The sequence below is a fragment of the Nuphar pumila genome, chromosome 9, assembly GCF_984573655.1.
Source record: "Nuphar pumila chromosome 9, dmNupPumi1.hap1.1, whole genome shotgun sequence".
In the NCBI taxonomy this organism is placed as follows: domain Eukaryota; kingdom Viridiplantae; phylum Streptophyta; class Magnoliopsida; order Nymphaeales; family Nymphaeaceae; genus Nuphar; species Nuphar pumila.
This window is the reverse complement of record NC_143257.1, coordinates 126,896,217-126,958,903: the sequence shown is the minus strand read 5'-3', so window position 1 is coordinate 126,958,903 and position 62,687 is coordinate 126,896,217. Positions and strand designations below refer to the sequence as shown.

At 38.4% G+C, this 62,687-nt stretch overlaps 2 protein-coding genes across 2 annotated transcripts in view; one reads left to right on the top strand and one right to left on the bottom strand.

The window, feature by feature from the left end:
* The first annotated feature begins 2,155 nt into the window (after positions 1-2,155).
* LOC149829373 (uncharacterized) lies at positions 2,156-44,595 on the top strand. The gene is made up of 10 exons (XM_090018074.1): positions 2,156-2,576; positions 3,304-3,554; positions 3,660-3,864; positions 4,134-4,224; positions 4,477-4,622; positions 4,707-4,950; positions 5,089-5,193; positions 43,202-43,384; positions 43,638-43,842; positions 43,950-44,595. The coding sequence occupies exons 2-10, from the start codon at positions 3,335-3,337 to the stop codon at positions 44,432-44,434; spliced, it is 1,884 nt and encodes a 627-aa protein (XP_089874200.1). The 5' UTR covers positions 2,156-2,576; positions 3,304-3,334; the 3' UTR covers positions 44,435-44,595.
* Positions 44,596-60,199: 15,604 nt separating this feature from the next.
* The window catches only part of LOC149829372 (uncharacterized), a 3,722-nt gene continuing 1,234 nt past the window's right edge, over positions 60,200-62,687 (bottom strand). Inside the window, exons 5-9 of the mRNA XM_090018073.1 lie at positions 62,362-62,605; positions 62,105-62,209; positions 61,515-61,697; positions 60,985-61,189; positions 60,200-60,876 (exon numbers count right to left, since the gene is read on the bottom strand). Of these exons, the coding sequence (XP_089874199.1) occupies positions 60,389-60,876; positions 60,985-61,189; positions 61,515-61,697; positions 62,105-62,209; positions 62,362-62,605 (1,225 nt within the window). The 3' untranslated portion in view covers positions 60,200-60,388. The remainder of the gene's footprint in view (positions 60,877-60,984; positions 61,190-61,514; positions 61,698-62,104; positions 62,210-62,361; positions 62,606-62,687) is intronic.

Here is a 62,687-nt window from a genome sequence, read left to right as displayed (position 1 = left end):
TAAAGTAATTTATTTTAACCCTTTTTTCAAAAATATGTAAAATATCCAGGGTCAAAGGGGTCTTTTTACCTCTCGACCTATTTAAGGCTCGAACAAGGAACAAGGAACAAGGCACAACCAACTCAGATGCGTTGGGTTTTTCTCTCTCTTCTTTGCCGAAGCTCCAGACCAATCTGAGATTGCAACGGCAATGTCGGTGATTTCCAACCGATTTTCGATGGCAACGACCTGTTTCTGCGGTTGGGTTTGGTTTCCTTGCTACTGGTTCCCTCTGACAGAGGACTCTCGGTCTTTCTACTACCAGAGCACTCAAAAAAAAAAAGGGTTTTTCGACCGTTCGCCGGTGATGATGGGCCGTCTTCCTATTTGATTTTTTTATGCAAGCTCTCCCTATGCTCAGACTCGAGGCCAAAATGGTTTTTCTCGGTGGTTTGGGGTTTTTTCCTATCTCTGTTTTCTGGGTTTTTTTTTCAATTCTCTGTTTTTTATTTTCTGTTCAGTCATGGAGCAACAGTAAAAAAAAAAGTAGGTCGGAGGCCTTTATTTCTAATTGATTGGTGATGCCGAAAAAATGGCAGGCGACCGATAACTTTCTGGCGACAACAAATATATATTTTTATATATATTTTTCTTTTGTTTTCTTTTCGCTGATTCTCTATTTTGTTGTTTTTCTGTTTTCCCTCTTTTTTTTGATGTAAAGAGTCGAACATGTATGACTCAGTTTTTCTACTTTTGTATTTCAGAGATAAATAAAACAGGCTAATCTTTGTTTTCCCAGTTGGGGTTTTCAGAGGCAGGCACAGAAGCAGGGTCTCTGATTTAGAGATCAAACAGGAAGGCTAAAAACAAAGGGGGAGCAGTAGCTCTTACCTTTTTTGCCACTTTTTGTGTGTATTTGCTTTTTTCCTTGCAGGTTGAAGGTCGCAGGTATTGGAGAGTGTCCCGAACCTCTGCTCTGATACCACTGTTGAGGTTGCATAGCGAAAGATCCTCGGTTATGACAACAATAGAGACGTTGAGGAGCGATAGAGAAAGAGAGAGTGAAGAAAGAAAACAAGGTGCAAATTATTGTTTTCTGCTTGAAGGTTTGCTTCAAAGGCTTCACGTTGTGTTGTATTGCATATATTCATAGAGATCGAGTTTCGTGTTTATATAGCCTTCAAATTCTCTCTCTCGACTCAACAGACGGTTGAGAGAATATCGATGAGTTTGATATTTTTGATAAACTTAGAATTTGAATTTTAAATGAAAAGAGTTACTTAAAATTAACTTAGCTTATCCATGAGCAAGCTTACTCATGGATTAGGTTACCGCTACACTCACGCTGTGTTGACAACTTTAAGAGGTGGTATGTAAGTCAAGAGGTGGACCACTATCTTGACTTACATGACCCACCTTGATCATCCTGTTACCTTTACAGCACGGTTTGTAAGCAAGTAAAACTCATAGGAAAAAAAAACTTTTGTCTATGAGAAGTTTTGATATGATATGTTTTTTAAAATGATTTTTTTTTACTTGTTTGGACAGCATGAGTAAAATGAAAATTCTTAAAAAAATGTGAGAGCGGAGGAGGGGTGGTGGCATTCGGTGCGGTTTTGAGGAGGTAGGTGATGGTGGGTGGTGGTAAATCTTTCTTCATAGCTGTTTTCTAAGATATGAGTGATGATGCATGGTGGGGAGGACAATTTTTCGTGAGGTGGGTGGTGGTGATTGGTAGTGCTGGTGAAAAATTATCATGGTGGAGCTTCTCCGGTGTAGTTTTTCGAGAGGTGGGTGGTAGCGGTGGTGGTGGTAAGATGGAAGATGGTGAAAAATCATGGGGAGTGTGGTTTTTCAGGAGATGGGTGATAGTGGGTGGTGGTGAGAATAGGAGATGGGTGATAGTGGGTGGTGGTGAGATAGATGGTAGTGGGTGATACGGGTGAGGAAATGGAGGAACGGCCCACATTTTTTTTTGGAAACATTCTTTCAAACGTTCCCTTAAACAATTGTTTTCTATAAAAAAAATGTACTTTTTACAAAAACTCTCTCAAATAAAAAGTCTGTCATTAGGGATGACAGAGGAAATGGGGCTCTGCTCCGCCCCTCCTCGCCCTGTTTGGACCGGGGATTGATGACGTGAAACGCAGATGAAGGTTAAAATCAAAACCCATACAAAGATGGAGGCGAGAACTTATGAGTTCCCCCGCCCCGCCTCGTTCTCAATCTTCCTTTAGGGATGACAGTGGACCAGAAGGAAACGGGACTCCACAGAGTTTGGACCGGGGATGAAGGCGGGAATGGAGGTTAAAATCAAAACCCGTAGGGGATGAAGGCACGGATGAAGGGCATAATTTTGGGGTGGAGACTAATCCAGAAATAGTTGTTTAAAAGATAAATGAGGGTAAAAGAGTACTTTGCTATTGTTTCTTCTACGATATGTTGTTATCCAGTAATCAGTTCTTTTACTATATCCTTTTCCTTTTGCTACTACAAAACTACCACCTCTGCCTTTATAAATACTCTTGATTCTGCTCCCTTCCCATCTTATCGATCGTCGACGGTTGAAGGTCTCCAAACGACACGAAGAAGAAAAGGTTTGCCTTTTCTTAGTTTATTTATATGTTTATTTAGTATATTATGTGAATGGGAGATCATGTTCTTTGGAGAGTGTTGTTACTGATGTGATTTTTATGTACTGCTTTTTTTTTTATTTTGTTGATTGTATTAGAATTTTATATTTTCTTTGATCTTGGTTTTTTATTTTTAAAATAAATAGTGTTGTTTATGGATGGTTGGTGATACTTTTACACCATAGTAATGCTTCTTAGTATGATTTTTGGAGTGCATTATTCGTGTCGTTTCTTTTTTCGGATCTGAAGATGATCTGTTGTTAACGGTTTACTTAGCAAAGTAGATTTTTCTTCATTTAGTTTGTGATTTTTAGTGAAGCGATTTTTTCTACGGTTGGTGAATCATATGGGAAAGATAAGAGCGCTAGTTTACAGTGCTTTAATAGTTCTTTTTATGTGAAAGAAAAATGTTCTGAGCTGCACTGTGTATAGTCTGAGAGAAATTCACTTTTCTACTGTTTGTTAATTTTGGGGCATATGAAACTCTGTTTTTTTTTTGTCATTCTTCTATTTTAATGTAAAGGTTGTCTTTGTGTTCGGAGTGGCTTTGCTGTATTAATGTTGCTTTTAATATAATTTCTGGCTAACGGGTGCATCTGATCACCCCCCTCAATGTGTCGTTCATCTTATTAACTATTGTTATTCTAAATTCAATCCTACATTCCTAATCCTTTTTCAATCTTATACTCAGAATTAGAGGAGGCTATCCATCGGGCCTAAAGATGGCGTGTTTCAGAGCTCCTATTGTCTGCATTCTATTGTTATTTGTATGCTTCTGCACTGGAGAAACAGGCCATGCTAGATACAAGGATCCAAAAGAGCCATTGAATGTTAGGATCAATGATCTGATGAGGCGGATGACTCTAGCAGAAAAGATTGGACAGATGACACAAATAGACCGCACAGTTGCATCTGCAGATGTAATTCAAAAGTATTTCATAGGTATATTTAGTTGTTACAAAGCTGACAGTTTTAGATTGTGGGTATTGTTGGTTAGCATTTGCATTAAATGTTTATGAACACTGAAAGTATCAAGGAATTCAACAGGCAGTTTGTTGAGTGGAGGTGGAAGCGTGCCTCACCCTCAAGCTACTGCACAAGACTGGGTTGACATGGTAAATGGGTTTCAGAAAGGAGCAATGTCTACCCATCTCCAAATCCCAATGATTTATGGCATTGATGCTGTTCATGGGCATAACAACGTTTACAAGGCTACCATCTTCCCTCATAATGTTGGTCTTGGAGCTACCAGGCAAACAATAGATTCAAATTTAAGCCTAGTGTTCTTTTATCTCCTTGAAAATTTAATTGTAAATTTCTTTCTCTGCTGGTACTGAAGATTGGAGCTTGTATTTGATAGATTGTTTCTTAGATGTAGGTAATGGGTAGGTATTATATTGATTACTACTCAACCATGTATCTGTTTCAACTTTCAGGGTGTTTTTGTTGTCAATCCTTATGGCTATAATCCATTAAGTTTTTTATGGTTCTTATGCATATCTATTAATGCCATGGCTTCAGGGATCCGGAGCTTGTAAAAAGGATTGGTGAGGCTACTGCTTTAGAAGTTAGAGCCACTGGCATTCCTTATGTTTTTGCACCCTGTGTTGCGGTAAGAACGGATAGGTTGTTGATTTTGAAAAACCACACTTTTAAAGAATGAGTCAATTTTTTATTTTGAAAAAACACAGTATATTTTATTCTTTTACTGTCGTTCTTTGTAATTCATGTTCATGTGGTATGTTTTGATTCAAATTTATCTGCTTCTATTGTGAACAGGTATGTAGGGACCCAAGATTCATTCTTTGTAATTCATGTTCATGTGGTATGTCGATTCAAATTTAGCTGCTTCTATTGTGAACAGGTATGTAGGGACCCAAGATGGGTCCGCTGCTATGAGAGCTATAGCGAGAATCCTGAACTTGTTAAAGCTATGACAGAAATCATTCCTGGTTTACAGGGAGAATTGCCCTCAAATTCAAGGAAGGGTGTTCCTTTTGTTGATGGAAAGTGAGTGGCTAACTGCCCTTGGACGTCTAATTTCCATTTATATTTTTGTTGCAATTAGTCATTCTTCTTATGCCTGATATGCAGTCGCCATGTAGCTGCCTGCGCTAAGCACTATGTGGGTGATGGTGGTACGCATGATGGAATCAATCAGAACAACACCATCATTGACCGCCATGGCTTGCTTAAAATCCACATGGCACCATATTATGATTCTGTTAACAAAGGTGTCTCAACTGTCATGGTATCTTACTCGAGCTGGAATGGGAAAAAAATGCACTCAAATCGTGACTTGATTACTGGTTTCCTCAAGAACCACCTCAAATTCAGGGTATGATGATCAACTTGCAGCATTTTATAAATCAGACAAGAATGTATAGATCATATATTTCTTTAAAAATAAACTTATTCTTGTGGATCCAACTAGTAGAGTTGTAATAATTTGCGATATCATGTGATTATATGGCAGGGCTTTGTTATTTCAGATTGGCAGGGCATTGACAGGATGACCTCACCACCACATGCAAACTACTCACATTCGGTTCAAGTTGGAATTCACGCTGGCATTGATATGGTGAGATGCATGCTTCATTTGCAAATAAAAGTGTTGTTTATATTAGGCCATTTTGATAAACCAAATTTTTTTAACCCATTATGTTAAGCTAAGGCAACATGATGTTTGCAATTATATAAAAAGCTATTCGTTATGTCAGGCATAAACCGGAATGTAAAAACAAAAAAAACACATACTAGTAGCCGCCATGATGGAAATGATCGAAGTGTTGATGTGGGTGCTCAGCATTCTCCTCACACTATCGACGCCCATGATGAGCTTTGGCCGTCAAGTCATTGGTGTGCAGGACCCTGAACCCAAATGAGAGAAAGAGAGTACCGTGGTTGCACTCATCAAGCAACCATGCCTCAATTTATAGTGGGGGGTTACATGCATGGCATTCATGTATATGAACCCTTCACATACCATATTGAATGTGTACCCTTCACATTCACGTAACCCCCTCCCCACTAATGCCTTAATGAATGCCTTGTGTCAAATTGGGTCACACAAGGTTGGACCCAATCTGAAATGTCTATCATTCTCCCATTTGACCCATTGACACGGAAAGACATAATCAAAGTTCTTTGCCATTATCTCGATTTAATTTTCATGTGGGTTTACATGCTATCCGGTATCACGAGAATGAATCATATGAGTTTTGAAGATGAACACCTTTATATCAAATGTCATATTTTCACGCACTACAATATAATTCATTTTTAGTGTTTTTAGCATGTTAAGATTACCTTCATGAATAGGTTGGTCTCTAACCCATTCTATTGGTTCTTTAATATTGTTATTCTTGAAAAGAAGTCGTCATTATCCTCATTATGTATATGTCTGACCCGATCCATTTATGTAATGGATCGGGTCCAGACCCAGTTCATGTATGATGTAAATTAACATTGTATTAAGGGGTATTTTAGTACCCTAGTGTTTTACACTCTTATTATTAATAGAATGAGAGGGCAGTCACGATAGACTAAACCCTCTTGCCTCTCTCTTCTCTCTCTGCCAACGATAGGGTTACTTTCTCACAATTCTTTTATTCTTTATACTTAAATAAGAGATCCTTTATACATAATCAACAATACACAAAACCATAAAGAATCAATTTATCTTCACAATTATGATCACACATAACCATAATGTATTGTCATACATAAGAAGGAATCAAACAGACCCTTCTCCTTTACATATTGAAAATATAATCTTGATGTTAGCCCATTAGTAAGGAGATCCACAGTTATTTTCTTTGTACCAATTGTATCAATACACACTAAATAATTCTCGGTCTTTTCTTTAACAATAAAGCACTTTAACTCCATGTGTTGACACGAGGTTGAGCTCTTATTGTTATTCGAGAAGGACATAACAGCTTCATTATCAGAAAAAAAATTTAGTGGTCTTTCAATAGAGTCCATAATTTCAAGACCCATAATAAAGTTTCTTATCCAAATGACCTGAGATAAAGTCTCGTATAAAACAATGAATTTTGCTTCCATGGTATAAGCAGTAGTTGCAGACTATTTTCCGCTTCTCCATGAGACATCACCACCTGCCAGTAGGAAGATGTATCCAGTAATAAACTTTATACTATCGAAACATCCGCTTAAGTTCGCATTAGAGTATCCAATGACCTCTAGGTGGTCTAACCTTTCTATTTGTTAACATATAATTCTTTATTCCTTGCAAATAGTGCATGACCTTCTTCATTGCCTTTCAGTGCGCAATGCTTGGATTAGATTAATATCTACGAATCATTCCCACAACAAATGTGATATCTGGTCATATGCAGGTTTGCGCGTACTGCAAGCTCCCATCCATCGAAGCATATAAGACAATCAATTGTCATCTGATCCTTTTTATTATTATCTTGAAGATAAACTTTTAGACTTAATTTATCCCCTTTCACTATAGATGCCAATTCAGGAGAACAATTCTCCATCCCATATCTTTTAGGAACCATAAGGATATAGGATTTCTGAGAGAGGCCAATGACACCTTTTGTTCTATTATGATGGATCTTAATCTCAAGGACATGTGGCCTCAATCATGCCCTTCATGTCAAAATGAGAGAAAAGAAAATCTTTTGTCTCATATAGTATGCTCAAATAATTAGTTGCAAGAAGAATATCATCAACATATAAACCTAGAATTATAAACTTACTTCCACTAGCCTTAAGGTATATGCACTGCTCAACAATGTTTTCAGTGTATCCAAAGTTCAAAATCACCTTATTAAACTTTTTATACCATTGGTGGAATGCTTGTTTAAGTCCATGGATTGATTTTTTCAATTTGCAAACTAAATTATTTGAGTCATCTACACTAAAGCCAGGAGATTGTTGCATATATACCTCCTCTTGTAGATCCACATTCAGGAAAGTCATTTTCACATCTATTTGTGTAGTTCTAAATCAAAATAAGCTATGAAGGCCATGATTATCCTCAATGATTCCTTAGTTGAGAAAGGAGAAAAAGACTCATCATAATCAATACTCTCCATCTGTGTGAAATCCTTTGCCTAACCTTGTACCTCTTCACTCGCCCTTTGAAGTATGTTTTGGTCTTAAAGACCCACTTACAACCAACAAGTCTTACTCCATCAGGTCAAGATACAAGATCCCACACTTTGTTCTTTGTTATGGAGTCAAACTATTCTTTTATGGCATTGATCCAATGTGTCGTTCTTTCACTTTCAATAGCTTCTGCAAAAGTGCAGGGATCATCATCAATGTCTATGAAATCATTGAGCTCTTGCAAATACACCACATAGTTTGGATGAATAACAGATTCCCTGGTCCTCGTAGACTTTTATACAGGTGCTATAGGTGGTATAAAATGAACCTCTTCCTCCTGTTGTTATTATATATCCTCATCAACAACTTGTTCTACTTGAGATTGACGTTCATTGACCAAATTCTCCCTAGCATTATCCAAAGCGAAAATGATTGAAAAAACCAAGTCTTTTACTTCACAGGTAAAGAACCTGAATCCTATATTTCCTCAAATTTGAAACTTTGAGATACATCTATCATAATAGAACTAATTTCAAGAAATGTTGTTTTGTCTATTTTCACTAACTGTAGTTTATAAGATAAACAATAAAACCTAAAACCCTTTGATCTTTTTGGATAACTCATGAAAAATTCACTAGTCTTCCTAGGATCAAAGGCTTTTATATGTGAGTTATACAGTTTAGCTTTAGCGGAAAATCCTCATATGCGCATATATAACAAAGAAGGTTTCCTACCAGTCCATAGCTCATAAGGAGTCTTTTGGACAACCTTCGTAGAAACCCTATTCAATATGTGTACTTGTAATGGCCTGAATGATTTCCAACAAAAAATACCTGATTTTTTTTATATAAGGTTGAATTTATTCTTTTCTTTTCTTTATTTTTTTTTTCTAAAATATAATAATGCAACGGTCTCATCAACAGACTCGTTCTAACTATATCAAGTACTAGACGGCCCGCCTGAGCGCAAGCACCAGCATGTCTTAGCCTCCTAGTACCCGATCTAGTACAAAACCATCCATTAATGAATCTGATTGAACCATTACATAAAAGAAATTATTACTATACCAAGTTTTTCATCAATGGTTTCGCCTTAATCGAATCAAGTTCTAGAGAGTCAACCTGCGCATGCACCAACGTTTTGTAGCTTCGTAGAACAATGTTCAAAGTTAATGCATCTAAATGATAAAATCTTTATGTTATTATTAGGTGAGTAAACACAGCGAAAAAACATTGATTTTTGAAATCAATTATATAAACCGGTTTCTTGGTTAAATCTCTGGACATATTACATTAAGAGAACTACTGCTTTCACATACCCGAATTGAAATTGGCTATGCATAAAGTAATTGAAATTCAAAATTTAACTAATAATCAAATGTTCAATTAAATAGTCCTTTAGCAATTCAGAAAGTATTCAAGAATTTAAAATTCATAAGCAAGTATGAAATAACAATCTTAAATATGCTAACATCAACTCCAGATGAGAACAAAACATATATCAATGAGTATGAATTTACCAACTTTCAAGACCAAGAATAGTTTGCAGCAATATAAGGTAAAGAAAAACAAAGTGCAGTAAAGTAATATGAGTAAGTGATTTATGTTTCATCTTGATTTCTCGGTCTACCTGGGTATGATGTAGACCAACCCGAAACAGGCTGATTAGTTTGAGTGTTTATTATGTTATGTATTTTATTATGCCTGAGTAGCCCCTTGAGTCGTATCCCCCAAGGAAAAAGCCCAAAATTGTGAGAAGAAATGGTCAATCCAAGAGAACTCTACTCGGAGGCGTGACACATGCATCACAATGATGATCATGATCACTCATTTCTGCAGAAGTACCCGAGAACTGCCACCTAGGATGAACTGATAGTACCGGTCTTCCCAATCTCCTTGGTTGGAGGACCTGGCGAGGAATTGCCTGTCGCGAGTGAAACTGAAGGGTCCAGGGAATTTCATACCTTCTACCCTCTGTAAGGTAGATCGCTGCCAAGCAACTGGTTAAGCATACCTAGAAGGGCTATCATAGAATATCTTTAATGTAGGCTATGTGAGAAATCAGATGTGGGAGTCACCTTACTATCGTAGCAAGAGATAGAGAGAGAGGTAAGAGGGAAGAGAGAAAAAAATGTTGGGCGTAATGTCTTCTTCCCTTTCCATTGATATTTATATGTTGTACGAGTGGTACAATACAGTACAATAGTACAATACAGTACAATATGCTGTACAATACAGTACAATATGCTGTACAATACAGTACAATACAGTACAATAGTACAATACAGTACAGTATACTGTACAATACAGTACAATACAGTACAGTAGTACAATACAGTACAGTATGCTGTACAAGTGGTACAATACAGTACAAAAATATATTCATTTACATATACATATTTAACAGCCTCCCTCAAGTTGAGGATGGTCTTCAATCATGCTCAACTTGCCCTTAAGTAACCAAAATTGATGACTAACCAATCCTTTGGTGAAGATGTCTGCTACTTGGTCTTCTGATCTGACATACGAAGCCTCAATTTCTTCTGTTTCAATCTTTTGTCTAACAAAATGCTGATCAATCTCAATGTGCTTCGTGCGACAATGATGAATAGGGTTAAAAGAAATATTAATGGCACTTTGATTATCACATAAAAGCAGAGAGGAAGAGATAGGTTCATTCAACTCTTGAAGAAGATGCCGTACCCAAGTGACATCAGCTGTCCCTGCTGCCATTGCCCTGTACTCTGCCTCAGTGCTGGATTTAGCAATGGCCTTTTGTTTCTTACTACTCCAAGTGACAATATTTGGGCCAATAAAAACACAATATCCTGAAACCGACCTACGCTCATCAGGGTCCCCACCCCAATCTGCATCACAATATGTAAGTAAACGGTGTCCTGTAGTGAAGCTTTCATCTTTGTGATAGAGCAATCCATCTCCAATAGTCCCTTTCAGATATCTGAGAATACGCTTAATACATTCCATATGACAATCAGTGGGAGCATGCATAAACTGAGATGCTTGATTTACAGCATAAGCAATGTCAGGTCTTGTAAATGTAAGATATTGCAACATACCAACAATGCGGCGATATAAAGTGGAATCATGATATAATTGGCCTTCTTTTGCACTAAACTTATGATTTAAGACAGATGGGGTGCTGAGAGGTTTACAATTAATCATACCAGTGGTGTGAAGAATGTCAAGAGTATACTTGTGTTGACTTAGAGTGAGTCGATCATCTTGTCTATCGACTTCAACTCCCAAGAAGTATCGCAATGGGCCTAAGTCCTTCATCTTGAATTTGGCCATGAGTAAAGACTTGACCAAGGCAATATGTGCATCATCACTCCCAGTGATAATGATGTCATCAACATATATAAGAACCCAAGTAGTAACATGATCATTCTTATACATAAATAAAGAATGATCAAGTATACTCTTAGAAAAGCCATGCTGCTGAATTTCCATGGAGAAACTCTCAAACCAAGACCGAGATGCCTGTTTTAAACCATAAAGAGACCTTCTCAATTTACAAACCCATGTAGCCGCATCATGTTCACTATATCCAGGAGGTTGCTCCATATACACCTCTTCCTTCAAGTCCCCATGTAGGAACGCATTCTTGACATCCAACTGGCTAAGAGACCAACCATGCTGAAGTGCCAAAGTGAGGATCACACGAATGGTGCCAATTTTGACAACAGGGCTAAAAGTTTCCTCATAATCTTGCCCATATTGTTGTGTGAATCCGCGTGCAACAAGGCGAGCTTTATATCTTTCAATGCTACCATCTGGTTTACGCTTGATCTTGTAAACCCATTTGGAACCAACAACATTTCTATCAACAGGTCGAGGAACAATATCCCATGTATGACATTCATGAAGTGCTGCCATTTCTTCGTTCATAGCTTCAACCCAAGCTCGAGAATGGGCTGCCTGATGGAAAGTAGACGGCTCTTTCTCTTTGGCCACATTGGTTAGAAACAACTGAAAGTCAAGAGAAAAATTGTTGTAACTAACCCAACGATGGATAGGATGCCTTTCACGTGTGGATCGTCGAAGAGGGGGAGCCTCGTGAGATGGAGTTGAAGGGGCTCCTCGACGGGCATAAACCAAACCTGAAAACCGTGAAGGTGCATCCTGGATGATGGAGTTGTCTGCTTCAAACTGAATTGGTTCATCAACAACAGGATCTCTGATAGAGTCATATAGCAAAGTATCACAAAGCCATGGATCATAAGTAGTTTGCTCATATACCTGAGAAGTATCACAAGTGCTGAAATGGTCATCATCAAAAACAACATTTCTAGACACCTTAATCTTACCCAAAATAGGATCATAACATCTATATCCTTTATACCCATCGGCATATCCCAGAAATCTGCACTGAACTGCTCTGTCCTGAAACTTGTTACGTAAAGAATGATCCACATGGACATAACAAATGCATCCGAAAGCATGCAAATCATCATAAGAAGGGTGAGAACCGTGAAGCAAATAATAAGGAGACTGATCTCCTAATAATTCCATAGGCAACCTGTTAATGATATGCACTGCAGTGTGAAAGGCCTCAGTCCAAAGAGAGAAAGAAATATCAATATTGTGCATCATACTTAACGCGGTTTCAACAATATGCCGATGCTTACGTTCTGCTACTCCATTCTGTTGTGGAGTGTAAGGACAAGAGGAGTTACGTGTGATGCCATGGTCCTTTAAATATTCACTAAAATCATGAGATATGTATTCTCCACCACCATCACACTGGAAATAAGTGATATTTGAATTGAAAAGGTTCTGAACAAGAGCATGGAATTGTTTGAAAAGTTTGAACACTTCAGATTTAGATTTCATAAAGTAAATCCAAGTGTAACGAGTGAAAGAGTCAAGAAATAACACATAATAACGAGAGCCAGATAGAGATGAAACAGGAGCTGGGCCCCAAACATCAGAGTGAATAATTTCAAATGGCTTGGAAGCTCTTTTATTGATACTTTGAAAGGGAAGTACATGACTCTTGCAGACATTACAACTAGGACACTTATGATCTAATTTGACTTTGGGAATAAAACCCTGAGAAGACAATTTGTCAAGGAACCCTTGACTACAATGACCTAACCGACGATGCCAAGAAACTGGCTTATTACTTTGCATAACAGAAGAAGACTGACTCAAATAAGCAGGAAAAGATGGAGACACGGTAGATGACGTCTTCAAAGTCCCGGGGGCTGCTTCGAAGACGTACATGTTTCCGCGTCGTTCACCCTTAGCGAGCATCTTCTTGGTTCGAAGGTCCTTAAGACAAACAGAAGACGGAGTAAATTCCATGGATGAATTTGTTTCATCAACCAATTTAGAAACAGATAAAATGTTTTTCTCAATGGCAGGAGTGAGTAAGACATTTTTCAATGGTAGTGTAGATTGTGACAAAGAGAGAGATGCATTTCCAGTATGAGAAATAGGGTGGTGGGAACCATCTCCCGTGACAATAGTGCCAGTGCCAATATAAGGAACCATGTTGGAAAGTTTACCTGCATCAGAAGTAACATGTGCGGCTGCTCCAGAATCAATATACCAAACTCCATCATCATTCTGACGCAAATTCATGTTGTTAAATGCAGTCATCAGAATTTGTTGCACATCATGTGGCAACCCTGCACTCTGTCCCTGATCAGTACCCTGATGTGCTCGAAAATTTCCCTGCGGCTGCCCCTGAAACTGTCTAACATTCATCTGTCCAGCTCTTGGTCCTGGCCTCCCTGCCTTGTTGCGATTCTGTGGGTTGTGCCAACAATCTGCTTTCACATGGCCACGCTTGTTGCAATGGAAGCAAGTAGGGACACAGGTACCTCTAGTGGCAGGTGGAGCAGTAGGAGTAGGAAGGAGTCCTCCACGGCCCATATGAGCAGCAGGTGGACGAAATGAGGTAGACCCAGATGTAAACATGACAGGATGAGGATCATCAATAAGATGATCTTGAGTCAAACTAACTTCATACTGTAGGAGTTTGGCCTGTAAATCCTCAAAGCATGGAAGTGTAGAGGCAACCTGTAATGCAGTGCAAAACATACGATATTGGGGCCCAAGGCTTCCCAATACCTGCTGAACAACATCTCTGTCAGAAACAGGATATCCAATAGCGGCCAACTGATCAATGATAATTTTGATATCCCCTAGAAATTCAGTAATGGTCTTAGTTCCCTTTCGCATAGATTGGAACTGCCATTTCAGTTGAAGTGCACGTGATTCAGAAACCTGTGAATAAGAGTGAGCAAGATGTCTCCATAGTTCTGCAGCAGTAAAATGGTCAGAGATAGTTTGTAATATACGATCAGATAACGTGGCAGTCAAATAGGCAACCACAGATTGGTCCTTCTGAAACCAAACATCATACGCAGGATTTGGAATAGCAATGCAACTCACCTTCCCATCATTACCAGTTACCTCTTGCGTAATAGTCATAGGTGGGGCGGGTGATCCCCCATCCAGATGCCCGGAAAGACCATGACTTCGGATAAACGGCAGAATTTGGCGTTTCCAAAGTAAGTAGTTATCATGAGTTAATTTGTGAGAAACAAGTTGAGAAAGAAATCCGGGGCTGATTTTAGAATCCATAAGGAAGAAGATCAAAGATGAATCAAACAGCACGACAGAAATTCGTAGGTTGTACGGACAGAACCGTACGGACAGAAATTTTTGAGTTTTGGAAATCACGATTTTTTTTAGTTAATCGTGCAGAATGTACGATTTATCAACTATATTGCAAGAAATAGATAAGAAATCACAAGAAGTTTGAGAAAAGAGGCACTTTTGAGAAATGAGGGTTCCCAAATTTGGGGAAAACAGAAATTAGGGTTGATAAAATTGGGGATAACAGAATATGTAAGAAGGAAAAGATGCACGATATGAGGAAATGAAGAAACGACGTCGAAATATAGTGATTCAACGGAGAAACAACAGAGAAAAGATGAAAAAAAACACTTTCCTTGAGAACGCCCAAAAACGCACGTCAAGGTCCTTAGGGGCCTTCCAGATGATCGTGATTACCACGCCCTTGGCTCTGATACCATGTGAGAAATCAGATGTGGGAGTCATCTTACTATCGTAGCAAGAGATAGAGAGAGAGGTAAGAGGGAAGAGAGAAAAAAATGTTGGGCGTAATGTCTTCTTCCCTTTCCATTGATATTTATATGTTGTACGAGTGGTACAATACAGTACAATAGTACAATACAGTACAATATGCGGTACAATACAGTACAATACAGTACAATAGTACAATACAGTACAGTATGCTGTACAATACAGTACAGTAGTACAATACGGTACAGTATGCTGTACAATACAGTACAGTATGCTGTACAAGTGGTACAATACAGTACAGAAATATATTCATTTACATATACATATTTAACAGGCTATAGGTAATACATGCAACTACCATTTAGGCTAGTGCACTTTCCATCTCATTGTTCTCTCTTATAGGAACCGTTATTATCTTAATTTCATTAAGCACACCAAGTGCCCATCAAACCTTGTGGGATATCATACTTCCTACATGTATTTATAATTACCGCATACCAAAATCATAACATGCATTCTCAAAAGTCCATAATCATGTTAACATGCCATTTAGCAATTCACTCATGCAATATCATATTATTTTCAATATTTCAGGATAAACATGCAACAATATCACATATACATCATTATGCATCTGCATCTATGGCCAATATGAAACAACATTAACATGCTCACTATTTATTTTTTACATGATTTGTAATTACAGTCATGCTCATAATCGATTTATCAAAAAAATCACATAATCAAACTTCTATAATTGAACATGTCTACAAATCTCACTTGCAACATGTATAGAAACCATAAATCTTACCATTAACTCTATCACAAATATTTATCTCAGATCAAATATGATTCAAACATTGAATTTATGAAAAGTTTAAAGAAAATATCAAAACATAATCGAAGTCATTAACTCGACTTTCTCGATAAAAGCTCCCATAAACCCTTACCAATTAAATCGATATGACTACAATTAATATTTTGAACCTTCAATCCTCAAATCATATTAAACCTAATTAAAATATCTATGGTAGCATACACACTAAAAAACTCATTACCGTAACTAAAAACACATAAGTCTTATTTTCCGATCCAAGTCCTCATAAGCCCAAAGTGGAAAGACTTACATATTTTTAATTACGTTCAATTATAATTATGCTTAAACAAGATTAATATGCATTACTTAAATTCAATTCATGCTATTCATACCACAAACAATTCATATCTCACGGGAATATGCCTTTAAAATCAGTTAGAATAATATGTTTGCAAAACAAATGCGAAAAAAGTCATGTATTACACATATGATTCATATAGACATCACAATCAGATCTTTTTATATGTCTAACTCATTAATCTTGATGCAATATGACATATAATCACTCATAATATGCAATCTATGTCAGATATATATTAGAATCATGAGTCTCTAACACGTTGCTAATTAAAAACAAGTATAAGTGGCTAAATCAAACTCAGATCTCTGGTAATCCGATCTTATAAAATCTGCCAAGAATAGTAGAACACTGATAAAATTGTGATATTTTTACTGTGATTACCTACACCTATCAAGAATACAACCCAATAAACAGATCTCAAAAATAATGAATATAAGAAAAATTAAAAATCGCTTACAAAACCATGTTCTTACAAAGTGTTATACCAGAATTTGTAATCAACATGATTTTAATCGGATTGCAGTATTAAGATTCATCCAATTTTTTTATAAAATATTTGAAGTCGTTTTTCATAGGTGTTTACTACGTTTATCAAAGATGGGTCAAAATCATCATGTAAATAGAGCCAAAAATTGGGGCTCTGTTAAAATAGGCATATCTACATTAATACGGATCCAAAACGAATGAAACAAGGTTCTAAATTTAAGATCATGACGTGTAGATGATTGTAGTGATTTTATTTAGATTTTTTGGACTGTTATTCATCATGTTATCAATTTGTTTTTTAAACTGGTCAAAAAAAATTTATGAGACATCATAGCTTTAGGTTTCTCATAAAATGTTTTTTTAAAAACCCTTTTTAAGATTATAAAACCTTTAGAATATTTTTTTGTTTGATCTAGCTTAATACAGGTTAATACATGAATAACACCATAAAGAATCCTATTATGATTAGATATAATACAAAATAATAACAAAGCCCTAATTTTACATGTTTCTCAAGATCGTTTTTAGGAAAAACTCATTATTTGGATTTTTCAATCCAAGAAACAGTTCCTTCAACCATGAAAACATAAAGAACAAATCAAGAATATATTCAAAGTTGTTGAAAATCAAAATAATCAAATCGTACATGCTCCAAGTATATACAAAACATTGGCTACGTAAATCTACCTGTCTACGATCGATTTTCACAGTTAGAACGAAGAAACGGACGATCTAACTCCTATTCCACCATCACCAAACGACTAAGTGCAGGTCTAATGACTGCACAAGGGTTCTTCAAGCCTCCTACACATTTTGGAGGAGAGAGAAAACCCAAAAAGCAAAAAGAAAAAGGAAAATGAGAGAGAAGAAAAAGAAAAAGAAAAAGAGAGAGAGAGATTTTTTTTCTCAAAAAGTGAGGGGCATGTGGGAGGGGTGTATTTTTATACTCTCCCCAGCCCTAGATCAATAAGATCTGGACTCTCTCTCTCCAAAAATGTGTGGAGGGGAGAGGGGACAATTCTAGGAAAAAAAACTTCTAGACTCCTAATTATGATTTATTTTGATTTTTCTTTCTATTTTATATTTTATTATTTTGTGAGATAATAAAGTTTGACTTTTCAACCTTTGATTCCAGCTTCAAAACTCATGTGGACTCTTTTAGATGTGTGGGATGTCCCCTATATTTAAAACTTTAAAAACATTTAATTTAAATGTCTTAATTATCCTCCATTTATTTTGCTTATTTTAATTTTTTATGAATTTGAAACTAGAGGTTATGAAATCTATGTGGGCTCTTAGATCCAAATGAGGATCCACATTGGATGTCCCCCATGAGGGTACAAAACACATCCATTGGGTCCAAATACTAATTAGAATTGGATCCAAACCAAACTAAACCCTATATCCAACTTGGATCCAAATAGCGATTTTGGATCCAAAACTGAAATTCGAGATCCAAATCATAACCCGAAATTTTTTTATGACTTATCTTTTTCGATTATTCTTAAAATATTATTTACATATTGAGACAAAGATTTATAATTACTCAAAATCAATAAAATAAAAAAAATCAAGAAATTCAAGAAAATTAAGAAATTTGAGGGAATCAAGAATATCACCAATTCAAGATTTTTCAAGAAATCAAGACAATCAAGAATGCCCAAATATAGTCATAATCACATCAATACCATCATATATTCATTTTAATTATCAAGAAAATCACGGGTTTTACATCCTACCCCCAAAAAAAAAACTTCGTCCCCGAAATTCGATACACAAAGGACTCAAAAACAAATGAGGGTATCTCTCCAACATACTAGCTTTTGGCTCACAAGTGCACTCTTCAATACCGTGATGCTGCCATCGTACTTTCACTAAAGAAATAGTCTTCATTCTCAATACCTGCTCTTTCCTAATACTCACATCCTCATATTGGATCACATGTGAAGGATCTGGAACATAGTTCCTCAGCATAGACACATGAAAGACATCATGTATCTGCGAGTAATAAAGAGGTAAAGCTACACGATATGTTGCCTCACTTATACGCTCTAAAATCTCAAAGGGTCCAACGTATCTGAGACTTAACTTTCCTTTCTTCCTAAATTGAAACACACTTTTGGTAGCAAACACCCTGACAAACACGAAATCTCCTACTACAAAAGTGAGCTGTCTGCGCCTTTTGTCTGCGCAACTCTTCTGCCGACTTTGGGCCGCACATAATATGTTGTGAATCCTCTAAACCTGCTCGGTATAATGTTGCAAAACGATAGGCGACTCCACTGCAAAACGGTATAATGCTGTAAATTGGGGATCGATAAGGTCTTCCGTAAAGAGCCTCGTACGGGGCCATCTCAATACTGGCATGATAACTATTATTATATGCAAATTCGGCTAGTGCTAAATGTGTATCCCAATCGCCTTTCCAATCGAGAGCATAAGCTCACAATATGTCCTCAAGGGTATGAATAGTGCACTTTGACTGTCCATCTATTTGGAGATTGAAGGCTATACTGAACTTCAGCTTCGTACCCAGCGTTGTCTACAATTGTCCCCAAAAGAAAGAAGTAAAATGAGGGTCTCAGTCAGATATAATTGATAAGAGAATACCGTGTAAACGAACTATCTCCCGAATGTATAACTCAGCTACATTGTCTAAGGATTGGTTGATCCGGATCGGTAAAAAGTATGACGATTTGGTGAGTCTATCGACAATCACCCAAATCACATCATGTTGGCACCGAGTCCTAAGTAGACCTACAACGAAGTCTATTATGATCTCCTTCTATTTTCACTATGGGATCTCTAAAAGTTGTATCGTACCACCTGGTCTTTGATGTTCGATCTTGACCTGCTGGCAAGTCAAACATCGTGAGATAAACCTTGCAAAGGAAATGATAATAGAGTTATAAATCTATACTATATATACTATCACGTCATTCGAAAACTATATAAGATTACCTACCTCGTAATCTCCTGCTTCATTCCATTCCACCAATACTTCTTTCGCAAGTCATTATACATTTTAGTACTCCCCGGATGTATGGTGTACTTATCTCTATGAGCCTCCTCTAGCAACTCTTCCTTCAATTTGGGATTGCTGGGAACCCAAATACGCTCACCCATCCATATACTTCCATCTTCTTTCTGCTTAAAGGACAAATGCTCCAACTGAGCAAGAGTCTGCAATCTCTCGTACTGAGGGTCTTCCTTCTGGGCCTCAATGATCCGAGCAACTAAATTAGACTGGGCGGTCACATTAGACAACTGGATCACTCCCGCATCCACTGTAAAGGGCTTCCAAGCCACAAAGTCCTCCAATAATTTTCAACCTGCTATCAATAAACTGGCCAAACTTCCTCTCGACTTCCTGCTAAGTGCATCTGCCACGACGTTGGCCTTTCCCGTATGATAAGAGATGTCGAAGTCATTATCCTTGATAAACTCCAACAATCTTCATTGCCTCATGTTAAGTTCCTTCTGCGAGAACAAGTATTTTAGACTTTATGATCTGAGAATACCTCAAACTTCTTTTTGTACAAATAGTGGTGTCATATCTTCAATGCGAAGACAACTGCTGTCAACTCTAAATCGTGAACAAGATTATTCTGCTCGTGAATCTCAAGTTGACGAGATGCATAAGAAATCACCTTCCCTTGCTGCATAAGGACACATCCTAATCTAGTGTTTGAGGCATCAATATAAATCATAAAGCCTCCACTGTTAGACAGTAAAGCCAAAACTGGGGCTAACGTGCGCTTCCTCTTTAGGGTCTGAAAGCTCTCCTCACACTTGGTGTCCCACTCAAACTTGGTTCGCTTCCTCAGAAGTTTTGTCATTGGTATCACTATTTGTGAGAATTCTTGGATAAGACGTCTGTAATAGCCCGCTAATCCAAGAAAACTTCGGATGTCACAAATACTCTTCGGTTGATCCCAATCTAGAACAACGGTCACCTTCCAAATCATATAAAACTTTTAACGAAAGAAAACGAGTTTATGAATATGTTACATCAAAACAATGGTTAAAAAACTCAATTACCTTAGCAGGGTCCACGACAACTCTATCTTTCGAGATCACATGACCCAAGAACATGACTTCCTCAAGCCAAAACTCACACTTAGAGAACTTAGCATACAGATGATGTTCCCTGAGTGTATTGAGTACGATCTGCATATGATCCCGATGTTGTTTCCTGCTCTCCGAATATACCAAGATATCGTCTATAAAGACAATAACAAAAGATTTAAGGTAAGGGCGAAACACTCGATTCATCAAATCCATAAACGCGGCTGAGGCATTCGTAAGCCCGAATGGCATCACCGCAAACTCATAGTGTCCATATCTTATCCGAAAGGCGGTCTTCTGAATGTCATCCTCCTTCACACGTAGCTGATGGTAGCCCGAACGAAGATCGATTTTCGAAAAGATCCTAGCTATGCACAACTGGTCAAACAAGTCTTTGATTCTGGGCAACGGGTACTTATTCTTAATGGTCACTTAGTTGAGCAAGCGATAGTCTATGCACAACCTCATCGATCCATCTTTCTTCTTCAAGAATAATATTGGAGCTCCCCATTGCGAAACACTTGGCCTAACAAAACCGTGATCCATTAACTCCTGTAATTGCTTCTTCAGTTCTTCGATTCTGCTGGCGCCATACGATAATGTGCTTTGGATATAGGTGTTGTCTCGGGCAATAAGTCGATACCGAACTCCACCTCTCTGACTGGCGAAAGTCCCGGTAGGTCTTTCAGAAACACGTCTTGAAACTCACTGACTATGTCGAGGTCTTCTATCAATGGAACTTCAGACTTTACCCCCTACAACACTAACCCAAAAGCCGATGTCTTATACAAACATCTCTGAGCCTTCATTGCTAAGATGATACTGCTACACAAGGTAGGTCTGGATATCTTGAACACAACCTCTGGAACATCTGGTCTCGAAATTACTACTTTCTCCGCTCGACACACGATACTAGCGTAATGCTCAAAGAGCCAATCCATACCCAAAATAATGTTGTATTCCTTCGTATCAAGTAGGACTAGGTCGGAAGGTAAGACCTGTTCCTGCAACTCTATGCTAACGTCTCGAATGTGAGAAACACATAAGAAAGTGTTTCCAATAAGAGTACGAACATCAAGAGCAAAAATAAGTGGTTCTACAGGCAATCCCAACTGGCTAGCACAATCGATTGAAACAAAAGAATGTGTAGACCCACTGTCAAACAAGATTAAAGCGGCTTGTCCAGCCACAAGAATCGTACCTTGGACCTGCGTCTGATCTATCGCGACTGCATACACGCATCCAAGCACACGGTTCTGGTGGTGAACCTGTTGCTGATGCTGCGGCTGCTGATGTTGCTGGGGCTGATGTCTCCCAGGCTACTGTCTCCTGTCGCCACCCTGCCTCCTAAAGCAATCTCGTAGAAAATAGCCTTTCGCACCATAGTGATAACATATGGTGGTCTCATTTGGGCAATTAGGTCTAGTATGTAACCTATTGCACTTCTGACACCTCGATATATATTTCTGCTGAGGCGGTTGTTGCTGACCTCTCCCTGCCTGCTTCCTTTGCCTCTTGGTAGGTGGAACAAAGTTCTTCCCTCCTGGAGGAAACAGCCTACGACGGTTGTCGGTCCTCTCCGATTGTTGCTGCTTGGTTGACTCCTTGTTCCATTTTTTCCACTCTGCTGACAAGGCCGTGGCAGCCTTGATCACATCCGCCAAGGTCACTAGCATGCTGGTCATGACCCTAGGTCTAAGTCCATCATTCAGTCCTCTAACAAATTTCATTGCCCTTGCCTCATAGTCTGTAAAAAGTGTAGGGTAATACCTCTCCAAACTCCTGAATTTGGTAATATAATCTACCAAACTCATATTGCCACGCTCCAGGAACTCCTGCTGCTTCCCGATTCTAGCATGCTGAGGAAAATAAGTCTCTAAAAATACTTCCCTGAAGGTCTCCCACAGGATATCAGTCATCCCTGCAAGTCGCACAGTGCAAGTAGTGTCACACCATTTTTTGGCATCGCCCATCAAGCAGTAGGTACCAAAGTTAGTATGTCTGTCCTCAAGAATAGGCAGAACCTGAAAAGCTTAATCGATCTCCTCGAGCCAGTTCTCCACAGGTTTGGGATCAACTTTTCCTGCAAATGTCGATGGTTCCAATTTCAAGAACTTCTCGTAGCTCACGAGTCCAAGATTCTGATGGATGACTTGGGCGGCCAAAACAGGAGAATTTTGATTCTCTGCAAATGCCTGAATGGCCTGTCCGATATTCTGGAGGGTGTTCATCACGAAACCCCTCTGCATATGCTAATTGTTCCCGGAGTCTGTCTCGTTGGGAGCATTCCCATGATGAGCCATCTACAACATATATATATATATATATATATTAAACACCACTAAGCTACTCTGCAACATAATAATCTCAAGCATTATTTGTTTATTATTCTCATAATATTTGTTGAGAATAGGTGGTTTTAGGTAGAGTTATTTTACATTAAGATGCTTTTTGTAATTTAGTTCTTTATAATAGGGCTGTATTGTAATTAGGTCTTTAAGCCTCTCTCTATTTAACATAGAGAGAGGCCCTAATATCGATTAAGGTTCTGAGGTTTTTCTTTGCAGCCGTCTCTCTCTCTCTTTCTCTCTTTCTCTCTTTCTCTCTTTCTCTCTTTCTCTCTCTCTTCTCTCTCTCTAGGGCCCAGTTCATCTTCTACATGGTATCAGAGCCATACCGACCGTGGGAGCGTGATCGACTGTGACGTGGGAGCGTGATCGTGGGAGCGTGATCGACCGTGACGAGGGAGCGTGATCGAGTCTGATCAAGGCTCGATCGATCGTGGAGGCCATCGTGATCGTGATTCAATACCTAATCAGATCGTGATCAAGGCCACCAGATCTGTCAACAGATCCAATGAGTAAAAGAAATAAATACCTAATCAGGTCAGCGATGTAAAATGTTTTTTTTGGATCTGTTGACAGATCTGATCACGCTGCTGGTCGTGGATGCTTGCTGTGAGTTCGCAGCTTCTTGTTTTTATCGTTTCATGGCTACCTACTGTCTCGGTGGTATTTCCTACCGTCAGTTTCGTGGCTACCTGTTGGGAGTTGATTGCTGTTGGTATAGTGTGCACTGAACATGTCGTGAGATATTGATATAGTTGCTGTTGGGAGTCTGATTACTGTTGGTGATTCTACATATGGTTGGGGCCCTGTTTTGTGTATCTTGATATCGTGGCTGTGGGGAGTTTGATTGGTGTTGGTACTATTTGCACTGAAAATGTCATGATTTCAGGTCGTGACTTCCTGCTTATTTTTTTTACAGCAATCCAACTCTTAGTGGTGTTGCTCGTGAGAAAAAAAAATGAATGACTTATTGTCAAACTGTATATGTCTGGGGAGCTGCCCCTGTTATGAAAAAAAAATATTGCTGCATATGCAGAAGTCGTGTTAGTTGTGATTCACTGAAGTGCTGAATTATCTTTCTGTTTGTGGGCTGCTGCTCACTACTGTAGTGGGGTTTTTTTGTTGTTCGTGAGTGAACAACTGCTGGTTGGAATATCAGTTGGCGTGTGGGTGTAACACGCGGGTTTTTTTTTTGTTTAGTGTGGAGACTGTCCAGTTTTTTTAACCTGCAGTATGGCTGAAACTTCGAAAGGTGATTCAAAATTGGAACATATTGGAGAATATAAGGCATTTGCCAATCCCTTTTCGTACGGCTCGTCTGTAAGGTTAAATGAAACTAACTATGCCAGGTGGTCCAGAACATTTATGATGTCGGTATCTGGACATCGTAGAAAACATATCTTGTTGGAAGATGGATCCACTGAAAAGGTGGGAAAATATGTTACCTGGGATGAAGATAATGACATAGTCATGTCATGGATTATGAATAGTGTCGAACCCCATATTGCGGATGGTTTAATTTATTATAATACAGCCAAACAGATGTGGGACAATCTTCGAGATACATACTCACAAGAAACTAATGTGAGTCGTATCCTACAAGTCGAACAGGAAATATACAATTTACAGCAGGGAGATCAAACCTTGGCCCAGTACTATGCCTCCGTAAAAGCTGCTTTTGAAAGACTTAATGCTCACAGACCTCTCTGTTGTTCGAAACAAAAGGATCATCAAGAACAAACTATGGTTGCTAGGTTTCTTACAGGTTTATCTTCAGAATTTTCTGTTGCAAAAGTCCAAATGTTGACTGGTTCAGATGTACCTACTCTTGCTGAGGCATATAACCGTCTAAGCAGACTTGCTATATCTCTTCCACATTTTCAGCCTGTGACTCAGTCTTCTGCCTTAGTTGTCTCATCTGGTTATGGACGTGGAAATCTTCAGAACATCAGAGGACGAGGTCACGGCCGAGGTGTGGGAGGCAGAGGAAAGCTTCAATGTACATTCTGTGGAAAATCTGGACATTTAGAAGATCGTTTCTGGGATAAGCATGGCCGACCAACCTCATCTTCATCAAAGTCATATGCTCCTAGAGCTAATACTACTTCTCTCGAGGCAACAAAGGCACAAGACAATATTTCTGCAAGTGACAGTAGTATAACCCTCAGTCGTGCTGAATATGATGAATTGATAGCTCTTCGTCCTTTGAGCTCTACCTCTCCTGTTGCTGGTGTTGCCTATTCAACCAGAAATCTTCTTCATCCGACTGACCGTAAGTGGATTATTGATTCTGGTGCATCCAGACATTTGTGTGGAAATTCACTTGTTTTTTCAGATCTAAAGGATATTAAGGCTCAGCTTGGAGTCTCATTAGTCGATGGGAGTACCTCCCCGGTTGTTGGTCAGGGAAATATTTCTATATCCTCCTCATTACAGTTGAAAAATGTTCTTCATGCTCCAAAATTTCCTCAAAGTTTACTTTCTGTGAGTTGTCTTGTAAAAGAACAAAACTGTAGAGTAATATTTGAACCAATGGGTTGTCATTTTCAGGATTTGCTGACGGGGAAGAAGATTGGTGGAGGCTATGAAGAAAATGGAATCTACTACTTACATCATCCAATGGGTACTGTTCATGCTGCAGTGGACCATTCATTTAGTCCTGTTCAGTGGCATTGTCGTCTTGGTCATCCTTCACTGTCAAAGCTTCGTTCGGTCTTTCCTCAGATTCCCTCCACCACATCATTTCAGTGTGAAGCATGTCAGCTGGGCAAGCATCATCGAAGTTTGTTTCCTTCGAGTCAGAGTCAGTCTAGTAATAAAGTCTTTGAACTTCTTCATGCAGATGTATGGGGTCCTAGTAAGATTCCTACTAGGACTCAGTGTCGATACTATCTAGTTATTGTTGATGATTTCTCTAAGTTATCATGGGTGTTTTTAATAAAGGAACGATCGGATGTTCCAAATATTATCAAATCTTTAATTCTTGAAATAAAAACTCAGTTTGAATCGAGTGTCAAGATTGTTCGCACTGATAATGCTCTCGAGTTTAAATCAAAAAGTCTGTTACAATTTTACCATGATAGTGGCATCCAACCCCAAACTTCCTGTGCCTATTCATCTCAACAAAATGGGGTGGCTGAGCGAAAACATCGTCACCTACTTGATATTGCCAGGACCATTATGATCCAATCAAATGTTCCTGCGTTATACAGGGGAGATGCAATTACAACAGATTGCTATCTGATCAACCGCATGCCTTCCTCTTCTGTGGGTGATCAAATTCCAATTCATATCCTAAAACCAAATACCCCTCTCTTCTCCCTCTCGCCCAAAGTGTTTGGATGTGTTTGTTTTGTACACAAACTTGGCCCTGACTGTGATAAATTAGTTGCTCAAGCTACAAAGTGCATATTTATAGGTTATCCCAAAAATCAAAAGGGATATCGATGTTATGATCCTACTTCTCGCCGAGAGTATGTCAGTGCGGATGTGTCTTTCTTGGAATCCACTCCATATTACTCTAATACTGGTTCCCCGCTGCAGGCTGATCCAGCTGAGTCTTGTCCATTACCTATACCTTCTTTTCCCTTGGAATCTGTGCCCTTATTTCCGAACCACACTTCATCCTCTTCCAGATTTCATAATCCTCCATTGGTATATGTGTGTAGAGATCCACCTCCGCAAGTGCCTCCATCTTCTTCTTCCCCTGAGGTAAGTTCTACTGACAATAATGATCTTCATGATGATGATAACAGGCTGATTGCTCTACGAAAGGGGACACGACAATGTACTTTATATCCCATGTCTCGTTTTGTCTCCGAAGCCAGAATTGGAAATCAGATGAAATCTTTTATTTCAGCTTTATCTGCTGAAGTTATTCCTCTGAACTATCAGCAGGCCGAGCTTCATACTCGCTGGAAGAGGGCTATGCAAGAAGAAATGGATGCCTTAATATCTCAGCATACTTGGGATCTAGTTGATTCCCCTGCAGATGCTGACATTGTTGGATGCAAATGGGTATATACGATAAAGTACAAATCTGATGGTTCAATTGAACGGTACAAGGCCAGATTAGTAGCAAAAGGGTATACTCAGACATATGGTATTGATTTCTTTGAAACTTTTTCTCCTGTTGCACGAATGGGTACCATTCGTCTTGTTCTCTCAGTAGCTGTGCAGCATGGTTGGAGCCTGTCCCAATTAGATGTGAAAAATGCATTTCTATATGGGGACCTATCTGAAACTGTTTACATGCAACAACCTCCAGGATTCGAGGTTGAGGGGGAGTGTCAGAAGGTGTGTAGATTGAAAAAGGCAATTTATGGCTTGAAACAAAGTCCTCGTGCATGGTTTCAGAAGTTGTTTGAAGTAATGTCAGGTTTTGGCTTTAATAGGTCAACAGCAGATCATACACTATTCATAAAGAAAACTAGCTCTGGCATAGTTGTTATGGTGGTATATGTGGATGACATCATTCTTACAGGCGATGATGTGAAAGCTATTGAAGCCACAAAGGCTCATCTTCAAAAACACTTTGTTACAAAAGACCTTGGTTCACTCAGGTATTTTCTGAGTATAGAAGTTGCCATGAGCCGTGAAGGGATGGTTTTGTCTCAACGGAAGTATGTTCTTGACTTATTAAAGGAAACAGGAATGTTGGGAGCTAAACTAGCAAATATTCCCATGGACCATAAAGTTCAGTTGTTTGAAGAAGGGTCAAAACTGGTTGATAGCAAAAGCTATCGCTCCCTAGTTGGGAAACTACTGTATGTAACTGTGACCAGGCCGGATATTGCTTTAGCAGTGAGTAAAGTCAGTCAGTTTATGGACAAACCAACTGAGGTACACTGGAATGCAGCTATTATGATTCTCAGATATCTAAAATCTTCTCCTGGAAAGGGGTTATTGTTCAAGAAAGGTGGAACTCTGGATATAGTGGCCTATTCTGATGCTGACTATGCAGTCTGTAGTAGATAAAAAATCTACCACAGGATTTTGTGTTCCTGGGAGACAACTTGATCTCTTGGAGAAGTAAGAAGCAAAATGTGGTTTCTAGGTCGAGTGCAGAATCAGAATATCGGGCTATGGCCCAAACAACTGCTGAATTGATGTGGGTTCGTACTGTTCTTCTTGATCTCCAGGTGAAGGTTTCCTCTCCCATGACCATGATGTGCGATAACAAAGCTGCAACATATATAGCGAACAATCCTGTATTTCATGAGAGAACAAAGCACTTTGAGGTTGATTGCCACTATGTAAGGGATATGGTTCAAGCGGGTCATATCACTACCCAATATCTAAAGTCGGAAGACCAAGTTGCAGATATGTTCACAAAACCTCTTGCCAGACCAAATTTTTCAAAATGTTGTGACAAGCTGAGCATGATCGATATCTATGCTCCAGCTTGAGGGGGAGTGTTGAGAATAGGTGGTTTTAAGTAGAGTTATTTTACATTAAGATGCTTTTTGTAATTTAGTTCTTTATAATAGGGCTGTATTGTAATTAGGTCTTTAAGCCTCTCTCTATTTAACATAGAGAGAGGCCCTAATATCGATTAAGGTTCTGAGGTTTTTCTTTGCAGCCGTCTCTCTCTCTTTCTCTCTCTCTCTCTCTCTCTCTTCTCTCTCTCTCTCTTCTCTCTCTCTAGGGCCCAGTTCATCTTCTACAATATTTACAAAGGCAAAAGTATCTCAATACAACATAAGATTATGGTTAAAACATACTTACGGATTACTGGATGGTTGTGAACTGATGATTTTTCGATCCTAAGCTTTGATACCAACTGTAACAGCCCGAACGATTTTCAACCAAAAATACCAGATTTTTTTTTATAAGGTTGAATCTATTCTTTTCTTTATTTTTTTCTTTCTAAAATGTAATAATGCAACGATCTCATCAACAAACTCGTTCCAACCGTATTAAGTACTAGACAACCTGCCTACAAGCGCGAGCGTGTCTTAACCTCCTAGTACCAGATATAGTACGAAACCATCCATTAATAAATCTGATTGAACCATTATATAAACAAAATTATTACTAAACCAAGTTTTTCATCATTGGTTCCGCCTTAATCGAATCAAGCTCTAGGGAGTCAACTTACGCATGTACCAGCATTTAGTAGCTCCGGAGAACAAGGTTCGAAGTTAAAGCATCCAAATGATAAAATTCTTATGTTATTATTAGGTGAGTAAACACAACGAAAAAATATTAATTTTTGAAATCAATTTTATAAATTGGTTTCTTGGTTAAATCTTTGTATACATTACATTAAGAGGACTACTACCTTCACATACCTGAATAGAAATTGGCCATACATAAAGTAATTAAAATTCAAAATTTAACTAATAATCAAATGTCCAATTAAATAGTCATTTAGCAATTCCGAAAGTATTAAAATTTAAATAAAACAAGAAGCCTTTGGGATCGTCGAAAACATCAGTATGCACAATCCCCTCTAGCTTCCTGCACTCGCTCTGGCCATCACATATCTCCTGAAAGACATTTTATTTTGAAAGAATGAGATTTTGAAAAGTCTCAGTAAAACTCATAAAACTAATGCAATATACAATACATAAAGCTCGTATGATATAAGTATCTCAGAATTTGCACAACTAACAACAAGGTAGATATAAAATTTCTACAAGTTATTCATGATTTCAAAATTCATAAGAAAGTATGGAATAACAATCTTAAACATGCTAACATCAACTCCATATCAAAACAAGACATATCAATGAGCATGAATTTACTAACTTTCATGACCAAGAATAGTTTACAGTAATATAAGGTAAAGAAAAGCAAAGTGCAGTAAAGTAATGTAAGTAATTTATGTTTCATCTTGTTTATTATGCTATATATTTTATTATGCCCGAGTAGCCCCCTAAGTCGTATCTCCTAAGTACGGAGCCCAAAACCGTGAGAGGAAACGACTGATCTGAGAGAACTCTACTCGGGGGTGTGACACCTGCGTCACAACAATGATTATAATCACTCACTTCTGCAGAAGTACCCATAAATTGCCAGTTAAGATGAATTGAGAGTCCTGGTCCACCTAATCTCCCTAGTTGGAGGACTTGATGAGGAATTGCCTTTCTTGAGTCAAACTGAAGGGTCTAGAGAATTTCATACCTTGTACCCTCTCTAAGGTAGATCGCTGCCAAGCAACCGGTTAAGCATACCTCGACAAAATAAGGCATACCCAGAAGGGCTATCATAGGGTATCTTTAACTTAGGCTATAGGTAACACATGCAACTATCATTTAGGCTAATGCACTTTCCATCTCATTGTTCCCTCTTATGAAACCATTATTATCTTAATTTCATTAAGCACACCAAGTGCCCATCAAACCCTGTGGGATATTATACTTTTTACATGTATTTACAATTACTACATACCAAAATCATAACTTGCATTCTCAAAAGTCTGGAATCATGTTAACATATCATTTAGCAATCCACTCATGCAATATCATATTATTTTCAATATTCTAGGATAAACATTCAATAATATCACATATACATCATTATGCATCCGCATCTATGGCCAATATGAAACAACATTAACATGCTCATTATTCATTTTTCACATGCTTTGCAATTACAGTCATGCTCAAAATTGATTTATCAAAAAAATCACATAATCAAACTGCTATAATTGAATAGGTCTACAAATCTCACTTCCAACATGTATAGAAACCATAAATCTTACCATTAACTCTATCACAAATATTTATCTTAGATCAAATATGATTCAAGCACTCAATTTATGAAAAGTTTTAAGAAAACATCAAAACATAATCGAAGTCATTAACTCGGCTTTCACAACAAGAGCTCTAATAAACCCTTACCAATCAAATCGATATGACTACAATTAATATTTTAAACCTTTAGTCCTTAAATTATATTAAACCTAATTAAAATATGTACGGTAGTATACACAGTAAAGAACTCATTACAAATGGCTCATAACTAAAAACACATAAGTCTTCTTCCCTGATCCAAGCCCTCATAAGCCCAAAACGGAAAGACTAATATGCATTACTTAAATTTAATCATGCTATTCATTCAATTATAATCATGCTTAAACAAGATTAATATGCATTACTTAAATTTAGTTCATGCTATTCATACCACAAACAATTCACATCTCACGAGAATATGCCTTTAAAATCAGTTAGAATAATATGTTTGCAAAACAAATGTGAAAAGAGTCATGTATTATACATACGATTCATAGAGACATCACAATCTGATCTTTTCATATGTCTAACTCATTAATTTTGATGCAATATGACATATAATCACTCATAATATGCAATCCATGTCAGACATATATTAGAATCATGAGTCTCTAATACGTTGCTAATTAAAAACAAGTATAAGTGGCTAAATCAAACTTGGATCTCTGGTAACCCGATGTTATAAAATCCGACAAGAATAGCAGAACACTGATAAAATTATGGTATTTTTATTGTGATTACCTGCACCTATCAAGAATACAATCCAACAAACCAATCTAAAAAATAATGAATATAAGAAAATTTAAAAATTGTTTACGAAACCCTGTTCTGAAAGAGTGTTGTACCAGAATTTGTAATCAGAGGATTTTAACCAGATTAGGTATTTCTTGAAATTTATTGTTTTTGACAAAAACCTTTTGACACAATCTGATATTAGGTAATAAGATTCATCCAAAAATTTTATAAAATATTTGAAGTCTTTTTTCATAGGCGTTTACTATATTTATCAAAGATGGGTCGAAATTATCCTGTAAACAGAGCCAAAAATTGGAGCTCTATTAAAACTGACATATTTGCATCAATACAGATCCAAAATGAGCGAAACAAGATTCTAAATTTAATATTAAGATGTGTAGATGATTGTAGTAATTTTATTTTAATTTTTTAGATTGATATTGATCAAGTTATCATTTTTTTTCAAAAATGGCCGAGAAAAATGTATCAGAGATCATAGCTTTAGGTTTCTCAGAAAATAATTTTGTAAAAGCCCTTTTTAAGATTAGAAAACCTTTAGAATCTGATTATTTTTTTGTTTGATCTAGGTTAATACATGAATAACACTATAAAGAATCCTATTATGATTAAATCTAATATGAAATAATAACAAAGTCCTAGTTTCGCATGTTTCTCAAAATCATTTTTAGGGAAAACTCATTATTTGGGTTTTTCGATCCAAGAAATGGCTCCTTCAACCATGAAAACGTAAAGAACAGATCAAGAATATATTAAAAGTTGCTGAAAATCAAAATAATCAAATCATACATGCTCCAAGTTTATGCAAAACATTGGCTATGTAAATCTTACCTGTCTACGATCGATTTTCACGATTAGAACGAAGAAACAGACGATCTGATGCGTATTCCACCACCACCAAATGACTAAGTGCAGGTCTAATGGCTGCACAAGGGTTCTTCAAGCCTCCTACATGTTTTGGAGGAGAGAGAAAACCCAAAAAGCAAGAAGAAAAAGGAAAAGGAACCAGAAGAAGAAGAAAAAAAAAATTTCTCAAAAAGTGAGGGACATGTGGGAGGGGTGTATTTTTATACTCTCCCCAACCCTAGATCAGTAAGATCTAAACTCTCCCTCTCTAAAAATATATGGAGAGGAGAGAGGACAATTCTAGGAAAAAAACTTCTAGACTCCTAATTATGATTTATTTTGATTTTTCTTTCTATTTTATATTTTATTATTTTGTGAGATAATAAAGTTTGACTTTTCAACCTTTGATTCTAGCTTGAAAACTCATGTGGACTCTTCTAGATATCTAGGACGTTCTCTATATTTAAAATTTTGAAAACATTTAATTTAAAGGTCTTAATTATCCCCCCTTTATTTTGCTTAATTTAAATTTTTATGAATTTGAAACTTGAGGTTATGGAATCTATGTGGGCTCTTGGATCCAAATGAGGATTCACATTGGACATCCCCCATGAGGGTCCAAAACACATCCATTGGGTCCAAATATTAATTAGAATTGGATCCAAACAAAACTAAACCCTAGATCCAACTTGGATCCAAATAGCGATTTTGGATCTAGAACCGAAATTCGATATCCAAATCACAACCCCAAAAAAAATTTTATGACTTATTTTTTTTATTATTCTTGAAATAATATTCACATATTGAGACAAAGATTTATAATTACTCGAAATCAAGAAAATCAAGAAATTTGAGGCAATCAAGAATATCACCAATTCAAGATTTTCAAGAAATCAAGAATGCCCAAATATAGTCATAATCACATCAATATCATCATATATTTATTTTAATTATAAAAAAATCATGGGTTTTATAGTACTAATGTCCTAAGAGGTTTACCCCACAAGGTCAAGGGAAAGTTTAAGTGATTCAACATCTTTCGAACCATTTTCTTAAGCATATGGTTTCTTCTTTTAGTTACTGTAATACCCATAAAATTTAAGTGATTTTTTACGTATCGGACCTGGGATCCGTTACCCGGATCCAAAAGGATATATAATAAAAGTTTTGGGTAATTTGGGTTTGGGTCCACATTGGAGCCAAATGGACCCAGCCAGTGGATCCGACAGTTCAATGCTGACCCGGATCCACTTGGATCCCTCATTTTAGGCTGACCTGGATCCATATTTTTAGACATACGGATCTAGATCACTCGGATCCAGCATCGTGGGTCGCGGGACCCAGAGCCGGACCCGACACATTAATAAGAAGCCGATTACAAGAATCATGCCTAGGGCACGATTCTTGCATAGCGTCAAGAAGGAGGGGGTCGGAGTGCGCCGCTGGGAGGGCGGTGCGCTCCTGCCTTTTCGGGGGTCTCCCTCTTCAAACAGAGGTATCAAATCCCTCTTCCCCCATCTCTCACTCTCCCTCGCCTCCCTCTCGGTCTTGAAGTTGGGTCATCGGAGCCGGCGGACCTCTCCTCTCACGGCAGCGGCCACCTTCTCCTCGCCGGAATAGGTAGGAACCCTGTATTCTCTCTTTCGGACGTAGCATGGATCTCGTATGGAGTGTAGGTTGTCTGAAAACCCCGCATTAATGGATTTGGGGATTTCGATGGTCATAAAGAAAAACCCAAACCGAACTGGACATTGGGGTTTCAGCAGCATCTCTGAGTAGCCTCTTTTCATTTTCTCAGATTTGCTAACCTCAGTTTTTGGGGGTTTCCTATTCTGGAGTGTGATAAACCAGATCTGGAGAAGGGTTCGATTCTTGATGTTGGGTGACCAGAATCAGGGTTTTCCATCTCAAAAAAAAAAGACTCAGGCAGGTGAGTGAAGGTTTCCGGCAACAACATTTCTTGGGTGTGATCTTGATTAATCCCATTAAAAAAAAAAAAACCAAGCTTGTATGATTTGGGGTTTTCTGATTTTGAGTATCGGGTATCCCCAAGAATTGGGGGTTTTCGACTCTTAGTGTCGGTTAACCCCAGATTTGGGGATTTTTGACTCTGGACCTCGAAATCGGGAGGTCTCTGGCTGTAGTGTCGGGCAACCTGGTGATTTCCGATTGTGTTGCACAAACTAGGATGGTTCTTTTCGCTGTTAGCCGATCCGTGAGACTGTTTCATTCAAGCGTCCATAGCATTCTTTATAATGGTTTATAGCATTCTTTATATAACTTCTGTTATCTTAAATAGAATTTGTTTAAGTTAGTAAAACTATCACGCTTCTGTTAAAAATGTGTGATCAAATCTTTTGTGTATGTCTCAATTAAATAGTACTCAACATGTGTATATACCTCCTGTTAGCTAGATTGAGTAGGTTTAAGTTATTAAAACATACCATGAAGTTCTGTTAAATGAATCAGCAGTATATCCAGTTCACAGAAACTTGAAAGCATATAAGAACAAATCTCATCAGAGGAAAGATCAAGAATCTAATAATCTTACCCTTGACAAGCCATGCAATAAGCCTCACATCTAGTTGAAATCTTATTAACCAGAGGAACAAGATGATTTCATGCTCACAGCTAATACTCTTGAAAAGTTCATCACAACCTGGAAGGAGTCCTGTAGAGAGCATTCTGTTTTAGAGGTTTTCAATAGGATGTTGTTCTTCTATAAAGCATCACCTACGCAATGTGAACAGAGAAAGATCAGAGGGCTATTTTCATCTTATCCTTGGCTTGGCTTGCTAAACGTTGCAATGACTTCTATGAAGCGTGGAATGTGGGATTTTTATATGATACATTCCAAGTTATTGCTGATGAGCTACTTACCAAACAAAATAGCATGCAACCTATGGAAAACATAGAGTTGGAGCCTTCTGTGAAAGTGGAGGTTCCATCAAGCAGCAATGCTCACTTACAAGCACTTGAAATTAGTGTTAATGCTGATGATCACTGAGTACTTCAGACTTGACAAAACCATGCGAGGAGAAAGAAACAATGCTTGGGAAATCTTGCCTAATGGGCAATATGTGTTGGGTACCTAATGCGGGTACTTGGACTGTTAACTTGGGTACAAGTTTCTTTAGGAAAAACAAAGAAAACATGCATATACCTTTTGCATTGTGTGCGGCCCGTTATAGATTCCAGATTCTTACCTGCTTATGATTAACACGTTTTGGGTGATCGATATTCAAAGGCAATGTTAACTATATGGGTATTTTGTGAACATGTACCAATATGAAATGTTGGGTCATGTTGCAGTTGCACAAAGAGTCATATGTTTTAAAGAACCCATGGATGTAAACTTGCGTGTGACATAAGTAAGGTGGACTTAATCTGATGAATGTAGTTCTTCTCATATTTTAGTTTGATTTTAGCATGTTGGATATGAATGCATGCTTGTTCATATGTTATTGCAAAGTTGGTTTTGGGAAGTGCATACATGATACAAATGTGTGCAGCCCTGAACATTTAATTTCTAGATTCGGGTTATATTCATGTGTGTGGATGTTAGCACATGAAAAGTTTCATGTGCCTACATTGATGGGACATGTTTATTTATCGTGCATTTATGGATGGGTTTCAAGTACATGTGCATACAGGAAATCGATGTGTGTTTAGCATGTATAATTTTGCATAAATGTTCATATATACTTGTGAATCATGAATGAATGCATGTGTGTTAAGTGATTTCATGAAAGCTCTTGCATATGGATGGTAAACACATGCATATGGCTGTGGTAGCTCATGCACATTGTTAAATTGGTTTGGATGGATGTGCATTCAGAAGCATGTTGACCTCATTGCATACATTGCAAGTTGTTATGGCTTTTGCGTATGATGCATAGATGGTATAAATGAATCATCATAGGCCTGGAGAGCCTCGAGTTTGGGTTTGCTCTTTCTTAAATTGTTCAAATGCATCGCAAAAATCACATTTATACCATGGTTTTAATTTTGTTGTTCACAATGCTAATATTGTTCATCCATGTTAGGTTGACATAGGTGCTCATGTATGAAATTTATAAGTTCTACCCAGTGATATGTACATGTGATTGATCTTGCTAGGCAGTGGTTCATCGTCCTGGTTATGCCATCATTATTATGAGCATGTGTTGTCATTTAACTGCCAAGTTATTGATATTGTGCAATTAATGTAAGCATGTACTCTCGATAAAAATGTGTAATTTATGTGTACATACACACATTCGAAGGAGATATGCATTGGTGGATACACGTATGTGATGGAAGTAGCACACATATTGAGAATGCATATGATTGAAAAATGGCATGCTTATAATTGGGTTTGTTTTTGCATGAGTGCACATGCTTTTGACACCTTGGCCTAGTGTTATGAATGAAACACTACTTTGGTTTGGTTATGTGATGCATCGATGGCCTAAATGGACCATCATCGGCCTGGAGAGCCGTGAGTTGATTTTTTTTCACATATGTTTGGATTTCATCACTTAAACCACACAAGTTGATATATCACATTACTACACTGTTCTAGTTGTTTACACAGGCTGGAGTCCCGTAAGGGTCTCTGCAAGTGAGGATGCGAGTTTTCACTTTTACTTTTGCATATGGTGTTGCAAACTTAAAGAATTGACTTTAATAAAAATCTGATAAATAAGAACAATGTAATATATGTTCTGGGATCTTCCATCTGGAGAATAGAGATCTTAGAGATACGGTCTTAGAGAGACTGTGAGGATACAAAAACTTCGTGTGCTGTAATTTTGTCCCCTAAACCCGATATTGAGGTTCCTTCTCCTGACCAAATTTTTAGGGAGAGTCTGTCACTTTACTTGGGGGTGGTGTGTTGGTCACAACTGTGAGTTTATTTTGGTACCAAAGAAGTGACACTTGTGGGTGTGGGGTGTTCCTTGTGTCCTCGACATTAGATGTGGAGGTCTAATGTTCCGATGGATGGTGTTGTTTTCTGATATCGGTCGAGAGCTAAGTTTGGAACCCAGTAATAAATTACAAATTGTGTGCTAAGCTACCCTGGGAACCTAACTTGACCTCGGGGATTGTACCCGTTTGGTGTATCTGTGGGCAATGGTAATTAAAAAAAAACTTAAAGTGTGTGCATTTAATAAGGCATACATGTGGAAAAGGGAACTTAAGAAAAGATAATAAGAGGATTCATGCATTACACATAAGTCATGCATTTTTCTGCTATGCAATAGATCATGCATATGTTATATGTTCTCTTAATTGTTATATGTTTTGTGGATGAGTGATGGTTAAATTTTAATGCATGTTAAATGCTCTGTTCTACTTGAATTGTAATTCATGGTATTGATTAATGTTGTTTTATGCCTAATAGATGCACCATGTTGTATGAATGCTTACCTGAATTATGTAATTGTTATAATTGCATGCGTTTGAATTGTTGCATGAATTCATATCTGTGGTTATAAGATATTTCAATGCTGCTATTGATGTTACCTGTCAGTTAGTTTCTGATAAATTGCTGACTGTCGTAGCGTAAATCTTTACTTATTCTGTTATATGCTGAAAATCATACACGACACCCACACCACATACTTGACACATGATATACCTGAAAGAAAAATTACAGTAATTCGTACTTAGAAAATTGTAGTCTAATTCCTATAAATTTATTATTTTCAGGTGAAGGGTAGAGTTTATGAGCGGCTGCGGGATGAGGCTTCGATCGAGATTTTGGATTTACTATTCCAAGGATAGTGTGAGAAACTCTGATGTTATTATTCATTAATAATGAAATGAATTTTTTGGTTTGCTAACCCTGTAATGTTCCAGAATGTTTAACCTTATAGTATCATTTGTTTCCACTGCTTCAAAAAGAAAATAAAAAAAAAATTTCTCAAAATTTGGGTTGAGATTTCGGGGCGTTACAGTTACACTGTTATGGTAAGCACTACCAGACATGGGGTATTGAGGTATAATACCTTTTTCTTTTGAAAACTACGCTAATGACCCTTTCTTTTATCCCATCTTAGTTAAACAACCATAATATTCACCACTCCTATCAAACCTAAGCACTTTAATAACTTCATCAGTCTGTTTTTCTACGTTTTTGAAGTTCTTAAAAACTTGAAAGACTTTAGATTTTTCAAATAATAAGTAAAGATACATATATCGTGAGTAATCGTCTATAAATGTGACAATATTTTTCACCCGTGTAACACATAGAAAAATGTCCGCAAACATCTACATCCACAACCTTCAATTTGTTATTATTGTGTTTAATATATTTCTTATATGTGTTAGACTGCTTAGCCTTTATGCAGTCAACACATGGTTCGGTATCTCTGAAATCAAGGGATCCAAGAATCCCTTATTTCACAAGCCTTTGGACTATCTCTTTCGAGATGTGTCCTAACCTTTAATGTCAAAGCAAATAGGATTTATCATCCTTTAGGCCACGTTTATTGTCAATCATTGTGTTATCAACGAAGTGAGATTCTCGAATTTAGAATTTAGTTTTCAAACAATACAAACCATCACATATATATGCAGAACCTACAAGAATAGAATTTTTAACAATAATAAGCTTGGACTTTTCAAATTTAAAAACAAAACCAAACTTATCAAGTTTTAAAATAAAAATGAGCTTCTGACTATAGGATGAAATATAAAACGTATCATTAAAATCCAAAATAAATTGAGACTCCAACAAAACTCTGCGGGTCTTATCGTTCTTGACATGCAAACACATCTTATTTCTTAAGAAGTTGCTTCTTTCATACTCTATTGGTTTCCTTTTGTTCAGAAATACAAGTAAAGAGTTAGCAATGTGTACCGTGGCACAATAATCAATCCACCAATTATGTAATAGAATATGGATTAAATTGTACTTATGAGAAATAAATGAATTATTACATTTATTCTCGAGTCATTTCTTATGCTTCAGGCAGTTCACCTTCTTATGTCCCTTATTCTTGTGGAAGAAACACTTTATAGAAGAACCTCTTGCCTAGAATTTGGCTTTCTCTTGAGAGTTTGAAGTTTTGAACTCTCTCTAGAGTTTTCTTCTTGTTCTTCTTCTTGAAGGAACCTTTCTTTGCCCGACCTATGTTTTCCCTTATAAGAGGCCATATGTGCGCTCAACACCCTCTCACCCTTTAGTCTTTCTTCTTCTTCAACACACTTGGTCAAAAGTTCATTAAAAGATCACTCATCATTATGTATGTTGTAAGAGATCTTGAATGGTCCGTATTATGTAACAAGGTCAAAATCAGATGGACTAAAAAGAAATCTAAAATTGTGAACTTCATGTCATTTAACTGAGATGCAATGTTCCTCATTTTTAAGATGTGTTGTCGGATGTGACTATCACCATAATATTTCATAGATACCAACTTGGACATCAAGGTATTGGCCTTATCCTTATAAGAACTGACGAATTAAGCCTCAATGACTCCTAGGAATTCCTGCACTGTCCTACAATGAGGGATGATGCCTCAAATGTTCTTAGTTACTCTTGATTGCAAAAGCAACAGGCTTAAGTCTATTCGCACACTCTCACTTCTCAGAGGTAGCCTTCTGTTTGGTTGTACTCTGCTTTGTAAGAGCAGGAGGTTCATCAATCCTAAGAGTCAAATCTAGGTTCATAGAACCTATAGTGAATAACACTTTCTTTCGAATCCAAAAAATTGGATCCATTTAAGATAAAGTTGTTACTAGAACCGTTAATGATCAAAGAACCTATTACTGCAAGAAACGAAAAGAAAAGACCTTATAATTGATCAAACGAGACTCATGTTGAAAAGGTAAAAAACTAAAACCCTTTATTATTAATATTTTCTTAGACAAACATAATTCGGACATTATCGTTCCACTTTGGTGGAAATAATAATATTCATACTTGTTTCGTCTCCTCAATTCACAAGCAATTGACTTCAATTGGTGAAACTAGAAGATCATGTAATCAAAGGCAATTCAGCACTGTACCTTTCAGTACTTACATGCTTTATGGGTTGATATACATATTTACTATTACAACATGTGTGAATTTGGAATACAATGACCTATATTTGGGTAAAATCATTATTTCGTAAAGTCATACACAATCATAATACCAAAATTTAACAAGGTCTAAAGAATCCTCAATCAACACAACTGAGATCACTTTGATGATTGCATGAGTCAGTTAATCAAGATCTTTTACCACAAACATATTCGTATTATAGAGCATGCCTATATGCATATGATAATGCATTTATATTCATGACAAAATATGCATTATATCATCAAAAACATAAATTTATGCTTCAACTTATATGCATAAATAAAAAATTGATGAAAACACATCATATGTCATGAGTTTAGTCATAATTCATGCTTAAATATCATGCATAACTTAAATAACATAAAAAGCATGCATGAGACATACAAAAAGTCATGCTTTCGTGATAATAAACACCTATAAAGCATGAGAAAATAACAAAAATGTTCTCTTACAGGTAATACCTGGGGTCTCCATGTTGGAATCAGTCTAAAACAGCCCTGAACCGGTCAAACAAGGCCCAAAATCGGTCTCGAAACAGCCAAACCATTTAAAACATGTACAAAAGCTTATAAACCACTAAAATCGAATAAAAAACCCCTTTTCCTTCATTGATTCATGAAAACTAAGTCTCTCTATTCAGGAACCGATGAAACACTGATAGGAACTGGTCAAAAAGGGCTCTGAACCATTTTCGGAACACCCTGTATCAGTCACATAATAAATTCAATCCTTTAAAGGGTTTAAAAAGTACATGGATCATATTTCAAACATGATCCGATCCAGTCTGGATCCATATCTTATTTCAATGGATCTTAAGCCGAATCCGATTTGGATCCAGACCCGATTATGATCAGGTCTCAGGTTGGATCCCATGATCCAAACCCAGTCCAGACCCAAACCCAGCCCAAACCGAATCATGGGTCGGATTTGGATCCTCAACCCGAACCAACTCCAGGCCCGATCCTAACATGATCCGGGATAGATTCAGATCCTCAACCCGATCCTGATCCAAAAGGATCTGAGCCAGATCTGGATCCATACCCACTCCAGATCCAGACCTGATCCAAAAGGATCTGAGTCAGATATAGATCCCTGACCCAATCCATATCCATACCTGATCCAAATAGGATCCGATCCAAATAGGATTCGATCCAAATTTGGATCCTGAGTCAAGTACGGATCGGGTCCCCAAAATCGGGTCCATACTTGATCCACCCGATTCTGGATCGGGTCTGCCCGAGACAGGTGCAGACCCAATCCACTTGGAACCAAGGATGTGAGTCTGGATCGGGTCCCCCTGTGACGCGGATCCGATACCCGATCCATCGGGCCAGCCCCTGGGTCAGGTTTCCACTGTAGATAGCTACAGTGGAAACCCGACAACGTTCTGTTTTAAACCGAACACCTTCGGTTTACACAGGAACCGAATGCTTTGGTTTTCTCAAACCACGCTGCCATGGACTGTTTCATCTACTTGCAGTCATTGGCATCGGTGGCCGGCCGAAATGCCGCCGGTGACGGTGAGCCCCCCTGTCGCTGGTTTCCCTCTGCCAGCGACGCCGGTGAAGGTAAGGAGGAGCCTATTTTTTTTTCTTTTGTTTTGCAAACAACCTCCTCCCTTTGCCAACCACTACAGCCGACTGCGACGGTCGGTCGACAACGACCAATCACCGTCGCCCCCCGGCGGTTGTAGTGACTGTAGGCAAGGAACTTTGGTTCCCTGTTACTGCAGTGACACTTACCACCGTCAGCTGCCTCCGACAACCGGTCCCGGATGCCGACGACGATGGCATCCCACTGCCGGCATCAACCCTCCTCGAGCGGCGACAGCATCCGCCCGGAGGTCGGTGATGGAGGTTGTGGTTGCAGTGGCTGAAGACTGCAAATCAGGGAACTCAATTCCTTGATTTCTGCAGTAACACCTTCCACCATCGGCAGCCTCCGACGGACGATCCTGGATGCCGCCGACGATGACTTGAAAAAAAAGGGAACCTGACGGCGACATCCCGGGTTGAGGTCGTAAAAAAATGAGATTTCACCCCTATCCCTTGCTAACCCCCTTGCTACAGTCAGCCATACGCCAGCCACGGTGACAGAAAACAACCAACATCAAGTTAGTTGTGGCCCTAAGCAAGAGGGGATCACTACAGGAAAACAGAAGTTAGGGGCTTAAAAAATTGACGAAAACCAGGATTCTGGTATCGCAGTGACCATCGTTACCTTTGCCGGAGGGCAGCAATAGCTGCAGACCCGCAGGCGGTGGTGTGCCCATCAGCTCCTCCTTCATCGCCATCCAACTTTCAAAAAACTGAACGAGAGTCTGATGAGAGAAAGGTTTGCAGATACAAATTCTGTCGAGTGCAGCAGCGAATGCGAGGTATGGGCTCATAACCCAATGTTGGCGTAAACTGGAATGTAAAAACAAAAAAACACATACCGGTAGCTGCCATGATGAAAATGACCGAAGGAAGCTTTGACCCTGGTGCTTGGCGTTCTCCTCACACTATCGATGCCCAAAATGAGCTCAGGCCGTCAAGACTATGGTGAGCAAGACCCCCCAATGAGAGAAAGAGAGCACCTTGGTCACAGGGTTATATGCATGGCTTTCATGTATGTGAATGTGAACCCTTCACACATGTCATATTGAATGTGAACCCTTCAAATTCACTTAACCCCTCCACATTAATGCTGAATGGGTCACACAAGGAATTAAATCTGCTCATCCATCTTTGCCGAAAATAATGCCTTTGATTTAGATCATCTGATAAGCTTGTTCAGTTTGGAGTCCTGCACATCAATATATGAATTGTATGATATATGAAAAATTTCATAAAGAGCTATTTCCTACCTTTTGTGTTGACTATGATCCACTTTGCTCTTTATAAAAGTGATAATGTTATGTAGTCATCATGGTTTTGCTAACAGTGATGCATCTTAATTGTATAATGCAGGTCATGGTTCCGTTCAACTACACAGAGTTCATTGATGATCTCACCTACCAAGTTCAAAATAAGTTTATTTCATTGAGCAGAATCGATGATGCGGTCCGCCGGATCTTGAGAGTCAAGTTCATAATGGGCCTTTTTGAAAATCCCTATGCAGATTACAGTTTGGTCAATGAACTTGGTAGCCAGGTATGTTCTATTCATATAATCACATACATTGATTTGTAAAATTCTGAATAGTCCTTAATAACACAGACTTGGAAAGTAATGAAATGATCACTAGTATTGCTAGAACTTCCCCAATTCTCCGTTTGGTCTCTTTATAATTATCTTGTTGCAACCTATAAGCAGTTTGTTTCCTTGCATTTGCCACTTTCTAGTTGTGAATTTTTCAGGATTTTGACACTGCCAGAAATTCATGGAAAATATATTTGTTGGGCAGGTTCATAGAGAACTGGCTAGGGAAGCAGTCAGGAAATCGCTAGTCTTGCTCAAGAATGGAAAGCCTGGCAACAAGCCTGTATTGCCACTTGACAAGAAGGCCTCTAAGATCCTCATTGCCGGAACCCATGCCGATAACTTGGGCTACCAATGTGGTGGGTGGACAATCCGAAGTGATGGTGTATCAGGAAACAATGTCACTCAAGGTATGTACCCTTCTTCATCAACACTAGTTCTATCTTTATTTGATCTCTTCAAGCACAGGCACAACTCAAGTTTCTACATTCTAACAAAGGCTTCTCGTTTATTGTAGGAACAACCATTCTCAGTGCCATGAAATCATCAGTAAGCCCCAAGGCTAAAGTTGTGTATGAAGAGAATCCAGATGCTGACTTTGTCAAGAAGAATGGATTCTCTTATGCTGTTGTGGTTGTTGGGGAGGTTCCTTATGCAGAAATGTTTGGTGACAGCAAGAACCTGACTATTCTTAGCCCCGGTCCTTCTGTTATCCAAAATGTTTGCGGGTCGGTCAAGTGTGTGGTGGTCATCATCTCAGGCAGGCCTGTAGTCATTGAGCCATATGTATCACAAATTGATGCGCTGGTTGCTGCATGGTTGCCGGGAACCGAAGGCCAAGGCATTGCAGATGTCCTCTTTGGTGACTATGGTTTCACAGGCATGCTTTCCCAGACTTGGTTCAAGCGCGTGGATCAGCTCCCGATGAACGTCGGCGACAAGCACTATGACCCACTTTTCCCATTCGGTTTTGGCCTGACAACTTCCCCCACCATGGCATGATAGAGGAAACTTTGCTTGGTTTCAAGCATTTGTCGATGCGGTCTGGTTTAGTTCAATTATTCTGTACGCCCACGTTGGCTGTAAAAGAACATTAGAAGTTGAATAATGTGGTTTCCCTCGTCATTCTTGTAGCTTGAATTCCTTTGAGGGATACTTTCTTATCCTTGACTACAAATGTTGAGCTTTAGAAACCCAATGTACCCGTTCGAGGTGGAAGATGGACTTGTCTATACTAGAGAAGTGCCAGAGACGATAAATGCCCAGACTTTTTCAAAATTTGCTGCTGTATTACTAAGAAGTCTTCTGTAAGGTTCCGCTCATCTGGTAGGATCGACTTGTGAATGTCATGGGACATCACAAGTTTGAAACCCACGATAGGGAGAGTGGACCTCAAGGGTTTTACCGACAGACAATGTGCAATCGGTTGGATTAAAAAAAAAAAAAAGTCTTCAGTAACGTGTGCATCAAATTAAATGGTTCCCCAATAGTTGTTGTTGGTAGTTGTTATTGGATAAGACTGAAACCTCTAACCAGCTTGTATTGAACTAAGGTCATAAATGATAAAAAAAGAAGTCTTCTGTTGTCGGCAGTTGCTGTTGTATAAGACTGGAATCTCTAACCAGCTTTGATTTAACAAGGGTCATACATGATTAAATCCAAGGTTTTGACTATGCTTTCCTTGTTCCTAGCTTCCAACCTTGAGTGAGACTGCTGTTTTAGGGCTTTTAAAAGAGAAGAAATTTCCCATGTCCCATATTTGGCTGCATAGCATGAACAATTTCTCGGTGCTGGGTGGTCATATTCTCTACCCCGAGTTTTACCTTGCAGGGAGAGGGACTCATTAAGTGACCCGGTTCTCGGTGAAAGTAAAAGGGAAGAAATTTCTAAAGAGGTTCATGTTTTCTGTCCCCTTTCCTGTGGGAAAGGACTTCCCCACCCCTCTCCCATGTGGATGACTTTTCTTTGGAAAAGGGTGAATCCCATGGGAAAAGGTGGGCCCCACTAAAGTGCCATGTAGGCTGACCACTTGCCTGCGGGTGTGCTTATTTATTTCATGTCCCATCGTTCCCCAGCTTGACTGCTAAAATTAGGTTCTTTGGGAGACGGCTTTGGGGATTCTAGGCTCAGTCCCCAGCTTGACTGCTAAAATTAGGTTGTGTGGGAGCCGGTTTTTTGATGGGATATGGGATTCTAGACTCAGTCCCCAACTTGACTACTAAGATGAGGCGCTGTTTGGGGGTCTTGGATCTGCCTAACCCCAGCTTGACTACCCAAAAAACAAAAGATGTGGGGGCGCTTCATTATTGAATGAAAAAACTTATTTGAAGGACAAGTCTATCCTCTAGATGCATATTTAGACGGCAGTATTATATATTCTGTTGAATTGCAGTATCTTTAATTACTTTAGCTGGCTTGCATTTTTCCTTTTTTTTTCATATAACCGACATTAGAGGTTTTTTCTTAATTAAATTCAAATTTCACATTCTTCCAAGTCTGGTATATGGGTGTTAACATTAATTACCACATTGGGATTCCTCAAATAAACTAAAGTCACTTTACACATTCTTCCATCAACAATTTTGGAAATTTGTTAACAAAAAGGCAAGGACGCAACTGGGTCTTCCCAACCAATGAATTAAATATTTGGGGAAGTTCGTCAGAAAAGACTCCTGCTACCCTTAACATTCGAAATTACATTCATATCCCACCAAAGAAAAGCCATTTATTATATTGTATGAGGGTGAAATGGTCTTTTACTATTAGTGCTCAAATCACTCCAATTTAATTACCTCTAATAAATTCTGTTTTAAATTTATTAAAATGACCATGCTCCCACATGTCTTTCTCATGCGTAACTTTATTTTTCTTCACCGTGATTTCTCATTTTCTTCACCGTGATTGCTACTGATATCTCTAGGTTTCGTCCGATTTCTGTTATGAGTGCCCTTTATCGGATGATTGCCAAGGTGTTGGCTAATAGGTTGAAGGTCGTGGCTCACCAAATTTTTTCTAACTCTCAGTTTGCCTTTATCCACAATAAGAGGATTCAACATTCATTCATCTTGGCCTCTGAAGTCATTCACTCCTTACATCTTAGTGGTCAGACCTATTTTTCTCTTAAATTAGATTTTCATAAAGCCTTTGATTCTGTGCATTGGCCCTTCTTATTTCAAATGTTAGCCAATTTTGGCATTGGTCGTCGTTTTTCTGGGTGGGTGAGGGAATTGGTCTCTAATGCTCAGGCCATGATTAAGATTAACGACACTAGAGGTGGTCAGATCAAATTGGGGCGTGGACTAAGGCAAGGCTGCCCTCTATCGCCTTTGTTGTTCAATGTCATTGCTGAGGGTCTCGTGGTGTTGCTCAAGCGTGCTGCGGAGAAGCGCCTGATAGATCCTCTAGATCTTCCGGATTTTTCAGACCATATTCTTATTTATGTTGATGATATGATTATTTTTGGGCGAGCAAACGTGCAACAAATGCTTAGATTCAAGCTTATTCTCCAGTTTTTTCTTTCTCTTTCTGGGCTTTCCCTAAATGATAGCAAATGCTCTATTACTATGTTCAATGTTCAGTATCCTATGCTTGCAGCGGGTCAACGGATTTTCAATTGTGCAATCTCTGAGTTGCCGATGACGTATTTGGGCCTGCCGTTACAAGTGAAGCGCCTATCTTCCGCTGCTTGGGCTCCAACTATTCAAAAAGTGAAAAACAAGCTTTTTTCGTGGCAGGCGTCTTATCTCTCCATTGTTGGCCGTCTGACTTTAATCAGACATGTTCTTTCTTCTATCCCTGAATTCTTCATGTCAATGTTCGTGATGCCGGTGGGCGTGGAGAAGCAGATTTGTCGTTTAATGATGGATTTTCTTTGGTCTGGGTGTCAGCTTAAGAGTAAGCGCCATTTGGTTGGTTGGCAAACGTTGGTGTTACCTAAGCGTATGGCTGGCTTAGGTGTTTTTGCTCCAAGACAGAGGAGTATTGCTCTTGTGGTCAAGCAATGTTAGATGACCCATCAACCAGGTTCTCCTTGTGCTCGTTTGCTTCATGCTAAATATGGTGCTCCTGATTTATCTAACTTTCGTCATGGAACCCGGGGGCTGGCGATCTCGCACTTGCGAAGCATGTGGCTGAGAGCCTTATCGTCCTTCAGAGATCAAATTGGGGATACAGGTAATTATGATCAGTGGTTGCATTGGGCTATTGCACCAAATGGTGCGTTCCACACCCATAAAGTGTATAGATCGTTGCTCCCCCCAGGGGCAGATTGGTTCCCTGAGTGTGCGTTATGGGGTAAGGGCCCTACCCCAAGATCTCAGGTCTTGGCTTGGTTAATTTTGCATGATAGGGTTCAGACTCACAGTTATTTAAAAAAGTTGGGCTTTCAGTTCCCAAGTTAGTGTGTGTTGTGTCAAGCTGCTGAAGAAACTACTTTTCATTTATTCTGGTCCTGCCCAATCTTCGTGGCCCTATTTAATAGCACGTGGAGATCTCCGAACGTAATTGTTAAAGAGGAGTCTTTTGCGCTTGATCTGCTCCTAGGCCCTATTGAAATTAGACGTTGCAAGCGGTGGAGACTGATCTGGAAGACATGGTTGCTTACTACTTGGTGGTTTGTTTGGATGGCACGCAATGATGCTACTTTCCGTCAAATTTCGGTCATCCTTAACAATCTTGTCCATAAAATCTTGGTTGATGTATACGCAATTCTACGAATGCATCTTAGAGACCTCTCCTTCCGTCTGAACAACGTTCACTCATCGGTGGTTCCTTCTTTTCCAGAGGATCCTGGTTGAGCTTGGCTTTGTTGTTTGTTGCTAGCTGGCTGTAGTTTCTTTTCCTTTTGCTTTTGTTTTTCTATATTTTAGTTTTGTTTTCTATTTTGTTGGGTTCAACATTTTGTTGATCTTCATGTGTGATAATGTTGATCCTCTCTCTCTCTCTCTCTCTCTCTCTCTCTCTCTCTCTCTCATACGAGGAGACCTAGTTTTTAGATAACATATTGTATTTGCTTACTAATCTTGCCCAACCTTCACAAGACAAACTAGCCTGATTTCAGGGAGCATCCGTCCAAATCATTTCACCTAATAGGATAGGGAGGACCTTATATTCCTTGGCTAACTTCACCTACAGATATCGCAACAGTCAACCCAACTAGTCGGTGTTGTATGACCCATCAATTCATGAGCTTATTGTGAGATGTGGTTTCATAGTTTACAACATACTGTATAGTATGATAAGCCGCATTTTGGTATTTTTCATCTTAAAGTTATCAAATCTTTGTTTTGGGTTAATTGGCTTATTGTAATTTAAACTTAATTATATAATTTTTTTCTAAAAATTGTCAACAATGGTTAGGGAGGTCAAGAGTTCTAGTATCATTGTAGTTAAAAAACCATTTACATCCACTTGTCAAACTTATTGTTTGTACTTTTAGAGTAATGGGGTAAAATGATAACTTCAAAACACGAGTCAACCTGAATTTATGATTAGGGTAATTTGATTAAACAATAAAAAAACTTTGGTGGGCATTTGCAAATTCTCAAAGTTTGGTGTGTGCATGAATTAGACCCCAAAGGTTCCGGAGGTATTTGAAAATTTCTCTTTTTTAAAGTATGATGTAGGCCTTTTTAATTAACCACATAATATTTTTTAGGTGTGTTTTAAAAGTTTTAAATTTTTTTAAAATTTAGGTGCCTTTTTTAAAAATTCTCAAAAAACAAAAGATAAGTCAAGACAACCGTTTGACAAGACTCGTTTTGTGAGAGGTCTGACTCTATTTCTGACCCTCCCGTTGCTGTATAGTAATTACCATCCCATAAATTTTTTATTTATTTTCTTCTTTTTTTGCAACTGGAAAACTACCACTGCCTTATAAATACCTCTTGATTCTGCTCACTCTCTCACTCTCATCGTAGACGTTTGGACGTCTCTGCAGACTACACGAAGAAGAAAAGGTTGGCCTTTTCTTGTACAGTGTGTATATATATATTTTGGTACATTATGTGAATGGATGATTGATGTAGTTCTTTGAAGAGTGGTGAGAAATCTAGCTCATGTTATTCTCATGTACTTTTTTTATTGGTTATATTTGAAAAGTATATTTGCTTTGATTTGTTTGAATTTTTAGAAGTAATAGTGTCTTTATGGACAGTTGGTGATTCTTCTTAGACCATAGGAGTGCTTGTTAGTATGATTTTTCTAGTGCATTATCTTTTTTCCCTTTCTCTTGTTCTTAAGATTGAGTGTAGTTGAAGAGTTAATTTAAAATGTATACTTTTAGTGATTTGTTTTTCATAAGAATAGAGTTTTTTGGATCGTTGATGAGCCTTCTTACTGTAGTAATGTTGGTCACTGTGATTTTATTCATGTAGTGTGTATTTACTGATCTGAAGATAGCCTGCAGTTGAGGACTATCTTCTTAATGTAGAATTTTTTTAATTTTTTATTTTTAAAAGTTGTGTTTTTGGAGTGGATTGACAAGGTGACATACAAGCTTCAACTTCCTCCTAAAGCCAAGATATACTCAGTATTCACATCTCTCGACTGAGTGGCAAGCGGGTTGGTTTCCATGGTACTGTGCTGAATTAAATAAGCTGGTGCATGGGTGTGTCGATAGCTTTAAGAGGTGGGCCTGTAAGGTAGTTGCCATGGTACTGTTCTGAATTAAATAAGCTGGTGCATGGGTGTGTCGGTAGCTTTAAGAGGTGGGCCATGTAAGTCAGGATAGTGGTGCTCCCCACCCAACGTTTTCCTCTGATGAGAATCATCCTGCTACCTTTACAGCACCGTTTGGAAGCAAGAAAAACTCAGGGAAAAAAAAACTTTTGGCTAGGAGAAGTTTTGATATGATTTTTTACTTGTTTGGGTAGCATGAGTAAAATGAAAAATCTTAAAAAAATGTGAGAGGGGAGGACGGGTGTTGGCGGAGCTTCTTCGGCGCGGTTTTCAGGAGGTAGGTGATGGTGGGTGGTAAAACTTCATCGTCGCTGTTTTCTGAGATATGAGTGATGATGCATGGTGGGGGGGACAGTTTTTTGAGAGGTGGGTGGTGGTGAGATGAATATTGGTGATGGTAGTGGTGGTGAAAAATTATCGTGGTGGAGCTTTTTCGGTGTAATTTTTTGAGAGGTGGGTGGTAGTGGTGGTGGTAAGATGAAAGATGGTGATGGAAGGTGAAAAATCATGAGGAGTGTGGTTTTCAGGAGATGGGTGATCATAGTGGATGGTGCTGGTGGTGGCGAGATAGATGGTAGTGGGTGGTGAGGGTGAGGAGATGAAGAAAGGGCCCACATTTTTTTTGGAAACATTCTTAGAAACGTGCCCTTAGTCAATTGTTTCCTATCAAAAAATGTACTTTTCAGAAAAACTTTCTCTAACAAAGAAGTCTGTTATTTGGAAGGGTCAGAAAATTAATATGTTTTGCATTTTTAATATTAGGGATGGCAGTGGAAATGAGGCTGCTCCCCCAGTCTCACCAAAGCAGGTTATATGTTCCCCCCCCGAACAGGGCAGTTAGCTACATCTCATGATCGGGGGTCCCAAAGAGCACCACGTATGTAAGCATGTGTGTCTCGTATCCCCATGTTTGTCACCATTAATTAGCGTTGGAGTTTGATGCGATTGCAAAGACCTAAGTACCCTCTCCTCCATTGGTGCAAAAAAAAATGACGGTTCTTGAAAAGGAGTGGTTGTAAAGACTTAAGTGCCCTGAAGATGATTATTTAAGACCCAGTCTCTGTACTGGAGGATTATCTGAAAAAGAAATTTCCCCTGGAGGAGGCCATGAACATCAACCCTCTTACTCTCTCTCTCTCCCTTCTATTTCTGCTTCTGTGCACATCCATTAGAAGATCACACATTGCTCCATCAAGCACCGACTGACCTGCACATTGACTGTTGTGGAGCCTGATTCAAAGTTTTTACCCTTACAGGAGGAGGGTTTGGGGGCTCATCCCAGCGTGGGTAGCATCATTCATCTCTCACTCTCTCTCTCTCTCCCTTCTATTTCTGCTTTTGTGCACATCCATTAGAAGATCATACATTGCTCCATCAAGCGCCGACTGACCTGCACATTTACTGTTGTGGAGCCTGATTCAGAGTTTTTACCCTTACAGGAGGAGGGTCTGGGGGCTCCTCGACAACAGTAATGAAGAGAAGACACTGGAATGTTTTGTAACACTGGAACGTTGATAATGGGAGCACTGTTACAGCAGATGGCGCAGGCGAACGTCTCCACTTTAAATGGTTAACATCAAACTTTCTGGAATTTCTGCTTTTTTGTCCTTTTCCCCACCCGTCGTTTCACAACTTTTGAATGAAGGATATTTTTGTCATTTCCTCGAACCGTCATTTCAGGGCAAGAAAAGCAAGTAAGGGTGATTAAGTCTTTGCAACATCACCAGAGTCCGATGCAAAGTTATGTCAACATAAACGGGAATACGAGCCCCATGTGCATGAATACGTGGCGCTCATTCGATCCCCCGAACACGGACGTGGGATTCAGTGAATCATCGGGGGCGAACATACACAACCCTCTCCAGTCTCACCCCGTTTGGACCAGGGATAGATGACATGAAACGCAGATGAAGGTTAAAATCAAAACCCGTGCGAATGTGAAGGCGGGAATGAACTTAAGTGTTCCCAGCCTCGCCCCATCCTAAATCCACCTTTAGGGCATGTTTGATGGACTGTTCTTCAGACGGAAATCCCGCTGAGAACAACAAAAGCAGACAAACGTTGGACGCAGTGGACGGCGTTCCGCACGTCTGCCGCATCCATAATGGTTTGTAATTTTGATCCACCTCCCCCCTTGTTACAAAAAAGAGCAGGAACAGAAGGGACGAAAAAAAAATGCATCGACAGGCGTGCCGCTCCCTACGATGCGTTATTGATAGATGTTGACGAAAGCATAGAACTGAAAAGAAGCAGACCGATCTCCATCTCTTTCTAGATTTTATTGTTGTTTATGTAAAAAGGAGGATCTCTCTCTCTCTCTCTAGATTTTGTTGTTATTTCTGGGAAAAGGAGAAAGGGAAGAAGAAAATAGAGTGTTTGTAGCCATGAAAGAGGAAGATGGAAGGTCTCTTTAGAATGGGTTTCTTGCCATTTTGGATTTTGCTTCTTTTGCCTGTCGTTCGCGCCACCACTGATCAAGCAGACAATAATTTCTTCTCGGCTCTTGCATTTTGTAAAATAACAAGCAGAAGAGGGAAAACCCCATTTTTGTTTATGCATTTTTTTTGTATTTCTTGGATCAAAATCTGGTTTTTCTCTTTGGTTGCAATGGAAGAAATTGATATCTTTCCATGCATTTCCTGACTAGTGTTTTATTTATGTGTTAAAGAAATGAAAAGGAGAAAATGGTTTTATCTGTTCTTCTACTTAGTTGCAGCATGTTCATGTCTTTTTGCCATTTGATGGTTTGCTTATCATTGTTGTTGGGGTTGCATTTTCAACAATAATAATCAGAAAGACATCACCACCATCAATGGTAGATGAAGATGGTCTCTGGGAGAAGTTATAAAAGTATAATTTTGGTTTTGGTATCTGAGTTTTTGTACCTATCAATTTATGATTAACCATGAGAGAAAATTTCATGTTTGATTTTGGAAAAATTAGTTCTTTAACTATGTAGGATTCTAAAAAAGGGCATGAAAAGGTTCATTAAAATATCCCATTTCCGTTGATACCTTACTATTTATTGATCTTACCTTACTATTTATTGATCTTCATCTGATTAGCATCGTTAAGAACAATGCTTGACTATAAAACATCAGTAATCTTCCAAATGTTAAAATTCCAAGTACTATTTACCTGCAGTGTGGCTTGTTTGATGTGCATAAATATCATTGGTTGTGGAATGTGTAAGTCTTGACTATAAAACAAAAATGTAGTTGAATTTCTTTTCATCAGACGAATGATTCTAGCCATTGCAGCTTTGACCACTTTTTTTGGTTTAATCTATGGTACCAACCATCATCCCTTTTTTGTTTAGTTCAAGCCCTTCAAGTTATATACAACTCACTGAGCCAACCACCATAGTTAACTGGTTGGAAAGCTAGCGGAGGTGATCCATGCGGGGAATCGTGGATGGGAGTCTCCTGTGTGGGGTCGTCAGTTGTATCCATGTATGCACAATTTTCCTGTCAATGAGTTTTTTAAATGTGCTTTGATGCTTTTTCAACAGATTTTCATTGTTTTTGTATTCAGTTACATGTGATCCAAAACGAAGTAATTCGACCCATTATTCATGATTGTCCAAGTTGTTTGCACATCGTTGTCAAACAACGGACATTTAGAACAATGCATTTGAGTACGGTCCAAACAAACATTGAACTTGGAACAGTTGTTACGGAACGAACTGAACCAATGTTTTGTTCTGTTCTTTTTGTTCATTTCGTCCAACCATGGACAAGCCATCAAACATACCCTTAGGGATGACAGTGGACAAGAAGAAAATGGGGCCCACCGAGTTTGGACAGGGGATGAAGGCAAGAATGGAGGTTAAAATCAAAACCCATTGGGGATGAAGGGCAGGATTTTGGGGTGGAGACTAATCTAGAAGTCCAATAGTTGTTTAAAAGATAAATGAGGGTAAAACTGGGTTGACAATGGTAAATGGGTTTCAAAAAGGACCAATGTCTACCCGTTTCCAAATCCCAATGATTTATGGCATTGATGTTGTTCATGGGCGTAACAACGTTTACAAGGCTACCATATTCCCTCATAATGTTGGTCTTGGAGCTACCAGGCAAACAATAGATTCAAATTTAAGCCTAGTGTTCTTTTATCTCCTTGGAAATTTAATTGTAAATTTCTTTCTCTGCTGGTACAGAAGATTGGAGCTTGTATTTGATAGATTGTTTCTTAGATGTAGGTGATGGGTAGGTATTCTATTGATCACTACTCAACCATGTATCTGTTTCAACTTTCAGGGTGTTTTTGTTGTCATTCCTTATGGCTATAATCCATTAAGTTTTTTATGGTTCTTATGCATATCTATTAATGCCTTGGCTTCAGGGATCCGAAAGCTTGTAAAAAGGATTGGTGAGGTTACTGCTTTAGAAGTTAGAGCCACTGGCATTCCTTATGTTTAACAAATAGGTTGTTGATTTTGAAAAAACACACTTTTAAAGAATGAGACAATTTTTTATTTTGAAAAACCACAGTATATTTTATTCTTTTATTGTCATTCTTTGTAATTCATGTTCATGTGGTATGTTTTGATTCAAATTTAGTTGCTTCTGTTGTGAACAGGTATGTAGGGACCCAAGATTTATTCTTTGTAATTCATGTTCATGTGGTATGCATTGATTCAAATTTAGTTGCTTCTATTGTGAACAAGTATGTAGGGACCCAAGATGGGTCCGCTGCTATGAGAGCTATAGCGAGAATCCTGAACTTGTTAAAGCTATGACAGAAATCATTCCTGGTTTACAGGGAGAATTGCCCTCAAATTCAAGGAAGGGTGTTCCTTTTGTTGATGGAAAGTGAGTGGCTAACTGCCCTTGGACGTCTAATTTCCATTTATATTTTTGTTGCAATTAGTCATTCTTCTTATGCCTGATATGCAGTCGCCATGTAGCTGCCTGCGCTAAGCACTATGTGGGTGATGGTGGTACGCATGATGGAATCAATCAGAACAACACCATCATTGACCGCCATGGCTTGCTTAAAATCCACATGGCACCATATTATGATTCTGTTAACAAAGGTGTCTCAACTGTCATGGTATCTTACTCGAGCTGGAATGGAAAAAAAATGCACTCAAATCGTGACTTGATTACTGGTTTCCTCAAGAACCACCTCAAATTCAGGGTATGATGATCAACCTGCAGCATTTTATAAATCAGACAAGAATGTATAGATCATATATTTCTTTAAAAATAAACTTATTCTTGTGGATCCAACTAGTAGAGTTGTAATAATTTGCGGTATCATGTGATTATATGGCAAGGCTTTGTTATTTCAGATTGGCAATGCATTGAAAGGATGACCTCACCACCACATGCAAACTACTCACATTCGGTTCAAGTTGGAATTCATGCTGGCATTGATATGGTGAGATGCATGCTTCATTTGCAAATAAAAGTGTTGTTTATATTAGGTCATTTTGATAAACCAACTTTTTTTGACCCATTATGTTAAGCTAAAGCAACATGATACTTGCAATTTTATAAATAGTTATTCGTTATGTCCATGTTGTTGGCATAAACCGAAATGTCAAAGCAAAAAAATACATACTAGTAGTCGTCATGATGGAAATGATCGAAGGAAGCATTGATGCACGTGATTTGTGTTCTCCTCACACTATCGACGCAGCTCTGGCCATCAAGTCAATGGTGAGCAGGGCCTTGAACCCAAATGAGAGAAGGAGAGTACCTTGGTTGCACTCATCAAGCAACCATGCTTCAATTTGTAGTAGGAGGAGAATGGGGGGTTACATGAATGACATTGATGTATGTGAACCCTTCACATACCATATTGAATGTGTACCCTTCACATTCACGTAACCACCTCCCTACTAATGCCTTAATGAATGCCTTGTGTCAAATTGGGTCACACAAGGTTGGACCTGATCTGAAATGTCTATCATTCTCTCATTTGACCCATTGACACGGAAAGACATATAATCAAAGTTCTTTGCCATTATCTCAATTTAATTTTCATGTGAGTTCACATGTTGCAATATCACATGAATGAATCATATGAGTCATGAAGATGAACACCTTTATATCAAATGTCATATTTTCACTCACAACAATATAATTCATTTTTAGTGTTTTTAACATGTTAAGATTACCTATTGAATAGGTTGGTCTCTAACCCATTCTATTGGTTCTTTAATATTGTTATTCTTTTATTCTCTCTACTTAAATAAGAGATCTTTTATAAATATTCAACAATACATAAAACCATAAATAATCAATTTATCTTCATAAATGTAATCACATATAACCATAATGTATTGTCATACATAAGAAGGAATCAAACAGACCCTTCTCCTTTATATGTTGAAAATATAATTTCGATGTTAGCCCTTTACTAAGGGGATCAACAGTTATTTTCTTCGTACCAATTGTATCAATACATACTGAATAATTTTGTCTTTTCTTTAACAATAAAATACTTAACTCCATGTGTTGACATGAGGTTGAACTCTTGTTGCTATTCGAGGACACAACAACTTTATTATTAGAAAAGATCTTTAGTGATATCTCAATAGAGTTCATAATCTCAAGACCCATAATGAAATTTCTTATCCAAATGACCTTAGATGAAGTCTCATATAGAGCAATGAATTCTGCCTCCATGATATGAGCAGCAGTTGCAGACTGTTTTACGCTTCTCCATGAGACATCACCACCTGCCAATAAGAAGATGTATCCAGTATTGAACTTTCTACTATTGAAACATCCGCTTAAGTCTGCATTATATTATCCAATGACCTCTAGGTGGTCAACATTTTTATATGTTAACATATAATCCTTCGTTCCTTGTAACTAATGCATGATCTTCTTTGTTGCCTTTCAGTGCACAACGTCTGCATTAGATTGATATCTATCAAGCATTTTCACAACAAATGTGATATTTGGTCGTGTGTAGGTTTGCGCGTATTGCAAACTCACATCCATTGAAGCATATGAGACAGTTGTCATCTCAGTCTTTTCATTATCATCTTAAAGACAATATTTTAGACTCAATTTATCCCATTTCACTATGGGTGTCGATTCAGAAGAACAATTCTTCATCCCATATCTTTTAAGAACCTTAAAGATATAGGATTTCTGAGAGAGGCCAATGATACCTTTAGTTCTATTATGACGAATTTCAATCTCAAGGACATATGCAACCTCAACCATGTTCTTCATGTTATAATAAGAGAAAAGAAAATCTTTTGTCTCATGTAGCATGCTCAAATCATTAGTTGCAAGAAGAATATCATCAACATATAAAACCAAAATTATGAACTTACTTTCATTAGTGTTAAGGTATATGCATTGATCAACAATGTTTTCAGTGTATCCAAAGTTCAAAATCACCTGATTAAACTTTTTATACTACTAGCGGAATGCTTGTTTAAGTCCATTGATTGATTTCTTGAATTTACAAACTAAATTATTTGAGTCATCTACACTAAAGCGAAGAGGTTGTTGCATATATACCTCATCTTCTCGATCTTCATTTAGGAAAGTTGTTTTCACATATATTTATGTAGCTATAAATCAAAATGAGCTACGAGGGTCATGATTATCCTCAATGATTTCTTAGTTGAGACAGGAGAAAAAGTCTCATTATAATTAATATCCTTCATCTATATGAAATCCTTTGTAACGAGCTTAACATTGTACCTCTCCACTTGCTCTTTGAAGTATGTCTTGATCTTAAAGACCCACTTACAACCAACAAGTCTTACTCCATCAGATCGAGGTACAAGATCCCACACTTTGTTCTTTGTCATAAAATTAAACTTTTCTTCCATGACATTGATCCAATGTGTCATTCTTTCACTTTCAATAGCTTCTGCAAAAGTGAATGAAGGAATCATCACCAATGTTTATGAAATCATTGATGAGACTTCCTTCTACGAGGTACATCTTTGTTGATATTCTATCTCCACGTTGTAAGATATAGAAATTCATGGACAATCTGACCTCTCAGGGCCTTTTAACAAATATATGCTTCCATAACCAAACCTACAGAGATTCTTAGAGGGATTAACACTTAACAACAAAGTAAATTATATAAAAAATACAAAACACGACCAACATGGTAAATTACATACAAAATGTTTTAGCTTAAATCAACAATTCAAGTACAAAGAAGTAGTAACTACCTCCAACAAGACCAACATGTTAGTCACATTTACTTTTCTGGCTCACACTATTCAAAGAGGCATAAAGGTGTGCAAGCGCAATTGCCCTCGTGCATATTCGTCGATGTGATCCAAGATTGCCACCAAATTAACATAAAAACTATGGATCGACTTCCCACCAATGTCAATAAATATGCATGAACCAAAGAAGTAGATCAAGAATGCTCTCATATCCTTCTCCCAGGTATTAATGGCATTCCCTCCAGCACACAGTAGTTTGTCCTTTATCTTTCTCGTCGTTGTAGGATTATGGTAATTCTTCAACCATACTAACACTTCAGTCTTTCTCCTTCGAAGGCACTATCTATTGCTCCCAAAATTAGGGTAGCCAACTGTTTGTGATTTTCCCACCATTGACCACTCATTGACACCCCATGATACTTCAATTTGGTGATTTGTGTCACGTCATCTAACGTGATGGTCATCTTCATATCTCCAAATCAAAAGGTGATGATTTTTGAATCCCAAAACTTCACCACGGCCAAGAAGGGGTGACTGATCTTTCATAGTGAGATCTTGAAGAAACTTCAGAAATGTATATCATCAAACATTTACTTCATATCTTTCAGGAGAGCTTGGAACAACTACTGTGCTTGAAACCAATAGAAACAATGCATGCATCTGTCATCGGCTTATGACTCTTGTTCAGGAGCATCAAACCTTCTTCCTCTCTTCTAGAAAATCCTCGAAGCTTGCACTTTCAATTCGGCATTTTCCCCTTGCTCTGATGTCTCAGTTTCTCAACCTTCTCTCCTTGTTGAGAAGCATCCTCCCATTGCACAATTGCCTCCAACCCTTGCTTAGAAGCATTCTTGCCATTGTGCAACTCGGTCCTCTTATTACGGAGGTTCATCATTACTCTTCTATCATCTACATTCGCAACAAGAGGAGGAGGCAGGTCTGGTATATACAACAACTTCCGAGTGAGCGCATGACTCAAACAAATGCTCTTTCGTTGAGTCCCCTTCCACCTCCTTATAAATTCTTCGGAATAGGAGACATCATTATAACAATAACCCCTTCATCCATTTTTTTTTTGCTAACGTTTGCGGTGGCTCTTATGGAGTGACCAAAATTTTAGTTTGCATTTTCTGCGAAAAAACAGGTATTTTTGAAAACTTAGGTTCAATATGATTAAGTTGATAGTGATGGGAGAATACTTTTAAAATTTATGACCCTTGTTCAATCAAAGAAAATGGGCGGCAGGCATTTTTGAAAACTATTAAGTTGGAAGTGATGAGAGACTAGTTTCATCATTTATGACCCTTGTTCAATCAAAGAAAATGGGCGGCAGGCATTTTTTAAAACTTAGGCTTAAGTTGAAAGTGATGAGAGAATAGTTTCAGCATTTATAACCCTTCTTCAATAAAAGCTGGTTAGAGGTTTCAGTCTTATCCAACAGCATTGATAAAAAAAAAACCTTGACGTAGACACCCAGCTTCTACTTTGCGGCAAGGGATGTAACACATGGGTTTCGAACTTGTGCCGTCCAGTCAACTTGATGACATTCACAAGTCGACCCTACCAGATGAGCGTGGGTTTCGACCTTGTGGGCACGTTGCAGAAGACTTCCAAGTAATACAGCAGCAAAGTTTGAAAAAGTTGGGACATTTATAGGCGAAGTTCATCTTCCACCTTGAACTGGTCACAAGTCGACCCTACCAGATGAGTGTGGGTTTCGACCTTGTGGGCACGTTACAGAAGACTAGTTAGTAATACACAGCAGCAACGTTTGAAAAAGTCCGGACATTTATCATCTCTGAGACTTCTCTAAGATGGACAAGAAGTTCCATCTTCCACCTTGAACTGGTTATTTGGTTTCCAAAGCTCAACATTTGTAGTCAAGGATAAGAAAGTGTCCCTCAAAGGAATTCAAGCTACAAGAATAATGGGGGGAACCACAATATTCATCTTCTCTCACTCACAACATGGCAAATCGACATGAACAACATCTATGTTACTAAAATTATTGGTTCTCATCATATATAATGTTCTCTTACAGCCAACGTGGGTGTAAAGAACAACTGAACCAAGCCACACCGCATCGACAAATGCTTGAAACCAAAGCAAAGTTTCCTCTATCTTTCCATGGTGGGGGAAGTTGTCAGGCCAAAACCGAATGGGAAAAGTGGGTCATAGTGCTTGTCACCGACGTTCATCGGGAGCTGATCCACACTCTTGAACCAAGTCCGGGAAAGCTTGCCTGTGAAACCATAGTCACCATAGAGGAGATCTGCAATGCCTTGGCCTTCAGTTCCGGGCAACCATGCAGCGACCAGCGCATCAATTTGTGATGAATATGGCTCAATGACTACAGGCCTGCCTGAGATGATGACCACCACACACTTGACGGACCCGCAAACGTTTTGGATGACGGAAGGACCAGGGCTAATCATGGTTAGGTTCATGCTATCACCATTGGTTTCCGCATAAGGAACCTCCCCAACAACCACAACAGCATAAGAAAATCCATTCTTCTTGACAAATTCAGCATCTGGATTCTCTTCATACACAACTTTAGTCTTGGAGCTTACAGTTGATTTCACGGCACTGAGAATGGTTGTTCCTACAATAAGCGAGAAACCTTTATTATAATGTAGAAACTTGAGTTGTGCCAGTGCTTGAAGAGATCAAATAAAGATAGAACTAGTGTTAGATGAACATGGGTGCATACCTTGAGTGACATTGTTTCCTGATACACCTTGCCATAGGATTGTCCACCCACCACATTGGTAGCCCAAGTTATCAGCATGGGTTCCGGCAATGAGGATCTTAGAGGCCTTCTTGTCAAGTGGCAATACAGGCTTGTTGCCAGGCTTTCCATTCTTGAGCAAGACTAGCGATTTCCTGACTGCTTCCCTAGCCAATTCTCTATGAACCTGCCCAACAAATATATTTTCCATGAATTTCTGGCAGTGTCAAAATCCTGAAAAAATCACAACTAGAAAAAGTGGCAAATGCAAGGAAACAAACTGCTTGTAGGTTGCAACAAGATAATTATAAAGAGACCAAACGGAGAATTGGGGAAGTTCTAGCAATACTTGTGCTACAACAAGATAATTAAAAAGAGACCAAACGGAGAATTGGGGAAGTTCTAGCAATACTAGTGACTTTTCATTACTTTCCAAGTCTAAGTATGTGTTATTGGGGATTATATTCAGGATTTTACAAATCAGTGTATGTGGTTATATGAATAAAACAGACCTGGCTACCAAGTTCATTGGCCAAACTGTAATCTGCATAGGGATTTTCAAAAAGCCCCATCACGAACTTGACTCTCAAGATCCGGCGAACTGCATCATTGATTCTGCTCATTGGAATCACCTTATTTTGAACTTGGTAGGTTAGATCATCAATGAATTCTGCGTAGTTCAATGGAACCATGACCTGCATTATACAATTAAGATGCATCACTGTAAGAGCAAAACCATGATGACTACAAAACATTTTCACTTTTATAAGAGCAGAGTGGATGGATTATAGTCAGACACAAAAGGTAGGAAATAGCTCTATGAAAAATTTCATACATCATATAATACATATTGATGTGCAGGATTCCAACTGAACAAACCCTATCAGATGACCTAAATCAAAGGCATTATTCTCAGCAAAGATAGCCGAGCAGATTTAATTATACAAATTCCTGCATGGACATAACGAACTGCTTTTTATAAAATTGCAAGTATCATGTTGCTTTAGCTTAACATATTGGGTAAAAAAACTTGGTTTATCAAAATGAACTAATATAAAGTTATAAACAACACTCTTATTTGCAAATGAAGCATGCATCTCACCATATCAATGCCAGCATGAATTCCAGCTTGAACCGAAAGTGAGTAGTTTGCATGTGGTGGTGAGGTAATCCTGTCAATGCCCTGCCAATCTGAAATAACAAAGCCCTGCCATATAATCACATGGTACCACAAATTATTACAACTGTAAGAGTTCGATCCATAGGAATGAGTTTATTTTTAAAGAAATATATGATCTTATACATTCTAGAGGTTGAAGACATCTGATTTATAAATATGCTGCAGGTTGATCAACATACCTTGAATTTGAGGTGGTTCTTGAGGAAACCAGTAATCAAGTCACGATTTGCGTGCATTTTTTTCCCGTTCCAGCTTGAGTAAGATACCATGACAGTTGAGACACCTTTGTCAACAGCATCATAATATGGAGCCATGTGGATTTTAAGCAAGCCACGGCGGTCGATGATGGTGTTGTTCTCATTGATTCCATCATGCGTACCACCATCACCCACATAGTGCTTAGCGCAGGCAGCTACATGGCGACTGCATATCAAGCACAAGAAAAAATAACTAATTGCAACAAAAATGTAAATGGAAATTAGATGTCCAAGGGCAGTTAGCCACT

Bases quoted from the DNA above. Each gene is read 5' to 3' on its own strand.
- LOC149829373 (XM_090018074.1), top strand. From the start codon at position 3,335: ATGGCGTGTTTCAGAGCTCCTATTGTCTGCATTCTATTGTTATTTGTA. The intron at 3,555-3,659 runs GTATATTTAGTT...GGAATTCAACAG, and splicing joins AATTCAAAAGTATTTCATAG to GCAGTTTGTTGAGTGGAGGT. The intron at 43,385-43,637 runs GTATGTTCTATT...TTTGTTGGGCAG, and splicing joins TCAATGAACTTGGTAGCCAG to GTTCATAGAGAACTGGCTAG.